A 72,089-nucleotide genomic window follows, 5' to 3' on the forward strand; every position below is an offset into this window, starting at 1 on the left:
CAGCATCGCCTTCTTCACACTCCAAGGCTATCTTTTGGCTTCCATGCATCGTGATGGTGCCTTTGTGACCCGGCATCTTGAGCTGCAAATAAACATAACATGGCCTTGCCATGAACTTAGCATAAGCCGGCCATCCAAACAGAGCATGATAAGGGCTCTTGATTTTAACCACCTCAAAAGTCAATGTCTCAGATATGGAGTCATAATCATCTCCAAAGGCAACTTCCAAATATATTTTGCCCACCGGAAACGCTGACATACCAGGCACCACGCCATGAAAAATAGTGTTTGACGGCTTAAGATCCTTGTCAGTTAAGCTCATACGACGAAAAGTTTCATAATACAGAATGTTGATACTGCTACCTCCATCCATAAGCACTTTGGTGAATCTGTATCCTCCAACCCGAGGTGCAACCACCAGAGCCAGATGACCCGGATTATCAACTCGGGGTGGGTGATCCTCACGACTCCAGAGAATAGGTGTTTAGACCACCGCAGGTAACGAGGAATCACCGGCTCAACCGCGTTCACCGCCCTTTTATGGAGCTTCTGATCCCGCTTGCATAAACTTGTGGTGAAAACATGGTACTGTCCACTATTCAACTGCTTCGGGTTACTCTGATAACCAGACTGCTGCTGCTGCTTATTCCCTTGACCAGACTGTTGATTATAACCACCCTGATCGCCTCGGCCTTGGAAACCGGTATTAGAACCGCCACCACCATAACCCGGACCATGAGAGTCGGATCCTGAGCCGCCGTTCGGGCCATGGTTGTTCTGAAAGAGATCAGAGACTTTGAACTCCCTCATGATAGAGCAATCCTTCCATAAATGAGTGGCTGGCTTCTCGCGTGTACCGTGCCTCGGACAAGGCGCATTCATTATCGCTTCGAGGTTGGGTCTCGATCCTCCAGGCCAAGCCGGCCTTCCCTTGCGACGCTGATTATTATTCTGCGCACTGGTGTTAGCCACAAAGTCTAAACTACCATCGGCCTTATGCTTACCATTACCACCTTGGCTTGCCGGATTATGCTGTTGCCCTTTCATGTTGCCGCTCTTCTTTCCTTTTCCCGGCTTTTCATCATCAGATTCTGGGTCTTTGGTACTATCGGAGTCAGCATACTTGACAAGAGCTGCCATGAGCTCCCCCATGTCATTGCAGTGGCGCTTAAGCCGTCCAAGCTTCTGCTTAAGGGGGAGGTAACGGCAATTTTTCTCCAACATCAAAATCGCTGAGCCAACATAGATGCTTCCTGATGAATGTATAATATTTGAGATCCGGCGCACCCAGTGGGTTGTTGACTCATCCTCACCTTGGACACAAGAAATCAAATCCACGATTGACATAGGCTGCTTGCATGTGTCTTTGAAATTTTGAATAAAACGGGCCTTCAGCTCCGCCCACGACCCAATGGAGTTGGCGGGCAACCCCTTCAGCCAAGTACGAGCCGGCCCTTCCAACATCATGGTGATATACTTAGCACACGCAGCATCGCTAACCTCCAGCATCTCCATGGCCATCTCATAACTTTCAACCTAAGCCTCAGGGGGTTGATCTGCTGTGTAATTAGGCACCTTGCGAGGACCCTTGAATCCTTGGGCAGACACTCGTTACGTAGAGCCGGTACTAAATATGGTACACCCAAGGTTTTGGAGGTCACTCCTGCCTCCACTGAAGCTGATGGATAAGCCGGGGAGTGTTGATGAGCCACTTGCTGAGCCGCCAGCTCGGCCTCCCGACGCGCTCTGCCCTGATCTACCAAATTCTGAGCATTAGCACCATCACGCCCCGGGTTATGCCCACGAGGCTGGTTACGACGTTGTTCACTGCTAGAAACTGCTGGTGAGTCAATGTGCCTGCTATAACTCCGGCTTGGACACGGGGTTGAGTGAATCCGCTCACGACTATAAGAGTAAGCCACCTGTTGAGCCACAGCTGTTTGAAGAAGCTCTCTGGCCCTCCGTGTCTCTATCGCCGTTGGAGACTCGCCTTCAACCGGTAGAGCCGCCAATCGTGTTGCCGCAACAATCATGATGTCTAAAGGGTTAGAATAATGACCCGAAGGTGTTTGAACATGCTGAGGCGGAGTATTATTCAAACGCGGCGGGTCCATCGCGCGCGGCTGAACCGGCGCTCCAGTCCCAGGTGCTTCCACCGCCCGGTTTACTACCGGTGGATCACTGGCCCCTTCTCCAGGTGTATTGAAGAGGTTCCTCGGCTCATAAACCGGGGGCAGATGACTCCGGTGCCTCCTCCTCATGACTTCGTTTGAAGCATTCTGGTCCAACGTGAGCCGGAAAGACGCTGCCTAGATCCGTTGCGCCTGGACGTTCAGAGCAGTCCGCTCCGTAGCCATCCTAACGTTTTCAGCTGCCAGCTCTTCCTTGGCCTGGGCTATCTCATCTCGTAGCTTAGCCACATCCGCCTTGTGCTGTTCCTGGTTGTCCGGGGTTACCTCTACCCCCATCAGAGTTGCCAAGGCCTCCAACAATTCTGTCAAAGCTTGAGCCGGCGGGCGTGCAGTGCCACTAGCACCAGCCGTTGCCGCGGCATCGAGCTAGAGGTCATAGCTGCGGCGGTTGATGAACCGAGTGCCGACTGTGTATCGGCCATGAAAATCGCAACCCTGTTTGGCGGCGCATAGGGGTCCGGAATACTGTCACCATCGGAACAGCCCCCAAGCCGGCCGTCTTGTAGCTGATACAACGAATTAGTCTCTCCCGTGGACGACTCACCATCAGAGTAGATGGCCGTCTCACCACCAGACACAGTTCCTTCTTCAATTTCTGCTCCATGGATGAAACCAACAAAGGCACGCTTCATGGTGGGTTGACCTCGGGCGGGTCGTGCACGCTGAGCCGTCTTGATGATGTTGGTGCAGATGTCCGGCTCAGGGCCCGGTTCGCCGATCTTGCCGATGAAAACGTGGATTCCGCCGAAGGGACCCGGTACCCGGACTCGATTGAGCCGGCCTCGGGGCCCCATCCTGCATCGTCGATGTAGAGCTTGCCACGACGACTCTTGGTCATCCGGCCCACGGCGTATCCATCGATCCCTTCGAAGCTGCCCTTCAAGAACTCGAAACCACCATGCGCTGGCCCCACGATGGGCGCCAACTGTCGTGGAATTGTCACGGCAGATGTCCCAGCGGAAGGACTTAGTCGTGGAGCCATCGCAGCTAGGTTAGCTTAAAGGGGTTAAACGGGACAAAGGGCACAAAGAGTTTATATTGGTTCGCCCCCTTGTGGTGAAGGTAAAGGCCTACTCCAGTTTGGGATTGTATTGCTAGGGTTTCGATTACCAGGGAGCGAATACGCTTGACCTAGTTCTCGATTTCTTGTTTCTTACCCTAAACCGCCGCCCGGTCGTCCCTTTATATACACAGGTTGACGCCCGGCAGCTTACGGAGTCCCGGCCGGCTCATACACAACGTGTCTGGTTCGGTGACTAACTCCACATGCCTTACAATACAAGTCATACAGATGTGGCGGTTTACACCTGCGGGCCTCAAGCCGCCTCGTGGGTTTTCGGGCCTTTAGTAAGCCTGCTTCGTGGACCGCCATCTTCAACATCTTCATGGGCCTTGTCATTATGAACCGCCAGTGGTATGACCCGGCCCCTCCTGACCGGGTCATACCCAATAGTTATATCCCCAACACTCACCGTTTGCTATTTTTCTCGAGAGAAGCCACTAGTGAAACCTACGGCCCCCGGGTCTCTTTCTCATATTATTTGCCTTTGCGATCTACTTTTATTTTGCATTTATTTTCAGATCTATTAAACCAAAAATACAAAAATACCTTCTTGCACTTTTATTTATTTGCGATCTATTTATTCAATCTATTACAACTTTCTCCCATCCACGCACCAATTTATGGCGCCGTTACCTGAAAGGGATTGACAACCCCTTTAACACGTTGGGTTGTGAGTGGTTGTTATTTGTGTGCAGGGGCTGTTTATGTTGTGTTGCTTGGTTCTCCTACTGGTTCGATAGCCTTGGTTTCATATCTGAGGGAAATACCTACCGCCGTTGTGCTGCATCATCCCTTCCTCTTTGGGGAAATACCGACGTAGCTTCAAGCGACATCACAAAGCAACATGTAATGTAAGATGCTGGTAGAGGACAAGAATCATGGAGTGGAGCTAGTACAAATATGCAGGATGCAAATGGCAAAGCGTTTTTTCAGCATTGAAATCGGTAACACCGAGTCTTTCTCTTCGGTGGCACCGAGTTGTTTCGGTTCAGCCAAAAGAAACAAACCGGTGAGGCCGAATTCAACACAGAGAGAAAGCAATTGTCATCTCAGCTCACTTAGGCAAATAAGATCTCACAAGGATTTTCAAGGAATTAACTGAAAGATTTGCAATGAATTGGATGCAGGGAATGCAGAACATAACAGAGAAAAGAAAGAAATCTGGATGAAGTTTTTTTTGAAAAGGGAAACAAACATGCAAGAGACAAATGCAAGAACTCAGAAAAACTCTAGAGAACTTCATCTAGAATTGGTCGGCGACAAAGTCACCTATGTTAGAGCATATTGACTGAGGAGTCAGGTGAGAACACTTGATCGTAGGTCATACTAATCGTTTGAGCTCAAAATGGGGTTGCATTTTTCATTTAAGCATTTTGATGTATTCACATCTTGTTGAGCTGCTTTGACCCATGACTTGGGGTAAAGCTTCTCTAAGATGGAATAACATACCTTGGGTGGTGGTGTTGATCTTGATCATGTAGTTGAACTTGTGTGGGATGCTCAAAGTTGATGTAGATGGGAGCACCACTTGTAGTTTGAGTTCATCTACCTACATGGGTTAGTCTTGCAAAGAAGAGCACTTGTGTATCCAAAATGACAAGCATGAAGTTTGATACCAAATGAAATTTGATATATAGAGATTGTCAAAGGATATGTTTGAAAGGATTCATGCTTCCTTGTCTTCAACCACCGATTTGTAGAGACTTGGTGATGTAGGGATTGCACAAGATGTGAGTGAGTGGCAATCTCATAGAATTAGATTCATCCAAGTACCTACAAGGGTTAGATAGCATGCAAGGTGCAAGTATATCCGAGACATATGATCATCATCATAAGAGAAATATCAAGGATTAGAGCCTTGCATACATCCAAATGGAGTTTCTACTCCAAGTTTGAAGCATCAATGATGTTCAATTCACTTCTCAAACGGAAAAATACTTTCTCATCAAGCGGTTTGGTGAATATATCTGCCAATTGCTTATCGGTACGAACATGCTTAAGATCAATGTCTCCTTTAGCAACATGATCTCGAATGAAATGATGACGAACTTCAATAGGCTTAGTTCGAGAATGTTGCATGGGATTATGAGCAATCTTAATAGCACTTTCACTGTCACATAGCAATGGAACATGTTTCACATAGATCCCATAATCTTTAAGAGTTTGGGTCATCCAAAGTAATTGAGCACAACATGAACCGGCGGCAATGTATTCCGCTTCGGCGGTGGATAAGGATACTGAGTTTTGTTTCTTGGAGGACCAAGACAGAAGAGATCTACCAAGAAATTGACAAGTACCCGAAGTGGACTTTCTCTCTACCTTGTCTCCGGCATAGTCCGAATCGGAGTAGCCAACAAGATCAAAGGAAGACCTCTTAGGATACCAAATGCCAAAATTTGGTGTATGAATTAAGTATCTCACTATCCTTTTCACAGCCTTAAGATGACATTCTTTCGGGGCCGCTTGATATCGTGCACACATGCACACACTTAGCATATCAGGAGAGGAGGCACATAGATATAACAATGAACCAATCATAGAGCGGTAAACCTTTTGTTCAACCGATTTGCCATCCTTAGTCAAGTCAAGATGTCCACTAGTAGGCATGGGTGTTTTCATACCTTTGCTTTCTTGCATGTTGAACTTCTTGAATAAGTCCTTGGTATACTTTGTTTGAGAAACAAAGGTGCCCTCCTTAGTTTGCTTGATTTGCAAACCAAGAAAAAACTTGAGTTCACACATCATAGACATCTCAAACTTCTTCGACATTAGCTTTCCAAACTTTTCACTAAAATGAGGGTTAGTCGAACCAAATATGATATCATCAACATAAATTTGGCACACAAATATTTCTCCATTAACCCTTTTAGTAAAAATAGTAGAATCTATCTTTCCAATCTCAAAGCCTTTTTCAATAAGGAACTTGGTCAAGCATTTATACCATGCTCTAGGAGCTTGTTCAAGACCATAAAGAGCTTTGTGAAGTTTGTAAACATGGTCGGGTTTCTTAGGATTAACAAAGCCGGGAGGTTGTTTAACATAAACTTCCTCCTCAATTTCACCATTTAGAAAAACACTTATAATGTCCATTTGGTACAAAGTGATATCATGATGATTGGCATAAGCAAGTAATATGCGAATGGACTCATGTCTAGCAACGGGGGCATATGTCTCACCATAGTCCATACCTTCGACTTGAGTGTAGCCTTGGGAGACGAGACGTGCTTTGTTGCGAACGACTTGTCCATCTTCGTCTTGCTTGTTGTGAAACACCCACTTGGTACCAATGATGTTGTGGTTGTTGTCGGGCTTCTCAACCAATGTCCACACTTGGTTCCTCTCAAAGTTGTGTAGCTCTTCGTGCATGGCATTTATCCAATCCGGATCTTCCAATGCTTCTTCAACCTTCATAGGTTCAATACTAGAGATGAATGAATAATGTTCACAAAAATTAGCCAAACGAGTTTTAGAGCGAGTAATTATCACGGTTTGGATATCATTGAAGAGTTGTTCGACGGGATGGTATCTTGAGACTCTTTCTCTAACTCGTGAGAGCTTTTGTTTGGGTCAAGGTGGAACATCTTCTTCATCATCTCATTCTTCCTCTTGGCCTTCTTCGTTGTTGATATTGTCGTTCTCTTGTCGAGGTGGAGAACGAGGTTGATGAGGTTCATCTTGGTGTACTTCCTCGTTTTCTTCATCTTGGCGTGTCCCACTTGTGGATGCCTCTGTGTCAACTCTTGGTTCACCTTGTCGTGAGGTAGAAGCTTCCACTTGGACGGACGAGGTACTCTCCTTCACCTCCGTTGGACAAATCTTGCCAATAGACAAGTCTTGGATTGCTTCCGAAGGGTCTTTGTCTCCTACATCAATTGGCAATTGCTCTACTTGCGAGCCGTTAGATTCACCAAACTTCACATCTACCGTCTCTTCAACCTTTTGGGTGAAATTGTAGACACGGTAAGTGTGACAGTTTGAGCCATAACCGAGTAGGAAACCCTCATGAGATTTAGGAGCAAATTTAGAACGACGATGCTTATCAACAATATAGCACTTTGAGCCGAATACTCGAAAGTATCCAACTTGGGGTTTGTTACCAGTGAGAAGCTCGTATGTTGTCTTGCCGAGTAGCTTGTGAAGATATAGACGATTTGTTGCATGACAAGCTGTCTCAACCGCTTCAGTCCAAAAGTGTTTTGGCGTATTGTACTCATCAAGCATCGTTCTTGCCATCTCAATAAGAGTCTGGTTCTTCCTCTCAACAACTCCATTTTGTTGAGGCGTGTACGTAGCCGAGAACTCATGTGAAATCCCTTCTTCGTCAAGAAAGTTGTCCATATTCGCGTTCTTGAACTCCGTTCCGTTGTCGCTGCGAACCTTCTTGATCTTCACTTCAAATTGATTTTTGGCCTTTCTAGCGAAGTTCTTGAAGATCTTTTGGACCTGTGATTTATCCTCAAGAAAGAACACCCACGTAAATCTTGAAAAATCATCGACTATGACTAAACCAAACGAGTTTCCACCGAGACTCTTATAGGCGTTTGGACCAAAGAGATCCATATGAAGTAGCTCGAGCGGTCTTCTCGTAGTCATGATGTTCTTCAGGGGGTGGCTTCCTCCAACTTGTTTGCTGATGTCTACTATGCAAATTTATTCTTGTAGACACATGTTGGGCCTCCAAGCGCAGAGTTTCGTAGGACAATAGCAATTTTCCCTCAAGTGGATGACCTAAGGTTTATCAATCCGTGGGAGGCGTAGGATGAAGATAGTCTCTCTCAAACAACCCTACAACCAAATAATAAAAAGTCTCTTGTGTCCCCAACACACCAAATACAATGCTAATTTGTATAGGTGCACTATTTCAGCGAAAAGATGGTGATACAGGTGTAATATTGATAGTAGATATTGATTTTTGTAATAAGAAAAATAAAAAACAGCAATGTAGAAATTGATAAAACGGAGCACAAACAGTATTGCAATGCTTGAAAATGAGGCCTAGGGTCCGTACTTTCTCGCTAGTGCAATCTCTCAACAGTGCTAATGTAATTCGATCATATAACCACCCCTCAAAGTGCATGAAGAATCACTCCAAAGTTCCTATCTAGCGGAGAACATAAGCAGAAATTATTTGTAGGGTACGAAACCACCTCGAAGCTATTCTTTCAGATCGATCTATCCAAGAGTTCGTACTAAAATAAACCAAATAATTTCAGATTCATAATACTCAATCCAACACAAAGGACCTCAAAGAGTGCCCCAAGATTTCTACTGGAGAAACAAAGACAGGAACGTGCATCAACCCCTATGCGTAGATTACCCCAATGTCACCTCGGGAATCCGCGAGTTGAGTGCCAAAACATATATCAAGTGAATCAATACGATACCCCGTTGTCACCAAGAGTATTCATATGCAAGACATATATCAAGTGCTCTCAAATCCATAAAAGTATTCAATCCGATAAAACGAAATCTCAAAGGGAAAACTCAATTCATCACAACAAGATAGAGAGGGGAAAACACCATATGATCCGTCTATATTAACAAAGCCCGCGATACATCAAGATGGTGACATCTCAAGAACACGAGAGAGAGAGAGAGATTGAGCAGATAGCTACTGGTACAAACCCTCAGCCTCGAGGGTGGACTACTCCCTCCTCATCGTGGTGGCCGCCGGCATGATGAAGATGGCCACCGGTGATGATTCCCCCCTCCGGCGGAGTGCCGGAACGGGGTCTAGATTGGTTTTTGGTGTCTACAAAGCCTTGCGGCGGTGGAACTTCTGATCTAGGTTAACTTTTGATGGTTTCTAATACGTCCATTTTGCATCATGTTTTTTTACTGTTATTTATAATGTTTTTATCCATAATAATGCTTTTTGGAGTAATTCTAATGCCTTTTCTCTCATAATTTGCGAGGTACACACAAAGAGGGAGAATTCCGGCAGCTGGAAATCTGGACCTGGAAAAGCTACGCCATGCCACCTATTCTGCACAACTCCAAATAAGCTGAAACTTCACAGAGATTTTTTATGGAATATTTAAGAAATATTGAAGCCAATAACCACCAGAGGGGGCCACCAGGTGGGCACAACCCACCTGGGTGTGCCGGGCCCCCCAGGCATGCCCTGGTGGGTTGTGGCCCCCTCGGCCCACCTTCGGTGCCCATCTTCTGGTATATAAGTGATTTTGACCTGGAAAAAATAAGAATGAGACTTTTGGGACGGAGCGCCGCCGTCTCAAGGCGTAACTTGGGCAGGAGCACTTTTGCCCTCCGGCGAAGCGATTCCGCCGGGGGAACTTCCCTCCCGGAGGGGAAAATCATCGTCACCATCATCACCAACAACTCTCCCATCTTGGGGAGGTCATCTCCATCAACATCTTCAACAGCACCATCTCATCTCAAACCCTAGTTCATCTCTTGTGTTCAATCTTGTTACCGGGACTATAGATTGGTGCTTGTGGGTGACTAGTAGTGTTGATTACATCTTGTAGTTGATTACTATATGGTTTATTTGGTGGAAGATTATATGTTCAGATCCATTATGCTATTTAATACTCCTCTGATCATGAGCATGTTTATCATTTGTGAGTAGTCACTTTTGTTCTTGAGGTCACGGGAGAAATCATGTTGCAAGTAATCATGTGAACTTGATATGTGTTCGATATTTTGATAGTATGTATGTTGTTATTCCCTTAGTGGTGTCATGTGAACGTCGACTACATGACACTTCACCATGTTTGGGCCTAATGGAATGCATTGTGGAGTAGCAATTAGATGGTGGGTTGCGAGAGTGACAAAAGCTTAAACCCCAGTTTATGCGCTATTTCGTAAGGGACCGATTGGATCCAAAAGTTTAATGCTATGGTTAGAATTTATTCTTAATACTTTTCTCGTAGTTGCGGATGCTTGCGGGAGGGTTAATCATAAGTAGGAGGTTTGTTCAAGTAAGAACAACACCTAAGCACCGGTCCACCCACATATCAAATTATCAAAGTAGCGAACACAAATCAAACCAACATGATGAAAATGACTAGATGAAATTGTTGGGGAACGTAGTAATTTCAAAAAAATTCCTACACACACACAAGATCATGGTGATGCATAGCAACGAGAGGGGAGAGTGTTGTCCACGTACCCTCGTAGACCGAAAGCGGAAGCGTTAGCACAACGCGATTGATGTAGTCGTACGTCTTCACGATCCGACCGATCCAAGTACCGAACGCACGGCACCTCCGAGTTCAGCACACGTTCAGCTCGATGACGTCCCTCGAACTCCGATCCAGCCAAGCTTTGAGGGAGAGTTCCGTCAGCACGACGGCGTGGTGACGATGATGATGTTCTACCGACGCAGGGCTGCCTAAGCACCGCTACGATATTATCGAGGTGGATTATGGTGGAGGGGGGCACCGCACACGGCTAAGAGATCAAGAGATCAATTGTTGTGTCTCCAAGGGGTGCCCCCCTCCCCGTATATAAAGGAGTGGAGGAGGGGGAGGGCCGGCCCTCTCTATGGCACGCCCTAGGAGGAGTCCTACTCCCACCGGGAGTAGGATTCCCCCCTTCCAAGTAGTAGGAGTAGAGTCAAGGAAAGGGGAGAGAGAAGAGAAGGAAGGAGGGGGCGCAGCCCCTCCCCCTAGCCCAATTCGGACTAGGCCTTGGGGGGCGCCCAGCCTCTCCTCTCTCTTTCCCCAAAAGCCCAATAAGGCCCATATACTCCCCGGCGAATTCCCATAACTCTCCGGTACTCCGAAAAATACCCGAATCACTCAACACCTTTCCGATGTCCGAATATAGTCGTCGAATATATCGATCTTTACATCTCGACCATTTCGAGACTCCTCGTCATGTCCCTGATCTCATCCGGGACTCCGAACTACCTTTGGTACATCAAAACACATAAACTCATAATATAACCGTCATCGAACTTTAAGCGTGCAGACCCTACGGGTTCAAGAACTATGTAGACATGACCGAGACACGTCTCCGGTCAATAACCAATAGCGGAACCTGGATGCTCATATTGGCTCCCACACATTCTACGAAGATCTTTATCGGTCACACCGCATAACAACATACGTTGTTCCCTTTGTCATCGGTATGTTACTTGCCCGAGATTCGATCGTCGGTATCTCAATACCTAGTTCAATCTCGTTACCGGCAAGTCTCTTTACTCGTTCTGTAATACATCATCCTGCAACTAACTCATTAGTTGCAATGCTTGCAAGGCTTAAGTGATGTGCATTACCGAGTGGGCCCAGAGATACCTCTCCGACAATCGGAGTGACAAATCCTAATCTCGAAATACGCCAACCCAACAAGTACCTTCGGAGACACCTGTAGAGCACCTTTATAATCACCCAGTTACGTTGTGACGTTTGGTATCACACAAAGTGTTCCTCCAGTAAACGGGAGTTGCATAATCTCATAGTCATAGGAACATGTATAAGTCATGAAGAAAGCAATAGCAGAATACTAAACGATCGTGTGCTAAGCTAACGGAATGGGTCAAGTCAATCACATCATTCTCCTAATGATGTGATCCCGTTAATCAAACGACAACTCATATCAATGGCTAGGAAACATAACCATCTTTGATCAACGAGCTAGTCAGTAGAGGCATACTAGTGACACTCTGTTTGTCTATGTATTCAGACAAGTATTATGTTTCCGGTTAATACAATTCTAGCATGAATAATAAACATTTATCATGAAATAAGAAAATAAATAATAACTTTATTATTGCCTCTAGGGCATATTTCCTTCAGTCTCCCACTTGCACTGGAGTCAAAATCTAGTTCATATCGCCATGTGATTTAACACTAATAGTTCACATCACCATGTGATTAACACCCATAGTTCACATCGTTATGTGATCAACACTCAAAGGGTTTACTAGAGTCAATAATATAGTCCACATCGCTATGTGATTAACACCCAAAGAGTACTAAGGTGTGATCATGTTTTCCTTGTGAGAGAAGTTTAGTCAACGGGTCTGCCACATTCAGATCCGTATGTATTTTGCAAATTTCTATGTCAACAATGCTCTGCACGGAGCTACTCTAGCTAATTGCTCCCACTTTCAATATGCATCCAGATTGAGACTTAGAGTCATCTGGATCAGTGTCAAAATTTGCATCGACGTAACCCTTTACGACGAACCTTTTGTCACCTCCATAATCGAGAAATATATCCTTATTCCACTAAGGATAATTTTGACCGTTGTCCAGTGATCTACTCCTAGATCACTATTGTACCCTCTTGCCAAACTCTTGGTGAGGTACACAATAGGTCTGGTACACAGCATAGCATAATTTATAGAACCTATGGCCAAGGCATAGGGAATGACTTTCATTTTCTTTCTATCTTCTGCCGTGGTCGGGCTTTGAGTCTTACTCAATTTCACACCTTGTAACACAGGCAAGAACTCTTTCTTTGACTGTTTCATTTTGAAGTACTTCCAAAACTTGTCAAGGTATGTACTCATTGAAAAAACTTATCAAGCGTTTTGATCTATCTCTATAGATCTTGATGCTCAATATGTAAGCAGCTTCACCGAGGTCTTTCTTTGAAAAAACTCCTTTCAAACACTCCTTTATGCTTTGCAGAATAATTCTACATTATTTCCGATCAACAATATGTCATTCACATATACTTATCAGAAATGTTGTAGTGCTCCCACTCACTTTCTTGTAAATACAGGCTTCACCGCAAGTCTGTATAAAACTATATGCTTTGATCAACTCATCAAAGCGTATATTCCAACTCCGAGATGCTTGCACCAGTCCATAGATGGATCGCTGGAGGTTGCACATTTTGTTAACACCTTTAGGATCGACAAAACTTTCTGGTTGCATCGTATAGAACTCTTCTTTAATAAATCCATTAAGGAATGCAGTTTTGTTTATCCATTTGCCAGATTTCATAAAATGCGGCAATTGCTAACATGATTCGGACAGACTTAAGCATAGATACGAGTGAGAAACTCTCATCGTAGTCAACACCTTGAACTTGTCGAAAACCTTTTGCGACAATTCTAGCTTTGTAGATAGTAACACTACTATCAGCGACCGTCTTCTCTTGAAGATCCATTTAATCTTAATGGCTCGCCGATCATTTGGGCAAGTCAATCAAAGTCCATACTTTGTTCTCATACATGGATCCCATCTCAGATTTCATGGCCTCAAACCATTTTGCGGAATCTGGTCTCATCATCGCATCATCATAGTTCGTAGGTTCGTCATGGTCAAGTAACATGACCTCTAGAACAGGATTACCGTACCACTCTGGTGCGGATCTCACTCTGGTTTACCTACGAGGTTCGGTAGTAACTTGATCTGAAGTTACATGATCATCATCATTAGCTTCCTCACTAGTTGGTGTAGTAGTCACAGGAACAGATTTCTGTGATGAACTACTTTCCAATAGGGAGCAGGTACAGTTACCTCATCAAGTTCTACTTTCCTCCCACTCACTTCTTTCGAGAGAAACTCCTTCTCTAGAAAGGATCCATTCTTAGCAACGAATATCTTGCCTTCGGATCTGTGATAGAAGGTGTACCCAACTGTCTCCTTTGGGTATCCTATGAAGGCACATTTCTCCAATTTGGGTTTGAGCTTATCAGGATGAAACTTTTTCTTATAAGCATCGCAACCCCAAACTTTAAGAAACGACAACTTTGGTTTCTTGCCAAACCACAGTTCATACGGTGTCGTCTCAACGCATTTAGATGGTGCCCCTTTTTAACGTGAATGCAGCTGTCTCTAATGCATAACCCCAAAACTATAGTGGTAAATCGGTAAGAAACATCATAGATCGCACCATATCTAATAAAGTATGGTTATGACATCCGGACACACCATTACGCTGTGGTGTTCCAGGGTGGCGTGAGTTGCGAAATTATTCCGCATTGTTTCAAATGAAGACCAAACTCGTAACTCAAATATTCACCTTCATGATCAGATCGTAGAAACTTTATTTTCTTGTTACGATGATTTTCCACTTCAGTCTGAAATTCTTTGAACCTTTCAAATGTTTCAGATTTGTGCTTCATTAAGTAGATATACTCATATCTGCTCAAATCATCTGTGAAGGTCAGAAAATAACGATACCCGCCACGAGCATTAACACTCATTGGACTGCATACATCAGTATGTATTATTTCCAACAAGTTAGTAGCTCGTTCCATTGTTCCAGAGAACGGAGTTTTAGTCATCTTGCCCAAAAGGCACGGTTCGCAAGCATCAAATGATTCATAACCAAGTGATTCCAAAAGTCCATCTTTATGGAGTTTCTTCATGCGCTTTACACCGATATGACCCAAACGGCAGTGCCACAAATAAGGTGCACTATCATTATCAACTTTGCATCTTTTGGCTTCAATATTATGAATATGTGTATCACTACGATCGAGATCCAACAAACCATTTTCGGTTGTGTGTATGACCATAGAAGGTTTTATTCATGTAAACAGAACAACAATTGTTCTCTAACTTAAATGAATAACCGTATTGCAAAAAACATGATCAAATCATATTCATGCTCAACGCAAACACCAAATAACACTTATTTCAACACTAATCCCTAAAGTATAGGGAGTGTGCGATGATGATCATATCAATCTTGGAACCACTTCCAATACACATCGTCACTTCATCCTTAACTAGTTTCTGTTCATTATGCAACTCCCGTTTTGAGTTACTACTCTTTAGCAACTGAACCAGTATCAAGTACCGAGGGGTTGCTATAAACACTAGTAAAGTACACATCAATACCATGTATATCAAATATACTTTTGTTCACTTTGCCATCCTTCTTATCCGCCAATTGTTTGGGGTAGTACCGCTTCCAGTGACCAGTCCTTTTTGCAGTAGAAGCACTCAGTATCAGGCTTAGGTCCAAACTTGGGCTTCTTCACTTGAGCAGCAACTTGCTTGCCGTTCTTCTTGAAGTTCCCCTTCTTTCCCTTTGCCCTTTTCTTGAAACTAGTGATCTTGTTAACCATCAACACTTGATGCTCTTTTCTTGATTTCTACCTTCGCCGATCTCAACATCGCGAAGAGCTCGGGAATTACTTTCGTCATCCCTTGCATATTATAGTTCATCACGAAGTTCTACTAACTTGGTGATGGTGACTAGAGAATTCTGTCAATCACTATTTTATCTGGAAGATTAACTCCCACTTGATTCAAGCGATTGTAGTACCCAGATAATCTGAGCACATGCTCACTGGTTGAGCTATTCTCCTCCATCTTGTAGGCAAAGTGCTGTCAGAGGTCTCATACCTCTCGACACGGGCATGAGTATGAAATACCAATTTCAACTCTTAGAACATCTTATATGCTCTGTGGCGTTCAAAACATTTTTGAAGTCCCAGTTCTAAGCCATAAAGCATGGTGCACTTAACTATCAAGTAGTCATCATACCGAGCTTGCCAAACGTTCATAACGTATGCATCTGCTCCTGTAATAGGTCTGTCACCTAGCGGTGCATCAAGGACATAATTCTTCTGTGCAGCAATGAGGATAAACCTCAGATCATGGATCCAATCCGCATCATTGCTACTAACATCTTTCAACTTAGTTTTCTCTAGGAACATATAAAAATAAACGGGGAGCAACATCACTAGCTATTGATGTACAACATAGATATGCTAATACTACCAGGACTAAGTGCATGATAAATTAAAGTTCAATTAATCATATTACTTGAGAACTCCCACTTAGATAGACATCCCTCTAATCATCTAAGTGATCACGTGATCCAAATCATCTAAACCATGTCTGATCATCACGTGAGATGGAGTAGTTTCAATGGTGAACATCACTATGTTGATCATATCTACTATATGATTGACGCTCGACCTTTCGGTCTTAGTGTTCCGAGGCCATATCTGTTATATGCTAGGCTCGTCAAGTTTAACCCGAGTATTCTGCGTGTGCAAAACTGGCTTGCACCCGTTGTAGATGAATGTAGAGCTTATCACACCCGATCATCACGTGGTGTCTCAGCACGAAGAACTTTCGCAACGGTGCATACTCAGGGAGAACACTTATACCTTGATAATTTAGTGAGAGATCATCCTATAATGCTACCATCAATCAAAGCAAGATAAGATGCATAAAAGATAAACATCACATGCAATCAATATAAGTGATATGATATGGCTATCATCATCTTGTGCTTGTGATCTCCATCTCCGAAGCACTGTCATGATCACCATCGTCACCGGCGCGACACCTTGATCTCCATCGTAGCATCGTTGTCATCTCGCCAACTATTGCTTCTATGACTATCGCTATCGCTTAGTGATAAAGTAAAGCAATTACAGGGCGATTGCATTGCATACAATAAAGCGACAACCATATGGCTCCTGCCAGTTGCCGATAACTCGGTTACAAAACATGATCATCTCATACAATAAAATATAGCATCATGCCTTGACCATATCACATCACAACATGCCCTGCAAAAACAAGTTAGACGTCCTCTACTTTGTTGTTGCAAGTTTACGTGGCTGCTACGGGCTGAGCAAGAACCGTTCTTACCTACGCACCAAAACCACAACGATCGTTCGTCAAGTTACTGATGTTTTAACCTTCTCAAGGACCGGGCATAGCCACACTCGGTTCAACTAAAGTTGGAGAAACTGACACCCGCCAGCCACCTGTGTGCAAAGCACGTCGGTAGAACCAGTCTCGCGTAAGCGTACGCGTAATGTCGGTCCGGGCCGCTTCATCCAACAATACCGTCGAACCAAAGTATGACATGCTGGTAAGCAGTATGACTTGTATCGCCCACAACTCACTTGTGTAATACTCGTGCATATAACATCTACGCATAAAACCAGGCTCGGATTCCATTGTTGGGGAACGTAGTAATTTCAAAAAAATTCCTACGCACACGCAAGATCATGGTGATTCATAGCAACGAGAGGGGAGAGTGTTGTCCACGTACCCTCATAGACCGAAAGCAAAAGCGTTAGCACAACGCGGTTGATGTAGTCGTATGTCTTCACGATCCGACCGATCCAAGTACCGAACGCACGGCACCTCCGAGTTCAGCACACGTTCAGCTCGATGACGTCCCTCGAACTCTGATCCAGCTGAGCTTTGAGGGAGAGTTCCGTCAGCATGACGGCGTGGTGACGATGATGATGTTCTACCGACGCAGGGCTTCGCCTAAGCACCGCTACGATATTATCGAGGTGGATTATGGTGGAGGGGGGCACCGCACACGGCTAAGAGATCAAGAGATCAATTGTTGTGTCTCCAAGGGGTGCCCCCCTCCCCGTATATAAAGGAGTGGAGGAGGTGGAGGGCCGACCCTCTCTATGGCGCGCCCTAGGAGGAGTCCTACTCCCACCGAGAGTAGGATTCCCCCCCTTCCAAGTAGTAGGAGTAGGAGTCAAGGAAAGGGGAGAGAGAAGAGAAGGAAGGAGGGGGAGCAGCCCCTCCCCCTAGTCCAATTCGGACTAGGCCTTGGGGGGCGCCCAACCTCTCCTCTCTCTTTCCCCTAAAGCCCAATAAGGCCCATATACTCCCCGACAAATTCCCGTAACTCTCTGGTACTCTGAAAAATACCCGAATCACTCGGAACCTTTCCGATGTCCGAATATAGTCGTCCAATATATCGATCTTTACGTCTTGACTATTTCGAGACTCCTCGTCATGTCCCTGATCTCATCCGGGACTCCGAACTACCTTCGGTACATCAAAACACATAAACTCATAATATAACCGTCATCGAACTTTAAGTGTGCGGACCCTGCGGGTTCAACAACTATGTAGACATGACCGAGACACGTCTCCGGTCAATAACCAATAGCGGAACCTGGATGCTCATATTGGCTCCCACATATTCTACGAAGATCTTTATCGGTCAGACCGCATAACAACATACGTTGTTCCCTTTGTCATCGGTATGTTACTTGCCCGAGATTCGATCGTCGGTATCTCAATACCTAGTTCAACCTTGTTACCGGCAAGTATCTTTACTCGTTCTATAATACATCATACCGAAACTAACTCATTAGTTGCAATGCTTGCAAGGCTTAAGTGATGTGCATTACCGAGTGGGCCCAGAGATACCTCTCCGACAATCGGAGTGACAAATCCTAATCTCGAAATACGCCAACCCAACAAGTACCTTCGGAGACACCTGTAGAGCACCTTTATAATCACCCAGTTACGTTGTGACGTTTGGTAGCACACAAAGTGTTCCTCCGGTAAACGGGGGTTGCATAATCTCATAGTCATAGGAACATGTATAAGTCATGAAGAAAGCAATAGCAGAATACTAAACGATCGTGTGCTAAATTAACAGAATGGGTGAAGTCAATCACATCCAAATGATGTGATCCCGTTAATCAAATGACAACTCATGTCAATGGCTAGGAAACATAACCATCTTTGATCAACGAGCTAGTCAGTAGAGGCATACTAGTGACACTCTGTTTGTCTATGTATTCAGACAAGTATTATGTTTCCGGTTAATACAATTCTAGCATGAATAATAAACATTTATCATGAAATAAGGAAATAAATAATAACTTTATTATTGCCTCTAGGGCATATTTCCTTCAAAAATTCCCGTGTACCCTCAAGAGCGCTTTGCTTATCATAAGAGATCGTTTTGGCCTGTCCTTTGCCTCAAAAGGATTGGGCTACCTTGCTGCACTTTTGTTACTACTACCGTTACTTGCTCGTTATGAATTATCTTGCTATCAAACTACTCCGCTACTTACAATTTCAGCACTTGCAGACATTACCTTACTGAAAACTACCTCTCATTTCCTTCTGCTCCTCGTTGGGTTCGACACTCTTACTTATCGAAAAGAGCTACAATTGATCCCCTATACTTGTGGGTCATCAGGTTCTTTATTTATAGGATTTTTTGGCGTCGGTTTCACGCTAAGATGGGCCTCGAGGTGAGCGCAACCCAGTGGGGTGAGCCTGGCCCACCAGGCGCACCCTGCTGTGTTGTGCCCTCCTCGTGGCTCTTCTGGCCCTCCCACGAAGCTTCGAGTGTCTCTTTTGTTCCAAAAAAATCATCAAAAAGTTCCAGCTCATTTGGAGAACTTTCATTTCTGCACAAAAAACAACACCACGGTAGTTCTGCTGAAAACAACACCTAAGCATCGGTCCACCCACATATCAAATTATCAAAGTAGCGAACACAAATCAAACCAACATGATGAAAGTGACTAGATGAAATTCATGTGTACCCTCAAGAACGCTTTGCTTATCATAAGAGACCGTTTTGGCATGTCCTTTGCCTCAAAAGGATTGTGTTACCTTGCTGCACTTTTTTTACTACTATCGTTACTTGCTCGTTACAAATTATCTTGCTATCAAACTACTCCGCTACTTACAATTGTAGGATTTCGGGTTCCGGCAAAACCCTTGAGGTTCAAACACTGGGTGCGCACGAAGATTTTCCCCTACCTAATCATGCCCTCAGCCTCACCGCGATCTCAAAGCCTAGCACGACGAACTCGCAACACAAGAGACACGAGATTTATACTGGTTCGGGCCAACGTTGTGGTGTAATACCCTACTCCAGTGTGGTGTGGTGGATTGCCTCTTGGGCTGAGGATGAACAGTACAAGGGGAAGAACAGTCTCCTGAGGGGAGGTGTTCTTGTGCTTGGTGAACTTGTGTGGGTGAGGATGATCCGAATCCGTTCTCCCCTTTCCTACTGTGGTGGCTAGTCCTATTTATAGAGGCCTGGTCCTCTTCCCAAATATTGAGCGGGAAGGGATGCCACAACGGCCAATTTGAAGGGGGACAGCTAGTACAAGCTATCCTGACTAAAGGTGGTCTTCGCCTACCAAAGACTTTGGTGGTGACGCCATCTTGGGCTCCACGGTGACATTCGTCTTGCCGTCCTGCTGGTCTTGGTCTCATTGCATCGATATGGAAACCTTGGCCTGATGCCTCGGTACTCCTCGCCTGTGCTTGCCTCCTTGGCACCAAAGAGGAAACGAGGACACTGCGCGCTGGCGCCCGCCTGGCCTTGGTCGTCATGGCTCACATCATTGGAACCTCGCGAGGCTCGCCTTGCCTTGATCTCTCCGCCCCTCGCGAGCCAGCCTGGTGAGGCCACTCCCGAGGAGGTCTTGTGTCGTCCGCCTCGCGAGGCTTGGCCCCTCGCGAGGGTCTTGGGTGTTTGCTGGTGAAGACGGGCCGTACTGGGCCGCGAGTGGCACCATGCCGCGGGCCGTAGGCAGGCAAGTCTGGGGACCCCCGTTCCCAGAACGCCGACAGTAGCCCCCGGGCCCAAGGCGCGCTCGGACTTGGCTTCGAGGCGAAGCCAAAGGGCAAGTGCGCGCCGCCGGCCCAACAGCCTGTGGCCTTGGTCGACGCGTGGCGATTGATTGGACGTGGGCGTCTCCGCTTCCCCATGCTGCCTCGACAACCGCCCAACTTGATGAGTCCCTTCTGCATGCAGAGAAATATCATCATTACCTGTGATCGTGGGGATCGCCGGTTGGCCTTCTCCTGCTATAAATGAGGAGGGGGGCAGAGCCCCCGTCGCCCGTCTCTTCCCATTCCGCTCGCTTCTCCTCCCCTACCCTATTGCCTGTAGCGACTCCCATGGCGCCTGCGAAGAGGTCTTCGGCCGCGGAGAAGGGGAAGGCTCGCCAGGAGGGGCCCGACTCTCCGCCGCCCAAGCGTGGACGCGGTCGTCCTTGCAAGCACTCTGCGACCCCCGTTGCGGCCCCTCGCGGCTGCGGCGGTGCCCCTTCGCATGGTGGGAGCCGCCCATGTCGATGCAGCCCCGTCGATGAAGGGAGGCGCGCCATGGTCGCACGGCCTCCCCGGCCGTGCTTCCACTCGGCGGAGGTGCTGCCGGAGTTCGTGGTGTGGTCGGAGAACCCTGCCGGCAACTGGCTTCAGCTCCCGCGCTTCTTCGCCGATGAGCTGCCGGCCGCAGGTCCACGCGGGCTCTGGCTGCTGGCGGACGGCTGCTGTAGCAAAGCTTCCTGGGTTGCGGTCGAGACCTCCGTCACTGGCAACGCTGCCCTGGCCCGCGGCTGGCAGACGTTTGCTCGCACGTGTAGCCTGGGCAGGCGGTGCACCCTCCACTTCAAGTACGACGGCAATGCAACCCTCTATGTGAGGGTGTTCGGAGAAGATGGCCGCCGCATCGAGTGCTGCCCTGAGGACAACGAGGCGATGAGGTGCTCGGTCCATGCGACGGTCGTGATGAGGACAAAGGCGGACCCGCTCTCGGTGCCGTCCGCGGCTCGTCAAGCTACGGCGGCTCTTCCTCCGGTGATAGCTCCACCAGCGGCGGCTCTGACCAGCCGCCACGCCCGCTTCGAGGGCGGCAGTGGGTCGTCGCGCTCCGGTGAAGCGCGAGGTGGGGTCTGGCTGAGCCGTCATGGATCCGTCCTCGCGAACTGTTGCAAGGCGCGCACTGATGAAGCTATGCACCTAAGGTAGGGTTATAGGCCTGACCTAGACACCCTTCCCAAGGACATCACCCCAAAGTCAGAAGCATTTGAAGGGTACCATCATCCACTCGACCAGAAACATTCCACTCAGAAGAATCGCTGTCACTCGACCGTAACAGAAACCACTTGAAATACAGAAGATCTAAAGTCACTCTGCACAGCAACGGTCGGGCGTTTACTCATAGACTTAATGATCATTTATAGCACTTTATTACGACCGTTACCTGTAACGCTCCTTCTTTATGTACATTGAACCCTGTGTAACGGAGGGGAGCTGGGGTCCTGGCGCACTCTATATAAGCCACCCCCCTCCTCTGGGACAAGGGTTCGCACCCCCTGTAACACACACACACGCATAATCCAGTCGACCGCCTCCGGGCACCGAGACGAAGGGCTATTACTTCCTCCGCGAAGGGCCTGAACTCGTAAAACTCGTGTGTACAACTTCGCCATAGCTAGGATCTTGCCTCTACATACCTACCCCCTATTCTACTGTCAGTCTTAGACCCACGACACGCGCCGCTTTTGTTTCGTTCTTCTTTTCTTTCCTGCATTGATTCCCAAGTTGTTATGCTGTGTTTATCATTCCTGTGCCGCGTCGCAATATCAATGTTTTATATAGGCACGTAGGAATAACTTAGCTTGACGCGCTTGAAGTAGTTTCCGCCTCACGAGGCGCGCGTTTCTCAGTACCTAGCGAGGAGGAACTGAAAAAATTTGTTAGGAGATCCAAGTCCTGGTCGCCGGCGCCTCTGGCCACGACCCAGCGCCTCGCATCACGGTACCAGAGGGGCACAGATTGAGAGAGGCGCGCCAGCTTGCGGCTCGAACGAGGGTGCCTCGCGAAAAACAGACAAGATGCTCACGAGGGCACCTGTCCAGCCCCCTCGCGAGGGACACGAGAGAGGGTACAGGTCAAACAAAGAACCGAAGGCAGAAACAGAGGCAGAAGTCGATGGAACAAGATCAGCAAGCAACACCAGAAAGCAAATTTCTATTAAAGAGGAGCAAGCCAACTACGGAAAGCAAATGAAAATCTGCGTCCGGCACCTAGTCTAGTCTTCTTGTCTTCTCACCAGCGCGGAGCTAAGTGCTGCCACTAGGACGTGGGAGGGAGCCCCAGAGGCCCGAGGGCGGCACTCCTTAGACTCCGGGGCGTGTACAGCCCCACTCATTATTACTTGAGAGTCTCACGAGCAGAGACCTTCACAGGCACGGGGCCTTCTTCACAGGCGTTGGGCCTTTCTTCATGGGTAGAACTTCCGGAGGTGCTGGATGTTCCAGGCGTTCTGGATGGGTACCCCGTCCTGCGTCTCCAGGCGCACGGCGCCAGGCCTGGAGACGTGGGTGACCCTAAACGGGCCCTCCCACATGGGTGAGAGCTTTTGCAGCCCTTCCCTGGAGAGCACCCGCCGTAGGAGGAGGTCACCCACCTCGAGCATCCTGGAGCGGACACTGCGACAGTGGTACCGTCGCAGCGCCTGCTGATATCTTGCCGCCCGTAGCGTGGCTTCACGGCGGCGTTCCTCCCCCGGCACGAGGTCCATCCCCCGCATGGCGTCCTGCTGTGTCTCATCAAACGCCAGGACCCGCGTGGAGCAATGCCTGACCTCGTGAGTGAGAACCACCTCTGCTCCGTAGACGAGGAAGAATGGGGTCTCGCCCGTTGGCTTGGTGGCAGTGGTGCGGATGGACCACAGCACAGACTGGAGCTCGTAGTACCAGCCCCTGCCACAGGCCTCGAGCTTCTTCTTGAAGGTCCTGGTCTTGAGGCCTCTCAGGACCTCTGTGTTGGCGCGTTCGGCATGGCCATTGCTCCGGGGGTGCATCACCGAAGCGTAGCAGATCTGCGTTCCAAGGTTAGCACAATACGTCTTGAAGAGATTGCTAGTGAACTGCGAGCCATTGTCGGTGATGATGCGGTTGGGGACCCCAAACCGGCTCACGAGACCTTTGATGAACTTGACCGTGGAGCCGGCCGGGATGGTGCGGACGGCTTCTACCTCCGCCCACTTGGTGAACTAGTCGATGGCGGCGTAGAGGTAGCGGTAGCCCCCGGGCGCTCGAGGGAACGGGCCCAAGATATCCAGCCCCCAGACCGCGAATGGCCACGAGAGTGGGATGGTCTGGAGGCCCTGAGCCGGCTGATGGATCTGCTTGGCGTGGAACTGGTAGGCCTCGCAGGACTTCACCAGCTCAGTCGCGTCGTTGAGTGTCGTAGGCCAGTAGAATCCACTGTGAAACACCTTGCCGACGAGGGTTCGTGATGACGAGTGGTGCCCGCAGTCCCCGCCGTGTATGTCGGCCAGCAACTCTTTCCCCTGCTCCCTGGAGATGCAACGCAGGGAAACGTCATTTGGCCGTTTCCTGTATAACTCACCGTCCTGGATGCAGTATGCCGTGGCCTGTCGGGCCACACGCTCCGCGTGCTCCTCCTTCTCCGGCAGCGTCCCTTGCATCAGGTATTCCTTGAATTCCCTGGTCCGGCACCCCTCCTGAGGCTCGAGCGCCAAGAGTAAGCGTGCTCCTGAGGTCAGGCCGCAGGCCCGGGCTCCCGAGGCAGGTGGTTGAAGGAGCTCCTCCCGAGGCAGCGCGGTTCTTGAAAGTGGCGGTGTTGCCGATGGCTTGAAGAGCCGCTCCTCGAAGAGGCCAGGCTCTTGGGGTAGCCGCTTGGATGCTCTCCTAGCGATGTCGTCGGCTTCCTTGTTGGTGCCACGGGGCACATGCTATAATTCCAGGCCCAAGAACTACTTCTCCATCTTGCGCACCTCCGTGAGGTACGCCTCCATGTGCTCGTCCTTCGGCTCATACACTTTGTTGGAGAAGTTGACGAGGAGCTGCGAATCGCCCTTGATGGTGAGGCGCTTCACCCCCAGGGCCACTGCGGCCTTGAGGCCAGCTATGAGGCCTTCGTACTCTGCTATGTTGTTGGAGACCTTCTCGCCCTACTGGAAGCAGAGCTGCACGGCGTAGTAAAGCTTGTCCTGAATGGGTGAGATGAGCACTGCTCCAGCCCCCGCGCCCTGGCGTGCAAAGGCGCCATCAAAATACATAACCCATCCGTCTGGCGCTTCACTCCCCGGCGAGAGGGACCGATCCTCGCCTTCTTCAAGCCCCGGGGCGTCCGTCCATTCTGCCACGAAATCAACGAGCGTGGCTCCCTTAATGACCCTAGTTGTGCTGAACTCCAACTGGAATGCATGTAGCTCGATGTTCCACTCAGCGAATCTCCCGGCGGAGTTGGGGCTCCTGAGCACCCTCTCCAACGGGTAGGCCGAGACGACCTTGATGGGGTGGCCTTGAAAGTAGTGCCGCAGCTTGCGTGAGGCCACCAAGAGCGCGAGCAGGAGCTTCTGAGGCATGCTGTACCGCGCCCTCGCGTCCCGCAACACCGTGCTGACAAAATACATGGGGTGCACGACGAGGGCGGGTGCATTGGCGAGGCCCGCGGCTTCCGGAGGTTGGGGTGTCTCCTGAGACGACGAAGCCCCCAAAGCCTAGTCGCTCGTTGGGGCTTCCGCAGGCCCAAGTGCGCCGTCTTGTGGAGCCTGGTCCTTTGCTGGCGTCGCCGCAGCCCTCGCGGAGCCCTCTGGGTCTTGCGCCGCCCCGGCTGAGGGAGCGGCTTGGCGTGACGCATCTCGGACTCGGCGCTCCTCCTGGACCGCCACCAAAGCTGCGCTGGTGGAGTAAGGGGTGGCGGCAAGGTACAACACCAGGGGCTTGAGAGGTCGGGGCGCCACCATCCCCGGAGGGCTGGTCAGGTATCTCTTGAGGTCTTGAAATGCTTGGTCGGCCTCTGGAGTCCACTCGAATGGGCCCTTTTCTTCATCGGCTTGAAGAACGGCAGGGCACGCTCTCCCAGCTTGGAGACGAAATGCCCCAACGCGGTCACGCGGCCGGCGAGCTTCTGCATCTCCTTCAGGTTTGTGGTGGACTCATGTCTTCGATTGCCTTGACCTTCTCCGGGTTCACCTCGATCCCTCTGTGGGACACGAGGAAACCTAGAAGCTTGCTGGAAGGGACGCCAAACACACATTTCTCCAGGTTAAGCCGCAAGTCTACCTGGCGCAGGCTTTCGAAGGTCTCCTCCAAGTCTTGAATTAAAGTTCTCGCCTCCCGAGACTTCACCACAATGTCGTCGACGTAGGCTTCAGCATTCCTCCCAAGCTGCCGACCCAGGGTGATGTGCATCAACCAGTGAAAGGTCGCGCCCGCGTTGTGCAGCCCGAACGGCATGCAAGTGTAGTAGTATACCCCGCACGGGGTCAGGAAGGCCGTCTTCTCGACGTCTTCTACCGCCATCTTGATCTGGTGGTAGCCTAAGAACGCATCTAGGAAGCACAACAGGTCACACTCGGCGGTGGAGTCGATGATCTGGTCGATGCGTGGAAGCGGGAACGGATCTTGGGGGTAGGCCTTGTTAAGGTTGGTGAAGTCGACACACATGCGCTCCTTTCCGCCTTTGTTGGGCACAACGACGGGGTTTGCCAACCATTCAGGGTACCGGACCTCGCGAATGACGCCTGCTGCCTCCAGCTTGCGGGTTTCTTGGACGATGAAGGACTGCTTCTCCGTGGACTGCCGCCGCGCCCTCTGCTTCACAGGGTGTACATTGGGGCACACCTTCAAGTGATGCTCAATCACTCCTCTTGGGACCCCTACCAGCTGATCGGGTTCCCAGGCGAACACTTCATTGTTTGCGCGCAAGAACTTCACCAGTGCCTCCTCTTGGTCGGGGTCGAGGTTGGCGCCTATGGTGAAAGTGGCTCCTGAGGACCCGTCTTCCTCGATCGGCACCTGCTTGGTTTCTGCCCGGTCTTGGGTGAACAACTGCTTCTTCTTGGTCGGCGCAGCCGCCTTAGCTCCAGAGGTGCCCGTGTCGGCTGGTTGTGCTGCTGCGGCGGTCTTGAGGGCAAGCTTGAGTGCCGCCAGAGCCTCCTTGGTATCTCCCACTATAGTGAGGACGTCCTTGCTCCCAGGCATCTTCATGAGGTTGTAGGCCGGATGGGTCGCCGCCATGAACTGAGCTAGAGCTGGGTTCCCGAGAATAGCATTGTACGGGAGGCCGATGTGGGCGACGTCGAAGTCGATCAGCTTAGTGCCGTAGTTCTCGCGGGTGCCGAAGGTCACGAGAAGACGGATCTGCCCCAGGGGGCTGGAGGAGCCGCCTCCGACGCCGGAGAAGGGCTTGCTGGGGCAGAGCCGCTCGAGTGGTACGTGAAGGAGGCTGAAGGCCTCCACCGAGAGTACGTTGAGGCCGGCGCCGCCGTCGATGAGGGTCTTGGTGATGGCTACGTGGCAGATGGTGGGCGTGCAAAGTATAGGGAGCACACCCGAGCTGACGGTGGTGACGGGGTGATCTTCCGAGTCGAAGGTCAGGTCGGCCTTGGGCGCCACCCAACCCAGGGGAGCTCCCTGCCGCACGGAAGTGGTGCTGATCTGGCGAAAGAACGGCTTGGCATGGCAGTCCGAGGGTGGCGCTTGCGAGCCGCCGAGGAGGGTCGCGACCGCGTGGGGCGCCGGTGCCGCGAAGCCCGCGGCGAAGAGGCCGCGCACCTCCTCCCAAGATGCCACCGTGGATCCGGGGAGGTTGAGCAGCCAGGCGCGCGGCACGCCAGTGAGGGCCATGGGAAGCCAGTTGGCCATGACCTTGTCGTCGCCCCCGGCCTTAAGGACGGCCTCCTCGTACACCAGCAGGAAAGCCGCCGGGTCCGCCACGCCGTCATAGCGCGGTGGCATCTCCAGCTTGGACTTGGGCGGCCACTGCACCTGCCGTAAGGCGGGGGCCAAGGCTCGGAGCCCCCTGGCCCCGCCACTGGCACCAGTCATCGGAGCTGGAAGCGCGGCGCCTACCATGGCGGCGAAGCGTGGTGATGGCGGAGCGCAGATTGACGGAAGGAAAGCTCCGGCGCACCCCTACCTGGCGCGCCAAATGTCAGATTTCGGGTTGCAGCAAAACCCTTGAGGTTCGAACACTGGGGAGCGCATGAAGATTCCCCCCTACCTAATCACGCCCTCAGCCTCACCGCGATCTCAAAGCCTAGCTCGACGAACTCCCAACACAAGAGACACGAGATTTATACTGGTTCGAGCCACCATTGTGGTGTAATACCCTACTCCAGTGTGGTGTGGTGGATTGCCTCTTGGGCTGAGGATGAACAGTACAAGGGGAAGAACAGTCTCCTGAAGGGAGGTGTTCTTGTGCTTGGTGAACTTGTGTGGGTGAGGATGATCCGAATCCGTTCTCCCCTTTCCTACTGTGGTGGCTAGTCCTATTTATAGAGGCCTGGTGCTCTTCCCAAATATTGAGCGGGAAGGGATGCCACAACGGCCAATTTGAAGGGGGCAGGTAGTACAAGCTATCCTGACTAAAGGTGGTCTTCGCCTGCCAAAGACTCTGGTGGTGACGCCGTCTTGGGCTCCACGGTGACCATCGTCCTGCCGTCCTGCTGGTCTTGGTCTCGTTGCACCGATATGGAAACCTTTGCCTGATGCCTCGGTACTCCTCGCCTGCGCTTGCCTCCTTGGCACCAAAGAGGAAACAAGGACACTGTGCGCGTTGGCGCCCGCCTGGCCTTGGTCATCATGGCTTACGTCGAACCTCGTGAGGCTCGCCTTGCCTTGATCTCTCCGCCCCTCGCGAGCCAGCCTGGTGAGGCCACTCCCGAGGAGGTCTTGTGTCGTCCGCCTCACAAGGGTCTTGGGCGTTTGCTGGTGAAGACGGGCCGTACTGGGCCACGAGTGGAGCCACGCCGCGGGCCGCAGGCAGGCAAGTCTGGGGACCCCCGTTCCCAGAACGCCGACAAAAATTTCAGCACTTGCAGACATTACCTTGTTGAAAACCACTTGTCATTTCCTTCTGCTCCTCGTTGGGTTCGACACTCTTACTTATCGAAAAGAGCTACAATTGATCCCCTATAATTGTGGGTCATCAAGGCTATTTTCTAGCGCTGTTGCCGGGGAGTGAAGCGCCTTTGGTAAGTGGAATTTGGTAAGGAAACATTTATATAGTGTGCTGAAATTTATTGTCACTTGTTACTATGGAAAACAATCCTTTGAGGGGTTTTTTTGGGGTATCTTCACCTCGTCCGGAACCACAATTAGCTACCCCTCAACCTACTGCACCTACTGAAAATATTGAATATGAAATTCCTTCGGGTATGATAGAACAACTAGCTAATCCTTATGCAGGAGATGGAACTGAACATCCTGATATGCAGTTGATATATGTGGAACAAATTTGTGGATTGTTTAAGCTTGCAGGTTTACCCAGGGATGAAGTGATGAAAAAGGTTTTCCCTTTATCTTTGAAGGGAAAAGCATTGGCATGGTGTAGGCTATGCGATGATATTGGATCATGGAATTGGAATCGTTTGAAATTGGAGTTCCACCAAAAATTTATCCTATGCATCTAGTTCATCGTGATCGGAATTATATATATAATTTTTGGCCTCGTGAAGGAGAAAGTATTGCTCTAGCTTGGGGGAGGCTTAAGTCAATGTTATATTCATGCCCCAATCATGAGCTCTCAAGAGAAATTATTATCCAGAATTTTTATCCTTGGCTTTCTCGCAATGATCAAACCATGTTGGATACTTCTTGTGCTGGTTCTTTTATGAAGAAGACTATTGAATTCCGGTGGGATCTTTTTGAAAGAATTAAACGCAACTCTGAAGATTGGGAACTCGAGGAAGGTAAAGAGTCAGGTATTAAACTTAAGTATGATTGTGTTAAATCTTTTATGGATACCGATGCTTTTCAAAGTTTAGCACTAAATATGGACTTGACTCTGAGATAGTAGCCTCCTTTTGTGAATCATTTGCTACTCATGTTGAACTCCCTAAGGAGAAGTGGTTTAAATATCACCCACCTATTAAAGAAGAAATTAAAAATCAGTACCAGTTAAAGAAGAAACTATACTTTACAATGTTGATCTTGTTGTTCCTTCTGCATATATTGAGAAACCACCTTTCCCTGTTAGGATAAAGGAACATGCTAAAGTTCCGACTGTGGTTAACAAAAGCTATATTAGAACACCTAAACCTGATGAACAAATGAAAGTAGAACCTAGTGTTGCTATGGTTAAAGATCTCTTGGAAGAATATATGGATGGGCATGTTATTTACTTCTGTGAAGAAGCTGCTAGAATTGCTAAACCTGATAGAAAAGATAAGGGTTAATTATCCTTTTGCCCTTAGTGGTGTCCATTTGCTCAGTTTTGCCCTTAGTTGCGAATCGTGCTTAGTTTTGCCCCTAGTCCATGCGCAGCTACTCGTTCCGTGAACTCTGCCGTCTCCGTCAGGTCAACCTTTTGACTCGGCCCTTACAGGTCGGACCAGGCGGCAGAGACGCCCTAGACGATCAGACCGTTGCACGCGTGGCTTATGGGGCCCAGCACAGAGCTGTTGCAGGTGTGCTATATAAGCGGGCGACAGAGAGCGGCGGTGACGACGGCGACAGAGCGCATGGCGGTGACCACGGCGAGAGAGAGAGAGAGAGAGAGAGAGAGAGAGAGAGAGCGGCAGTGGGAATATAGCCATGGAGGGCGCGGGGGCGTTGAGATCCCCTTCGGCTCCGAGCTCCATGTCTTCTTCAAGCTCCCGCGCCACCTCGCGGATGCAGAGCTGGGCGCGTGTGGAGATGCCTATCTTCGTCTGTCCGTGGTGCCGGGCGGGTGTTGATCGGAGGGTTTCTCACACACCGAAGAACCAGAATCGTCCGTTCTACGTGTGCAGCGAGAATTTCAGATCTTGGTATATTATTCAAACAGCAAGCAAAACAAAAGAAAATAAAATGACGCTCCAAGCAAAACTCATATCATGTGATGAATAAAAATATAGCTCCAAGTGAGGTTACCGATAATGTTGGAGACGAAAGAGGGGATGCCTTCCGGGGCATCCCAAGCTTAGTTGCTTGGATCTTCCTTGAATACCACCTTGGGGTGCCTTGGGCATCCCCAAGCTTAGGCTCTTTTCACTCCTTATTCTCCTCATATTGATATCTCACCCAAAACTTGAAAACTTCAATCACACAAAACTTAACGAAACTTTGTGAGATGGGTTAGTATGATAAAGAGCAAACCATTCACTTTTAGTACTACCAAAGACAAGATTCATAATTGTTCTCACACAATGCCTACTGTACCTTATCATTTCCACAATTTATATTGAGCAATATAAGCCATAGAAACTAGGAAACAAGCAAAATATGCATTGAAAACAGAATCTGTCAAAACCAGAACAGTTTGTAAAGATCTGAAGTAAGGTCATACTTCTGTAACTCCAAAAATTCTAAAAAATTAGGACAACGTAAAGAATGTGTATACCCATCAAATGTAAAAAAATCAGAATTTTATCACGCTCCAGTGAATTTTCAAAATTCCTGGCCTGAGCACAAAAGTTTCTATTTTTCACAGAATCAAGTCAACTATCATCCACACTATCCCAAAGGCTTTACTTGGCACTTTATTGAAACAAAAGCTATAAAACATGATTACTACAGTAGCCTAATCATGTGAAAACACAAAAACAGTAGGTAAAAGTGTTGGGTTGTCTCCCAACAAGCGCTTTTCTTTAATGCCTTTTAGCTAGGCATGATGATTTCAAAGGTGCTCACATAAAAGTAAAGAATGAAACATAGCGGGAGCATCATGAATCATAAGACAAGCACATTTAAGTCTAACCCACTTCCTATGCATAGGGATTTTGTGAGCAAACAACTTATGGGAACAAGAATCAACTAGCATAGGAAGGCAAAACAAAGCATAACTTCAAAACTTTCAACACATAGAGAGGAAACTTGATATTATTGCAATTCCTACAAGCATAAGTTCTTCCCTCATAATAATTTTCAGTAGAATCATGAAGAAATTCAACAATATAACCATCACATAAAGCATTCTTTTCATGACACAAAAGCATAGAAAACTTATTACTCTCCACATATGCAAATTTCTTCTCATCAATAGTAGTGGGAGCAAACTCAACAAAATAACTATCATGAGATTGAAAATTAAAATCATGATGATAAGTTTCATGGTTATCATTATTCTTTATAGCATACATGTCATCACCATAATCATCATAGATAGCAAATTTGTTATCATAATCAATTGAAGCCACATCCAAAATGGTGGATTTATCACTAAATGAAGTCATGACCTCTCCAAATCCACTTTCATCATTATAATCATCATAAATAGGAGGCATGCAATCATTATAACAAATTTGCACCTCAAATCTTGGGGGACTAAAAATATCATCTTCATCAAACATAACATCCCTAAGCTTATGGCTTTGCATATCGTTAGCATCATGGATATTCAAAGAGTTCATACCAACAATATTGCAATCATGATCATCATTCAAAGATTTTTTGTCGAACATTTTATAGAATTCTTCCTCTATCAATTGAGCACAATTTTCCTTTCATAATTTTCACGAAAGACATTATAAAGATGAACAATATGATGCAACCTTAATTCCATTTTTTGTAATTTTATTTTTATAAACCAAACTAGTGATAAAACCAGAAACTAAAAGATTCAATTGCAAGATCTAAAGATATACCTTCAAGCACTCACCTCCCCGGCAACGGCGCCAGAAAAGAGCTTGATGTCTACTACGTAACTTTATTCTTGGAGGTCGTAAAAATTAGTAGTGCATTTTTGAAAGATAAGATTACAAAAAGGCGAGAGCAGCATAATTGTTAGTTAGGGGTAAAAGGGGACTGGCCCGTAGAGAAAGTCAATCCTTCTTTTTCTGATATGCCGCTCCGCAAGCAAGGAGTGCCACGCACGAGCGGAGCAAAAACTAAGCAAGGGGAATTCCGTCGTTACATGGAAAGCATGCGAAATCCTTTGATTGTTTATAGAATCAAAATAACTATATAGTCTTTCTTGTTCCACTTGCAAGATTTGTAATAAGAACAATAAAAAACAGCAAGGTAGCAATTGATAAAACAGAGCACAAACGGTATTGCAATGCTTGAAAATGAGGCCTAGGGTCCGTACTTTCGCTAGTGCAATCTCTCAACGGTGCTAATATAATTGGATCATATAACCACCCCTCAAAGTGCATGAAGAATCACTCCAAAGTTCATATCTAGCGGAGAATATAAGAAGAGATTATTTGTAGGGTACGAAACCACCTCGAAGCTATTCTTTCAGATTGATCTATCCAAGAGTTCATACTAAAATAACACCAAATAATTTCAGATTCATAATACTCAATCCAACACAAAGAACCTCAAAGAGTGCCCCAAGATTTCTACCGGAGAAACAAAGACAAGAACGTGCATCAATCCCTATGCGTAGATTAACCCAATGTCACCTCGGGAATCCGCGAGTTGAGTGCCAAAACATATATCAAGTGAATCAATACGATACCCCATTGTCACCATGAGTATTCATATGCAAGACATATATCAAGTTCTCTCAAATCCATAAAAGTATTCAATCCGATAAAACGAAACCTCAAAGGGAAAACTCAATTCATCACAACAAGATAGAGAGGGGAAAACACCATATGATCCGTCTATATTAACAAAGCCCGCGATACATCGAGATCGTGACATCTCAAGAACACGAGAGAGAGAGAGAGAGAGAGAGAGAGAGAGAGAGAGATTGAGCACATAGCTACTGGTACAAACCCTCAGCCTCGAGGGTGGACTACTCCCTCCTCATCGTGGTGGCCGCCGGGATGATGAAGATGGCCACCGGTGATGATTCCCTCCTCTGGTGGAGTGCCGGAACGGGGTCTAGATTGGTTTTCGGTGTCTACAAAGCCTTGCGGCGGCGGAACTTCTGATCTAGGTTAACTTCTGATGGTTTCTTTATTTATAATATTTGTTGGCGTCGGTTTCACGCTAAGATGGGCCCTGAGGTGAGGACAACCCAGTGGGGCGAGCCTGGCCCACCAGGCGCACCCTGCTGGGTTGTGCCCTCCTCATGGCTCTTCTAGCCCTCCCACGAAGCTTCAAGGGTCTCTTTTGTTCCAAAAAATCGTCAAAAAGTTTCAGCTCATTTGGAGAACTTTCATTTCTGCACAAAAAACAACACCACGGTAGTTCTGCTGAAAACAGCGTCAGTCCGGGTTAGTTCCATGCAAATCATACCAAAACCATATAAAATTGTTGTAAACATGGCATGAATACTTCATAAATTATAGATATGTTGGAGACGTATCATTTTCCTGCTTGACAAGCACTGCACAATCTATCCTTGTCAAATATAACATCTTTCACTCCAAGGATATGATCACCTTTAATAAGCTTATCAAGATTTCGCATGTCCACATGACCTAACCTTCTATGCCACAACCAACCTTTAGAAGATTTAGCAATTAAGCAAGCTCTAGGTTGAGCCTTTTTAGGGAAATCAACAATGTGTAGATCACCTCTACGTATACCAGTAAAGACCATATTGTGATTATCTCTTCGAAACACTTGGCAATCTACTTCAGTAAATAGGGCATTGAAGCCAAAACCAGCTAATCTAGATACGGAAAGTAAATTATAGCCAATAGATTCAACGAGCATAACATTTTGTATGGAGCTATCATGTGAGATGACCACCTTACCCTTTGAGTTATCACCAAAGGTGACATACTTTCGAGGATCGTCGTTTTCAGCAAGCTCACGAAACATATCCTTGTCTCCGGTCATGTGATCGGTACATCCACTATCAAGAACCCATTCCTTTCCTCCAACCATGTAGCCGCGAAGAATAGCCATAAGATCAAAATGTCTCATAGACTCATCGAGATCGAAGTCACTATCATCATCCTCATCATAGTATCCATGTTCAACATCGTCTTGTGATTGATCATTTCCTAGAGAGAGTGATTCATTAGATAAGTGATCATCACAATATTCATCTTTATGAATTCTAATGGCTTCGGAAATGATGTTGCTAATGATTTCAACATCTCCTTTGGCACGCATAAGGTCACAAAGCTCAAATAGACAATCACCAAACATAGGATCATTGGAACTCATCTTAATCAAGGCAATAGACTTATGAAGAATCACATCTAGATTTTGCAAGGAATAGTTTGGAAATTGTTCCTCAAGAAATCTCCATATGGTGTAAGCACAATCAAGAGTAGGCAAGCAAACAATCAAATTTCTAGGCAAACCTCTAGTAATAAGATTGCCAGTTCTAAGGTTGCGGATCATGTTAATAGACTCATCGGGAGTAGGATGCAAAGGATCAACAAGGGGTGCACAAGGGCTAGTAATGTACTTGTTCAAGTGATATTCATTAAAAATCTCAAGCATCTCATTTTTCCACTCATGAAAGAACTCTCCATCAAGTATAGGCCCTCTATGTCTAAAAATCCCCAATGTAGACTCATCCATCTTCCTCCAATGGCGATTAAACCAAAGCAATGGAGACCAATGCTCTGATACCAATTGAAAGGATCGAGAAGAGGTGTCTAGAGGGGGGTGATTAGACCCTCAACAAAGAAAAATAGCAGTTTTTAATTTCTTCAAGTTAAGGTGGAGTTTTAGCACAAGTTTAAACATTCACAATACATTTCAAGCAAGCATGGCAAGAGTGTATGAGCAGCGGAAAGTAAAACATGCAAGTTGCAAGAAAGTAAAGGGATGGGATTGGAGTGTGCAAACGCAATTGAGGACACGGAGATTTTTTGCGTGGTTCCGATAGGTGGTGCTATCGTACATCCACGTTGGTGGAGACTTCAACCCACGAAGGGTAACGGTTGCGCGAGTCCATGGAGGGCTCCAGCCACGAAGGGTCCACGAAGAAGCAACCTTGTATATCCCACCATGGCCATCGCCCACGAAGGACTTGCCTCACTTGGGTAGATCTTCATGAAGTAGGCGATCTCCTTGCCCTTACAAACTCCTTGGTTCAACTCCACAATCTTGACGGAGGCTCCCAAGTGACACCTAACCAATCTAGGAGACACCACTCTCCAAAAGGTAATAGATGGTGTGTTGATGATGAACTCCTTGCTCTTGTGCTTCAAATGATAGTATCCCCAACACTCAACTCTCTCTCACAGATTTGGATTTGGTGGAAAGATGATTTGAGTGGAAAGCAATATGGGGAAGGCTAGAGATCAAGATTCTTGTGGTTGGATTGGAATATCTTGGTCTCAACACATGAGTAGGTGGTTCTCTCTCAGAAAATGAATCCTGGAAGTGTAGGCACGTTCTGATGGCTCTCTCCACAAATGGAGGAAGGGTGGAGGGGTATATATAGCCTCCACACAAAATCTAGTCATTACACACAATTTACCAAACTCGGTGAGACCGAATCGTGAAACTCGGTCAGACCAATTCAGTTCAAAATGTGAACTATAGAGTTTTCGGTGGGACCGACATGATCAACTTGGTGAGACCGATGTGCTAGGGTTAGGGTAGAACCTCAACTCGGTTTGACCGATTACACAAACTCGGTGAGACCGATTTTGGTAATAAGCAAACAGAGAGTTGGTCAAGCAAACTCGATGGGACCGACTGCATTTCTCAGTAAGACCGAAATGATTGCAACAGGCAACAGAGAGTTTTTAAGCCCATCTCGGTGAGACCGAGATCCCATCGGTGAGACCGAACTGATTAGGGTTTCTGGCTATGGCTATGTCAAATGAACTCGTTGGCTCCGGATAGATCAAATCGGTGGGGCCGAGTTTGACTTTAGGTTTAGGACATATGTGGAAATGAGAAAGTGGTTGAGGGTTTTGGAGCATATCACTAAGCACTTTGAGCAAGCAAGCCATTAAGCAACACCTCATCCCCTTTTAATAGTATTGGCTTTTTCTATGGACTCAATGTGATCTTGGATCACTAAAATGAAAATGTAGAGTCTTGAGCTTTTGCCAATGTTTGTCCTTAGCATCTTGAAGGGGTTCCACATCCTCTTGTCCATGCCACGCCTTTGTTGAACTTTCTGAAATATACTAGATGAAAAAGTTCGTCCAACAAGAGATATTTTGACATTAATTACCAAAATCACGCAGGGAGCACTTGTGCTTTCAAATATGAATTTGCTTTGGTGTTATTTTAGCACGAACTCTAGGATAGATCGAACGGAAAGAATAGCTTTGTGTTATTTTAGTACGGACCCTTGAATAGATCGAACGGAAAAAAATAGTTTTGAGGTCATTTCATACCCTATAAACAATTTATTCTTATGTTCTCCGCTAGATAGGAACTTTGGAGTGATTCTTCATCGCACTTTGAGGGATTGTTATATGATCCAATTACATTAGCATTGTTGAGAGATTGCACTACCGAAAGTACGGACCCTAGGCCTCATTTTCAAGCATTGCAATACCATTTTTGTGCCCGTTTACTATTTGCTACATTGCTGTTTTTATTTATTCAGATTATAAAAATATATTTCTACCATCCATATTACACTTTTATCACCATCTCTTCACCGAACTAGTGCACCTATACAATTTTCCATTGTATTGGGTGTGTTGGGGACACAAGAGATTTCTTGTATTTGGTTGAAGGGTCGTTTGAGAGAGACCATCTTCATCCTACACCTCTCATGGATTGATAAACCTTAGGTCGTCCACTTGAGGGAAAATTGCTACTGTCCTACAAAACTCTGCGCTTGGAGGCCCAACACATATCTACAAGAATAAAGTTGTGTAGTAGACATCAAGGACCCCATTCTTAATACACCGACATGGCGTTAGAGCGACAGTACCGCATGAAGTGGTACTACTGGTTAACTATTACCCTAGTACCGTGAAAGCTGCAAAGGGAAACAGAAGCCCCAAAATAAGCGGTAGTGGCAGCGGTAGTAGAATGCGGAAGTACCGCAATAAGTGGTGCTGCCACTCTACTACCGTGTTACTTTCTTTAATTGTGGGAGGGCCAACAAAAAGGCCCAAAACAAGCGGTAGTGGGTATGGGAACGGTTAGTGGCAGTAGCGCCAAGCGGTACTACCATGGACCAGAGTGGTACTACTGCTTGAGTGCTTCAAACTTGCCCAAGCAAAAACAGTGGACTCCTCCATGATGCCGAAATGGTTAGTGGGTGCATATGAGTATGTGTGTGTGTTGATTCTACCCTAACCTTTCCAAAGTGGACCCCCTCTTAATAGTACATTTTTCCTATGACTCAAATCCACCGAAAAAGAAATGCCAAAAAACCTTCTTCACTTACTACCACCGAGGGGAATAAAACCGTCTTGTTCCATATATAAGAATATCTGAAATGCTCAATCCACACGGTTGGTCCGCAAATAACATTGTCATCAATCACCAAAACTATTAGAGAGAAATATGGCCTAACAAAGAGGAAATGGACCGGCAGGTGGAGCATATTCTCAACTTCAAGGGCTCAATCAAAGGGAGAAGAGTGATCAATCGGGATAGGGTGTACGGAGCACAGCTACTGCAGAAAGACTACTTTGGTCTGAACCCAACTTCTCGGATGATCCATGGTTTTGTCGCAGTTTTGGCATGCGGAAACCATTGTTTTTGTGCATTATGGAGGGAGTGGAGGCACATGATGACTACTTGAAGCTCACAAGGGATTGTTGTTTTCAACTATCTTTATGTGCTAAGCAGGAATGCACGGCTGCTCTGAGGATGCTTGCACTTGGTACTACCGCAGATGCCATTGGTGAGATGGTCAGGATCCGGGAAAGCACATGCGTGAAGACTACTGTCAAGTTTGCCCGCACCGTGGTGCAGGTGTTTGGAGCAGAGTATTTGAGAGAATCAAATGTGCAGGACACAGAAAAGTTGTTGGCCATTGGAGAGGCCAGAGGGTTTTCAGGAATGCTCAGATCAATTGATTGCATGCATTGGCAATGGAAGAACTGCCCCAAAGGTTTGCGGGGAATGTATCAAGGTCACACCAAAGAGGCCACCATCATACTAGAAGCAGTGGCATCACATGACTTATGGAATTAGCATGCTTTTGTTAGGATGCCGGGTTCTCACAATGACATCAACGTGCTTCAATGATCTCCGGTGTTCAAGAGGCTTTGTAATGGGGAATCGCCGCCGTGCAACTACACCGTCAATGAACATGACTACAACATGTGATACTATCTTGTTGATTGCATCTATCCTCAATGGGTGACATTTGTGAAGACAATATCTGAACCACAGGGCAACAAACAAAGCCACTTTTGCAACAATGCAGGAAGCAACTAGGAAGGATGTGGAGAGGGCATTCAGAGTGCTTCAAGCTCATTGGGGAATTGTTCATGGAGCTGCAATGATGTAGGAATCAGAAACTTTGTGGCAGCTCATGACATGTTGTGTTATTTTGCACAATATGATTGTCGAGGACGAGGGTGATGGTGTTGGCCAAACAAATTATTTTGAAGCGCACGGAGAACAAGTTCAAATCCTGAAAGATCAAGATGCAGCTTAGCTTATGAACTTTCTACAGATGCATCAGAATCTTCCAGATCATCAGGCACACGCACAGCTACTCGATGATCTTGTGGAGCATATATGGACCCACAATGGAAACCAAAGAGCTAATGTTTGAGTTGTGCACTTAAAATAAAAATTATGTATTTTTGGTACCAACATTTGTTATTTACGTGCGACATTGGTGTGTATGATGGACGTGCATGGATTTGCATGGATTTGAGAGTCCGGATTTGAGATATGTGGATGTCGGGCACGAGATATGAGGGGCCATCCAGATGCGTCTGTGGGCGTTTGAGGGGCCGGATTTGCCAAGTTCGGTTGTAGATGCTCTATGATGCATCACGCCCTCTGTGCCTCCATGGTACGTCCCCTCTCATCAACTTCAATCTCTAACTTCTTTGTCTAACATGAATGATCGTTGATTGATGGACATGAAAATTGGATTGGAACCAGTTAGTTATAGTAAAGTGTGGCGAATTTTGCTATATAAATTTATAAACTGAATCTTTGTTGTAAATGATGGATAATTTGGTAGTGTTCTTCTAGTGTTCACATTAAGGAAACATGCTTTCAGTTTAGACCTTCTTCACGGGCTATATGTTTCATGGCTGGGCCGATGCTCATTACTATGTAAGGGCTCAAGTGTGGAACTGCCCCCCTATACCAAATTCCTGGCTCCATCCCTGGATCTACCTCGAGATCGTATGTGAGCTCTAATCTCTTAAACGTTGCCTCTATAGAGTAGAACCCCTCGGCTTATATACTAGAACCCCTCGGCTTATATAGGCACTAGGGGTATCTAGGGTTAGAGGTATGTTGGCTACAACTAGGGATAACATGCCGATCATTTGAACATGCCTTGAAGTGTACGCCAAGTCTTTGGAGGATTCCATCTTGAGTACGCCGAGGGTCGTGGTGATCATGGCCCATTCTTCAATTGTCGATGTTCTTCGGCCCGACCCATCAATGACAGACTGACGTGGCAAGCACCCCCCAATCCAGGACACCATCACCTGGTTTCCTTTGCTCATGTGGTTCCGGGTGGGGATGCCCAGTTACGATGGTTCATGTCATTGGACATGGGCTATGTGTTGGGGTTTAAAATTAATCCCATAGAGTACTAAAAAATAATCTTAAGCTCACCTGCTCAAGCAAACGACTTACGTATTGCGAGAGAAAGATATGGGAATCGATCATCATTGTTTGACGTCAGTAAATACAAGGCAAATACAAACACAATATGAACATGACACTTGCAGAAAATCCACGACGAACATCATTCAAGTAGTTCGCCTAAGTTATGGTTGCATTTATTTTTTCTCCCTCTTTTAATCATTCATAAAATATGCTTTTTTCACCCGCATAAAATACGTTGTTCATAAGTTGTCCAGACAAACGTCCCAAAACACACCGTCCGGTCAGACCGCAACGCTCAAAGGACAGGCTCGCGTCCTAAAGCATGCCATCAGGACACTCATCTGCGTGAGGTTCTTTAGGAGGTGAACCCTGGATGTCTAGTCAAAGTAGGCTGACAATTAGCTTCCCAACAAGCCCTATGGCAACCCTATCATACTGCCATAATAGTGCAGAAGAGGGGAAGCGAGTTTCCGCACAAACAACAAGAAGGGGTGTTGTCTGTCTCATCTCATGCCAAGCCGTTTGATGTCTACTACACAACCTTCTTCTTGTAGACGCTATTGGGCCTCCAAGTGCAGAGGTTTGTAGGATAGTAGCGGATTTCCCTCAAGTGGATGACCTAAGGTTTATCAATCCGTGGGAGGCGTAGGATGAAGATGGTCTCTCTCAAGCAACCCTGCAACCAAATAACAAAGAGTCTCTTGTGTCCCCAACACACCCAATACAATGTTAAATTGTATAGGTGCACTAGTTCGGCGAAGAGATGGTGATACAAGTGCAATATGGATGGTAGATATAGGTTTTTGTAATCTGAAAATATAAAAACAGAAAGGTAACAAGCGAAGTGACCGTAAACGGTATTGCAATGCTAGGAAACAAGGCCTAGGGTTCATACTTTCACTAGTGCAAGTTCTCTCAACGATAATAACATAATTGGGTCATGTAACTATCCCTCAACATGCAACAAAGAGTCACTCCAAAGTCTCTAATAGAGGAGAACAAACGAAGAGATTGTGGTAGGGTACGAAACCACCTCAAAGTTATTCTTTTTGATCGATCTATTCAAGAGTCCGTAGTAAAATAACACGAAGCTATTCTTTCCGTTCGATCTATCCTAGAGTTCATACTAGAATAACACCTTAAGACACAAATCAACCAAAACCCTAATGTCACCTAGATACTCCAATGTCACCTCAAGTATCCACGGGTATGATTATACGATATGCATCACACAATCTCAGATTCATCTATTCAAACCAACACAAAGTACTTCAAAGAGTGCCCCAAAGTTTCTACCGGAGAGTCAAGACAAAAACGTGTGCCAACCCCTATGCATAAGTTCACGAGGTCACGGAACCCGCAAGTTGATCACCAAAACATACATCAAGTAGATCACGTGATATCCCATTGTCACCACAGATAAGCACATGCAAGACATACATCAAGTGTTCTCAAATCCTTAAAGACTCAATCCGATAAGATAACTTCAAAGGGAAAACTCAATCCATTACAAGAGAGTAGAGGGGGAGAAACATCATAAGATCCAACTATAATAGCGAAGCTCGTGATACATCAAGATCGTGCCAAATCAAGAACACGAGAGAGAGAGAGAGAGAGAGAGAGAGAGAGAGAGAGAGATCAAACACATAGCTACTGGTACATACCCTCAGCCCTGAGGGTGAACTACTCCCTCCTCGTCATGGAGAGCGCCGGGTTGATGAAGATGGCCACCGGAGAGGGATTCCCCCCTCCGGCAGGGTGCCGGAACAGGTCTAGATTGGTTTTCGGTGGCTACAGAGGCTTGCGGCGGCGGAACTCCCGATCTAGGTTATGTTCTGGGGGGGTTTCTGTATATATAAGAGGTTTTGGCGTCGAGAACAAGTCAGGGGGGTCTCCGGGCTGTCCACGAGGTAGGGAGGCGCGCCCAGGGGGGTGGGCGCGCCCCCCACCCCCTAGGCGCGCCCCCCACCCTCGTGGGCAGCCCGGGACTCTTCTGGCCCAACTCTTTTACTCCATGGCCTTCTTCTGGTCCAAAAATAAGTTCTGTGAAGTTTCAAGTCAATTGGACTCCGTTTGGTTTTCCTTTTCTGCGATATTCAAAAACAAGGAAAAAACAGAAACTGGCACTGGGCTCTAGGTTAATAGGTTAGTCCCAAAATCATATAAAATAGCATATAAATGCATATAAAACATCCACGATTGATAATATAATAGCATGGAACAATCAAAAATTATAGATACGTTGGAGACGTATCAAGCATCCCCAAGCTTAATTCATTCTCGTCCTCGAGTAGGTAAATGATAAAAATAGAATTTTTGATGTGGAATGCTACCTAACATATTTATCAATGTAATCTTCTTTATTGTGGCAAGAATATTCAGATCCATAAGATTCAAGACAAAAGTTTAATATTAAAATAAAAATAATAATACTTCAAGCATACTAACCAAGCAATTATGTCTTCTCAAAATAACATAGCCAAAGAAAGCTCATCCCTACAAAATCATATAGTTTGGCCATGCTTCATTTTCGTCACACAAAAATGCTCTCATCATGCACAACCCCGATTAAGCCAAGCAATTGTTTCATACTTTAGTAATCTCAAACTTGTTTCAACTTCCACGCAATACATGAGCATGAGCCATGGACATAGCACTACGGGTGGAATAGAGTATAATGATGGGGGTTGTGTGGAGAAGACAAAAAAAAAGAGAAAGTCTCACATTGACGCGACTAATCAACGGGCTAGGGAGATGCCCATCAATTGATGTCAATGCGAGGAGTAGGGATTGCCATGCAACGGATGCACTAGAGCTATAAATGTATGAAAGCTCAACAAAAGAAACTAAGTGGGTGTGCATCCAACTTGCTTGCTCACGAAGACCTAGGGCATTTGAGAAGCCCATCGTTGGAATATACAAGCCAAGTTCTATAATGAAAAATTCCCACTAGTATATGAAAGTGACAATATAAGAGACTCTCTATCATGAAGATCATGGTGCTACTTTGAAGCACAAGTGTGGAAAAAGGATAGTAGCATTGTCCCTTTTATTTCTCTTCTTTTTTAATTTTTTTATTTGGCCTTTTTTTCTTTTTTTGGCATTTCTCTTTTTTTATCTCTTTTTTTGGGACAATGCTCTATTAATGATGATCATCACACTTCTATTTATTTACAACTCAAAGATTACAACTCGATACTAGAACAAAGTATGACTCTATATGAATGCCTCCGGCGGTGTACCGGGATGGGCAATGACTCATGAGTGACATGTATGAAAGAATTATGAACGGTGGCTTTGCCACAAATACGATGTCAAGTACATGATCATGCAAGGCAGTATGACAATGATGATGCGTGTCATAATAAACGGAACGGTGGAAAGTTGCATGGCAATATATCTCGGAATGGCTATGGAAATGCCATAATAGGTAGGTATGGTGGTTGTTTTGAGAAAGATATAAGGGGGTTTATGTGTGATAGAGTGTATCATATCACGGGGGTTGGATGCACCGGCGAAGTTTGCACCAACTCTCAAGGTGAGAAAGGGCAATGAATGGTACCGAAGAGGCTAGCAATGATGGAAAGGTGAGAGTGCGTATAATCCATGGACTCAACATTAGTCATAAAGAACTCACATACTTATTTCAAAAATCTACAAGTCATCAAAAACCAAGCACTACGCGCATGCTCCTAGGGGGATAGATTGGTAGGAAAAGACCATCGCTCGTCCTCGACCGCCACTCATAAGGAAAGCAATCAAAGAACACCTCATGCTTCAAATTTGTTACACAACGGTTACCATACGTGCATGCTACGGGACTTGCAAACCTCAACACAAGTATTTCTCAATTTCACAATTAATCAACTAGCACAACTTTAATATTACCATCTTCATATCTCAAAACAATCATCAAGTATCAAACTTCTCATAGTATTCAATGCACTCTATATGAAAGTTTTTATTATACCCATCTTGGATGCCTATCATATTAGGACTAATTTCATAACCAAAGCAAATTACCATGCTGTTCTAAAAGACTCTCAAATTAATATAAGTGAAGCATGAGAGTTCATCTATTTCTTCAAAATAAAACCACCGCCGTGCTCTAAAAGGATATAAGTGAAGCACTAGAGCAAATGACAAACTACTCCGAAAGATATAAGTGAAGATCAATGAGTAGTTGAATAATTATGCAACTATGTGAAGACTCTCTAACATTTTAAGAATTTCAGATCTTGGTATATTATTCAAACAGCAAGCAAAACAAAAGAAAATAAAATGACACTCCAAGCAAAACACATATCATGTGGTGAATAAAAATATAGCTCCAAGTAAAGTTACCGATGAACGAAGACGAAAGAGGGGATGCCATTCGGGGCATCCCCAAGCTTAGGCTCTTGGTTGTCCTTGAATATTACCTTGGGGTGCCTTGGGCATCCCCAAGCTTCGGCTCTTTCCACTCCTTATTCCATAGTCCATCTAAACCTTACCCAAAACTTGAAAACTTCACAACACGAAACTTAACAGAAAACTCGTAAGCTCCGTTAGTATAAGAAAATAAAATGACCACTTGGGTACTGTTGTGAACTCATTATAAATTCATATTGGTGTAATATCTACTGTATTTCAACTTCTCTATGGTTCATACCCTCCGATACTACTCATAGATTCATCAAAATAAGCAAACAACACATAGAAAACAGAATCTGTCAAAAACAGAACAGTCTGCAGTAATCTGTATCATTCGAATACTTATGTAACTCAAAAAATTCTGAAATAAATTGGTGGACCTGAGGAATTTGTCTATTAATCATCTTCAAAAAGAATCAACCTAAAATCACTCTCCAGTAAAAACTGGCAGCTAATCTCGTGAGCGTTAAAGTTTATGTTTTTTACAGCAAGATCATAAAGACTTCACCCAAGTCTTCCCAAAGGTTCTACTTGGCACAAACACTAATTAAAACATAAAACCACATCTAACCAGACGCTAAATGAATTATTTATTACTAAACAGGAACAAAAAGCAAGGAACAAAAATAAAATTGGGTTGCCTCCCAACAAAAGCTAACGTTTAACGCCCCTAGCTAGGCATGATGATTTCAATGATGCTCACATAAAAGATAAGAATTGAAATATAAAGAGAGCATCATGAAGAATATGACTAGCACATTTAAGTCTAACCCTCTTCCTATGCATAGGGATTTTGTGAGCAAACAACTTATGGGAACAATAATCAACTAGCATAGGTAGGCAAAACAAGCATAACTTCAAAACTTTAAGCACATAGAGAGGAAACTTGATACTATTGCAATTCCTACAAGCATATGTTCCTCCCTCATAATAATTTTTAGTAGCACCATGAATGAATTCAACAATATAACCATCACATAAAGCATTCTTTTCATGATCTACAAGTATAGAATTTTTATTACTCTCCACATAAGCAATTTTCTTCTCATTCGGAATAGTGAGAGTATCATAAGAAACTCGAATACTATAAATTGTTTCCACATTGAAAGAATAAAGTTCAGAAAAAAGGTAATCATAATCATGAATTTTTTTATAAATATAATCATCACTACTTTTTATAGCATAAGTATCATCACAATAATTATCATAAGTAGCAACTTTGTTCTCATCATAATCGATTGAAACCTCTTCCAAGATAGTGGAATCATTACTAAACTAGTACAAATGCCCGTGCGTTGCACCGGGCGAAAAAATAAATATAACCTGCTCTAGTGCCATTATGCAACAGTTTTTAATTCAATTATTTGAAACGTCAGAAATAAGGTTACACTGAGTATTTCTTTTTGGACTTTGAAATTTGGACGTACACTAACAATGTTTATGATGACTTATCTCAAGCGAGTATCGTGGTTGCTTCGATGGTGTTTTACAGCATAAGAAAACCAGATGTGCAGTTGCTTGTTCATATAAGAGGAAAACTCTCAATTAATTTCAAGTGATATTGGGATGTGCACACAAGGTAAAGAAAAAAAGATTTCTACTGATTCATCTACTTGTGCATGACTACTAAAATCAATGACTTTTTCGGTACTATATGGTCCGAACTCTCTCAGGAGACTTAGTATAGTCTCAGTGTCATCAACAAATATAAGCATTTTGATCAGGTTATGAACCTAGACCAACACAACAACATGAAATCAATATAATAAAATATTAAATTAACGGAGATAAATAAGGCAAAGAAAAACAAAGGATGACCAATCTTAGGAAAAGAAGATGATATAAATCAACACCCAATTATACTGAAACGAAAAAATCTTTTTCTTTTAAGAAAAACAACGAAAATAACCTGTACGGCTGTACCAATAAGAGCATTTCCTTGGTATATCCTCGTAAAATAGGAAGGGTGAAACATTGAGATGTAAGGGATGTACTCATCTTCACCGTAGATCATAGAAGATCTAGCAATATATAAGTAGTTCAGATACTAAAGGATGTGTATACAATTCTAACAGATATATTATCCAAAAAATACTAAAGGAGTTGTATAGAATCCCAATATATATTGTACAAAAACTACCGTGAAAATCTTCTCACGGGCGAAAGTATTGTCTCGGGGGCGACCAACCTCCCCGTCCGCCTCCTCCCCTTATCGATCTATCCTCGCCGCCGCCGGAGGCGGGCGCCGGGTCCCCCGTGCGGCCGCCGATGAGGGTGGCGGCGAGGCCCTCGGTCGCGACGCCGCTCGGGCTCGGGCCTAGGGTTTGAGGCGGCGGCCTCTGCTGGTGAGGGCGGCGTCGTCCTGGCGGCGGGCGGCACTCGCCGGAGTTGAGGGCCGCGTCTACTCGGCCGCGCGGGCGGCGAGTGGGCGATGGATGTGGGCGCCGCGTGGAGGGATCCCCAGCTGCTCTCCTTCGCCAGATCTGAAGACGGCGCCACCGTGCTGCTGCTTCCTCCTCGTCAGTCCGGCCGGATCCGGTGGTGGACTGCGCCGATGTGGGGTTGGGAGCTTTGGATCGGAGTAATTTCTTGGCCGGCTGCAGCGGCCACGACGCCGGCGGCGCTCCAGACGTTGTTCCCTTCTTGAAGGCGGCTTCGAGATCCAGCTCCCTCCCCCTCGTCCTCCCCCTGCACCCGGGTGAAAACCCACAACTTTGGTTGGGCGGCGGCGGTGCCCGGCTCCGTCATCTTCTTGAAGGCGCCACTTTGGGTCCGCGGGGAGGTGGGACAGCTGCAACGCGTTCTTGGCGTTCCTGATGGCGGCAGTTCTCTCTTTAGTGGTGTCGCTTCGCCATGGCGGTCGGCTGGTCCGGCTCTCGTGGTGTTTGTGGTGCCCAACTCTTCGCCGTGTCTTCCTGGGGTGCTCCCGTCCCATTCAGAGAGGCTGGAGGTGGAGCGGTTTCATCTTGCACGGAGCTTCGGTGGAGATGTCAAGTCATGCCTGACCGACAGGTGCTACGCACGACAGATTTTCCAAAGACTTCAAGTTGTGTCGGCTGGTGGTACTTGGCAGCATGGTGCTGAGGTGTATCAGTGGCGACCGCGACGTGCTCAGCTGTTTGCGCGCAAGGAGGAGGTGCCGTTGGGCGCCGTGGTGGCGTCGACGATAGCTGGACCGAGCAAGGTTGATGCATCAGTACAGTTCTGAAGATGGAGAAGTGGCAGTTGGCGGCGGCGGCCTCTGAGTGCACGCCGGACCGGTGAGACCCATGCCCGGCAGGCGTCCTGGATGGGACCTCAGGTCTTAGATGTTAGGTTTGGCTGCGATGTCTGTTTGGTATTAGGCTCAGGCTATCTGCGCCCCTTCATCAACTGGATAGAGTTGCTTAGACGGCGGCTTTAGTCTTACTGTTGTATTACTTTGTAAGGTCTTGTGAGAATAATTAATAAAGTGGCCGTATGCATCGCCCAGATGCAGAGGCCGGGGGTCATCCTCCTTTTGTAAAAAAAATATTATCCAAAAAATACACACTTGGAAGTTTAAGGAGAAAAGCTACAGAAAACCAATGAGCAGAATGGAAAAAACATATGTACAGGAAGGAAACAACACTATGTTACTAAGATAGGAACGGCTTGCCACACAATTCCATATGCTCTTGCTCTGGTTTGTGTATGTTTGCCTTGAATAGAGACCTCTTTGATTAATTTTCAATCCGGAAACTAATACAAGGGTTACCTATCTTTGATTAATTTGTTTTGCCAATTAATATACGGCGATGTATTAAGTGAAAACTGTTTTACAATGAAAATCTGAAAACTTTTCGTGTGGGTCTTCAGATCAGTTATGAACGACACCGATTGAAGGTGGGATTCCTAACCTGCCACTTAAATGCTAATTAGCAGATAACCCCTTGTTATCCACAGATAAGGTGGAAAATCTTTTGAGTGCTCGTGACTGTATCAGTTCGTCTTCCTTCTCGTGCGCTGCGGCGGCGATTGAGTCTCCGGCCGTTTGCCCTCTGCCAGCCCCGATAGGACCTCCCTCCACGGTAGACTGAATCTTCACCGGGTTGCGGCCCACCATCCACCGGCCAGAACTCGCGCCATGATTTGCCCATCCGCCCGCCGCCGTCCACGACTTGTTAGAGTAGTCATTATGGTATACGACTTCTAGTCCAAGTCAGTTTTGTACCCCTACCCCAAGTCGGTTTGTACCCTCTTATATACTCTTGTATGCCGCACTAAATCATCAATAAGCAACAGTTTTATTCAGCTTTCATGGTATCAGATACCGGTCCCAGGGTTTAGGGTATGCCTCCGCCAACGCCACCGCCGCTCCGCCGCCCGGCTACTTCGAGCGCCGGGCCGCACTCATCGCCAAGGCTGCCAACACCGCGGCCGCTTCTCTCTCGGCCCTCACCATAGCTCCACAAAACTACCCTGCACCCATCCTCGCCGCACCAATATCTCTTGTTGACACAATCTCCGACGTCAGCCCCTACATCCCCATAGTTCTTGATCTCGCCGCCCACAACTACTACCATTGGAGACATCTCTTCGATCTCCACCTCGGCCGCTGCAACCTGCGCTCGCATGTCGCCGCCAACTGTCTTCCCCGCCCCGACGATCCGCAATGGTTGAAAGACGATCTCGCGATCGTCCAGTGGTTCTACACCCGCATCACCACCGAGATCTTCAACATGCTCAATCACGACGGCGCCACCGCTGCCAACATCTGGCACTCCCTCCGTCAGCTCTTCCAAAGCAACACCGACGCTCGGAAAAACGCTCTCCACACCGAGCTTCACAATATGGTGCAAGAAGACGCCCCGGTGAACCTGTTCTGCCAGCGCGTTAAGACCATTGGCGATGAGCTCCGCGAACTCGGCGATACAGTTAGCGACTCACAGCTAATCAATATCGTCGGCGACGGCCTCAGCGAAGACTTTGACAAGCAAGCCTCGTTCATACCGATGATACGGCCCCCTCCTACCTTTGCTGAAGTACGTTCCTTGCTACAACTCGCGGCGGAAACACAAGCTCGCAAGGACTCTCGCCCCAAGGTCTTTCATGCTGCGGCTCGTCCTCCTCTGCCGTCTACACCAGCGCCGCCTTCCAGGCCGGCTCCTGCCGCCGGGCCGTCCGCATCGTCATCTATTGAACCGCCCCCAGGCTGGCGTCCTAGTCCGAACTACCGCGGCAAAAACCCCATCTACAGGCCGCCGCCGACTCGTTCGGTTCCGCCTACGACATCACCAACACCGAGTCCTGCACCACCCACCAGTGCTCCATCTGCGGTTGCATGGCGGCCTCCTCATGATCCTTGGACGGGGCTTGTTCAAGCATGGCCCATGCCCTGGTCCGCTCCGTCCACCCTCGGTGCTCCGCCGGCATACTCAGGTGCCTGGCAACCCGGCCTTCGGCTGCCTACTGGTGCTCCCAGGGTTCTCAACCCCCGACAGCCGGCCAATGCCTATCACGCCGCCCCGACGTATACTCCTTATGGTCATTACAGCACCGACGGCGGTGCCTACTACACACCTCAGCCGGCCCTGCTCCCGACGCCACCCCCACCACAGCCGGCCAATGCCTACTGCACTCCCCAGCCGGCCCTACTGCCTTCACCATCGTATCCGCCGGCACTGCTTCCGACGCCACCCTCACCTGCGACACCGAGCTGGGATCAAGCTGCCTTTCTCCAGGCCATGAATAACTTTGCTGCACAAGGAAACTCAGGTACGGATTGGATCTTTGATTCAGGGGCCTCTAGTCATATGTCTGCATCTAGTAATTGGTTATCTTCTTGCACTAAATCTCCTTTCCCTTCCATTATCCTTGGAGATGGATCATCTATTCCTATATATTGTGTTGGTCAGGCTCAACTTCCCTCTTCCACCAAACCTCTTTTACTTCGCGATGTTCTAGTTGCACCCGCCCTCATTAAAAATCTTATCTCTGTTCGCCAATTTACTTGCGACAATCTAGTTTCGGCTGAATTTGACCCTTTTGGTCTATCTGTGAAGGATTACCTGACCAAGGCCGAGATCGCTCACTTCAATAGCTCCGGTGATCTTTATTCTCTTAATGGAGTTCCTGCCGCCACCCCTCCAACATCCATGCTGGCCTCCGTCGATCTCTGGCATCGTTGCTTGGGCCATCTCAACCCCAAGACCGCCTAAACCTTCATACCTCCGTATCTCTCACTTCTCTTCCAAAGAATTACAAAACTGCTCTACTTGATCCCAATTGGGCCGCTGCCATGCAAGAAGAATATAATGCTTTACTTCAAAACAACACCTGGCAACTTGTTCCTCGTCCTCCCAATACAAATATTGTTTCTGGCAAATGGATTTTTCGCCAAAAGTTCCACTCCGATGGGAGCCTCTCACGATATAAAGCCAGGTGGGTTTGTCGTGGCTTTTCTCAGCAACAAGGAATTGATTACGAAGAAACCTTCTCTCCTGTTGTTAAACCTAGCACCATTCGCACCGTTCTTAGTGTTGCTGTCTCCTCTTCATGGCCCATTCACCAACTTGATGTGAAAAATGCTTTCCTCCATGGTTCCCTTCAAGAAACTGTCTACTGCCAGCAACCTCTGGGTTTTGAAAATCCATCCTTTCCAACTCATGTATGTCTTCTTCAGAAATCTCTCTACGGTCTTAAACAGGCCCCACGAGTTTGGTTTCAACGCTTCTCCTCCTTCATTCAAACAATAGGATTCACTCCATCTCTCTCCGACACCTCTCTTTTTGTGTATCATCAAACTTCTGACACTGCCTATTTACTTCTCTATGTAGATGATATCATTCTTACCGCCTCCTCTCAAAAGTTCTTAGATCATATTGTCTCTCTTCTTAGATCTGAATTTTCTATGACTGACCTAGGACTCCTTCATCATTTCTTAGGCATTGTTGTTGTTCGAGATTCCTCCAGCCTTTTTCTTTCCCAACGCCAGTATATTCTTGATCTTCTTAATCGTGCTGGCATGCTTGACTGTCAATCATCTCGCACTCCTGTCGATACTAGTTTTAAACTTTCGGCTACCGGTGAACCCTTTTCCGATCCTACTCTCTATCGTAGCCTAACAGGTGCTCTCCAATATCTCACCATTACTCGTCCTGAAATCTCTTTTGTTGTTCAACAAGCATGTCTCTATATGCATGATCCCTGGGTTCCTCACTATAATCATGTTAAACGCATTCTTCGGTATTTAAAAGGAACTCTCAATCATGGTCTCCACCTCAATAATTCTTCTCCAAACTCGCTTACCGCATACTCTGATGCAGACTGGGCTGGTTGTCCTGACACTCGAAGGTCCACTTCCGGTTTTTGTGTTTTTCTTGGTAACAATTTGATTTCTTGGTCTTCGAAAAGACAGGTTACAGTCTCACGTTCGTCGGCCGAGGCTGAGTATCGCGCTGTGGCACATGTCGTTGCAGATACAATCTGGATTCGACAGTTACTCTCCGAGCTACATAGGCCTATTGAGCAGGCCACTATTGTCTACTGTGACAACATATCAGCAGTCTACATGACCAGCAATCCAGTTCAACACCGACGCACAAAGCATATTAAGATTGATATTCATTTTGTTCGTGAAAAGGTTGCTCTTGGTCAGGTTCGGGTGCATCATGTTCCCTCTACGGCTCAGTTGCTGACATTTTCACCAAGGCACTGCCTACTAAGCCGTTTCAAGATATCTGTTTCAGTCTCAACGTCGTCGAGCCTGCCGTTGATACTGCGGGGGGATGTTAGAGTAGTCATTATGGTATACGACTTCTAGTCCAAGTCAGTTTTGTACCCCTACCCCAAGTCGGTTTGTACCCTCTTATATACTCTTGTATGCCGCACCAAATCATCAATAAGCAACAGTTTGATTCAGCTTGCACGACTCACCCTTTGAAGCATGAAGATCGGACAGATTTTCATCTACCTGCAAAAAGAGCTCGTTGCCGCGCCGGTGAACTTGGCCGCAGTTCAACGGGCTGGCAACAACATCAGTACATGCGTGATTTTTGTTGGCGGTCAGATGTTGCCTCTTCTTTCTCGTGCTGATGCTTCCTGCCATGGTCAAGCAACCATAAATTTTGCAATTTCAGGAGCATATGCATTTTTTTTAGGGGAAGGAGCATATGCATTAGTAGGAGGTCATCCATCGTACTAAAATGAATAAAGTTACAACTTCCATTGTTTCGAAATACTACAATTGATAAAGCTGAACATAAGCATCAGATTTCTGCAATGTAATGAATAATGACAATCGAAAGCATATGTTTATCCTTGTGAAGGTTTCTAATCCTGCAATGCAACCTTGAAATCAACCTGTTATCCATCGTTGAGTATCATACATCCACGGATTACATCAGAAATTGTCTACACAGAATCTGTACGGTGGCCACATTGCCACACTCAGTTTATCTTAGTGAAATTAGAGCTTCTATTATTATCACTGCATGTTCAACTGTTCAAGTAATGTTGAAATGCTGCATACAAGGGTGCATGTTCAACTGTACAGCAGAGACATGATGAAGCCTAGTACAAGATGCTGCATACAAGGGTGCATGTTCAACTGTACAGCAGAGACATGATGAAGCCTAGTACAAGATGCAGATTGGCCGTGTGGTCTGCAGCCATGTTCGCATCTGTTTTTATAAAAGATAAAACAAAATAAAAAAAGCTCCCAGTAAGCTGCTGCAATTGACTCAGAACTGGCAAAAATCAAAATGCTCAATCTATTCTGTTTTTCTTCATCTTTCACAGCTTGACTAGCTTTTGAAATCGGTTCCAGCTACAGAATATTCAGGTTTAAACTATGCTCATAGGGCTTTTGCCACATTCATTCAGTACAATTATGCCGCTTCAGAATCGAAGCTTCAAAATGCAAGCGGAGACGAGGCTGCCGTGTCGCCTGGGGCAGTGTTGCGGCTGTCGGGTCACTGTTGCGTGAGGCAGCACTGGGACGGCGTAGCGTGGAGCAACACTACGGACTCCAAATCGCCCTCGGGCGGGGGAAGAGCAGTTGTTGCCTTCCCGTTGATTTGCAACCAAGTTCGCCGGCGCCGCGGCAAGATCCTGACGCAGGTAGACAAGAATCCAGCGAGATCTCCGCGTTCCTAAGGGTGAGTCGTGGCGGGCGATAGGCAAATCATGGCGCGGGTTCTGGCCAGTGGATGGTGGACCGCAGCCCGGTGAAGGTCCAGTCTACCGTCGACGGAGGTCCTGTCAAGGCCGGCAGAGGGCAAACGGCCGGAAACTCCATCGCCGCCGCGACGCACGAGATGGAAGATAAAGATGAACTGATACAGTCACGAGCACTAAAAAGATTTTCCACCTCATCGGTGGATAACAGGGGGTTATCTGCTAATTAGCCTTTAAGTGGCAGGTTAGGGATCCCACCTTCTATCTGTGTCGTCCATAACTGATCCGATGACCCACGCGAAAAGTTTTCAGATTTTCACTGAAAACCAGTTTTCACTTGATACATCGCCTTAATATACTTTCGCCGGTCCATGCAGTTGAACATTAATTTGATTGATAAACTTTCTCCGATCCATCACATACAGAACTTCTAGTAATCTTGCAAGCTACAAAATCTGCAACTATAAAGAACCAGCTCCCAGTTTACTTGCAAAAACAGATTAATGAACAACATAGCATGGTGTTCGACTATTTGTCAGCTTGTACTTAACAAGCATCATCTCCATACTAATTGGTCCTGCTAGGTCAAAATTACCCGGATGCAACAACCTTCAAAGAATCATCCATTTATTTTGCCGACCGCCCCTGAATTTGAGCGAAAACTTATGCTTAGATAACACCCAGAAAGGTAGTTAAAAACAACTACTCCCTCCATTCCACAATGTAGTGCCTATAAATTTTTGTAAAAGTCAAACTTTGCCAACTTTGACCAAGTGTATAGAGAAAATTGCTTACATCTAGAATACCAAACATGTAAATTCTGAAAATATAACTCATAATGTATCCAATGATGTGCATTTGGTATTCTAGATGTACCTACTTTTCATTATAAGTACGGTCAAAGTTTGTAATGCTTGACTTTTGCAAAAATCTATAGGCACTACATTATGGAACGGAGGGAGTATGTAACAAGCAAGCACATCATTTAACTGTACAGAAGCATGTAAACATATTTTCAAGAAAAACATTGGTGGTGCTGAGCACAATTAATCCAACCGCTAATACTGCATCCAACATGCCTCAATTTCTAGGACCTCCAGATAGATGAATGAATGAAGTAATACAGCTTTTCCGTTTCCAAACAGATGGATGGGAAAAGTATGGCTCACCAGGATGACGAGGATAGCACAGACGCCGCTGCCCTGCCAAGTCTAGGTGAGCAGGTCGCACGCCAAGTTCCTGAAGGATGACCCCGCGGCCGCTACGTCGTGCAGGATGCTTCCTCGACGCGTCGCAGCAGCGGATCTCCACTGGCGGGCGAGCAGATGCGGTCCATGAAGTTGCAGAATACCCCAGGGAGGGCGTCCTTTCCATAGACCTCGACCGCGCAGACTTCGAAAAAAGGAAGCATGGACCTGCACAAGTCTTTACGACATCAATGACATCGTCCTTCAGTCAACTCACAACAACCATAATGAAACCATTCTGATCATACTCAGTTTCAAATTGAACATAATAATATCCATGAACAAAGCTTATTTCTAACACACAGATTATAGTAGTGCCTCACAAAAGATTTGTACAAATACAAGGGTCGCCTATCTTTGATTAATTTGTTTTGCCAGTTGATATACTTTCTCTGGTCCATGGAGTTGAACATTACTTTGATTGATATACTTTCGCTGATCCATCACATACATATAATTTGTTTCAACTTCTAGTAATCTTGCAAGCTAAAAAATCTGCAACTATAAAGAACCAGCTCCAGTTTACTTGCAAAAATAGATTAATGAACAGCATAGCATGTCGTTCGAGTATTTGTCGGCTTGTACATTAAGAAGGCATCATCTGCATACTAATTGGTCCTTCTAGGTCCAAATTACCTAGATGCAACAGCCTTCAAAGTATCATCCATCGATCGCCCCTGAATTTGAGGGAAATCTTATGCTTAGATCACACCCAGAAAGGTAGCTAAAAACAACTATGTAACAAGCAAGCACATCATTTAACTGTACAGAAGCATGTAAAACACATTTTCAAGAAAAACATTGGTGGTACTGAGCACCGTTAATCCAGCCGCTAATACTGCATCCAACATGCCTCAATTTCTAGGACCTCCAGATAGATGAACGAACAAAGTAATAAAGCTTTTCCATTTCCAAACGGACGAATTGGAAAAGGAAAGTATGGCTCACCAGGACCTCCAGATAGATGAACGAACAAAGTAATAAAGCTTTTCCATTTCCAAACGGATGGATCGGAAAAGGAAAGTATGGCTCACCAGGATGACAAGGATAGCACAGACGACGTTGCCCTGCCTAGGTCCAGGTGCCGAGTTCCTGAAGGACAATCCTGCGGCCGTTGCGCCGTGTTGCAGGACGCTTCCTTGAGGTGTTGCAGCAGCGGATCTCCACTGGCGTTGGGCGAGCAGACGCAGTCCACGAAGTTGCGGAACACCCCAGGGAGGGTATCCTTGGTAGAGACCTCGACCGCGCAATACATTGGAAAAAGGAAGTATGGACCTGCACAAATCTTTACGGGGCAACAATGGCATAGTCCTTCAGTCACAAGTCACAATAACCATAATGAAACCATTCTGATCATACCCAGTTTTAAATTGGGCATAATAATATACATGAACAAAGCTTATTTCTAACACACAGATTATGATTGTGCCTCGCAGAAGTTTGTTTCTATTTTTTTTCCCTCAAAAGCTATTTTGACAATGCCAGGCCTACTTTTGACAACAATTGGTAGGGGGCTAAAAAATTGATGCCAAACATAATATACGGAGATGTTTCAGCGAGAAGGAACTCACCGTCCTGTGACGAACAGTGCAGAAGCAATCTCGCCGAAGTTCTGGAAGAACTCAAAAATTTGATGCGATGGAGGATTTTCGCGAGGAGCTGCTCCCGGGTTCCCTTTGTTGGTGCAGTGCTCTAATGGCTGGAATTGATGAGAGACAACCCCAAGTCGAGGACTGGACGATAGCGGAGCTCTAACTCTGGCGATTGGAACGTCGTGGTAGACACCAGAGGCGAACCAAAGGATAGCGATGGGGAACCCTAGGCGTCGTGCTTGAACGATTCACCAGGGTAGACGGCCTGGAACCTGCGGCGACAATCCTCTACGTTGTAGTCGAATTTGTCCCCATCCACCTCCACCGCCGCCGCCGCCACCACCTCCACCTCCACCTCCACCTCCACCTCCGTCCCCTTCTCTGTACGCTGCCGGCTCATCCGGCCTACGGCTTGCCGATTGCCGCCAGAGCCATGGATTTGAGCACCCATAGAAACGATGGCATGGGGGGCGCGTGAAGGGGAAGGGTGCGGCTGCGCGAGGCCCCGGCGAGAATCCTTGGGCGGCGCGGCCATTGGGGAGCGGTGACGCAGCAGGGGAGGTCGCATCGGGGGCTCCCGTTGTGAGCAAGCGGCAGAGGACGGGAGCGGAGAATCTGGTCGGAGGGGAGGGAGGCGCGGACCGTGGGGAGCTCGGGCGCGTGCTGCGCAGCGCCGGAGGTCGCCGGAAGTGGCCGGCGTGGGTGGCGGCGGCGATGACTTCGTGGGACTTCGCGAGAGGCAGAGGAGGCGAGCCCGTGCTCCTCCTGTGGTCGTGTTTTTTTCTTTACAAATCAGCTCGGACCGCGGGTTGAATAGTCCAGATGACTGGGTGTTTTATGCAGAAATGAAGCGTTTTTCTCAGATTCACTTAACAAGGGACTGCGGGTTCAATTACTAAATATTACAGGGGCCTTTGTGCAAAAAAGCCACGGTGAACCCGACAGACTCAATCCCTGCTTTATTATTATTATTATTATTATTATTATTATTATATTAGGGAGAGATAAAGTCATGACCTCTCGAAATCCACTTTTATAATTATCACAATAAGATTCAACACCCTCCAAAATAGTGGGATCATTACTTCCTAAAGTTGACGCTCTTCCAAACCCACTTTCATCAATATAATCATCATAAGTAGGAGGCATGTTATCATCATAGTAAATTTGCATATCAAAACTTGAAGGTTAAAAATATCATCTTCATTAAACATAGCATCCCCAAACTTGGGACAAACATTAATTGCAGCAAATATATTCTCAAACATGTCATTCTCATCAAACATAGCATCCCCAAGCTTGGGCCTTTTCATATCATAAGCATAATCACCCTCATCATTAATAGTATGGATAGCATCAATAGTATAGCAATTATCATCATCACAATAAGTAATAGGAGCAACATCATTTGGGAGGGGTACCTTTCTACCTTTGCTTCTCCGTCTTTTCTTTTTCTTCTTCACATCATGTGTGGGTTTAACCCTCTTTTTTTAGCTCCTTATTGATGAGATTGGTTGAACAGAAAGCTCCTTCTCGTTACCTGATTCATCATAAGAAATAATAGGAGGATATTGGGAAGTCTCTTTCCTTTCATTAGTATTCTCTTCATCTTCTATTTGTTTTCTTTTCTTTATGTAATTGACAATATAAAGATTTTCAATGCAATTCACCGCACAATACATAAAAATTTCTTCTAGATCAAAATCAAGAAATCTATCAAGATTAAATTTTGAAACACCCTCAGTTATACGTTTCATTTCTTCATACCCCAAAAGAAGACAAAGATCTTTATGATGCTCAAGGGTAATCAAGTTATCACAATCTTTGGACACGATTTGATCATGAAACGAATAGCATTGGAGCTTTAATGACCATGTTCATTGCAAAGTTCACAAGGATGGCGATAAATATTGAATCTTTCAGCACAATCATCTAGCCTTTCTTGCAACCATTTAGTTTCCAAATACTTATGCTTCTTGCAAAATCTATCTTCCCTATTTGGTGTGTACTTGCAAACTCTATGCACTCCACAAAAATTGGCATGCTTATAAGAGACATTTTCATCATGACTAGTGCAATCATCATTAGTACTATGGATATTCAAAGAATTCATACTAACAACATTGCAATCATGCTCATCATTCAAATATTTAGTGCCAATCATCCTAATGCATTCTTCCTCTAGCACTTTGGCACAATTATCGTAATCCTTATTTTCACGAAAGATATTAAAAAGATGAAGCATATGAGGTACCCTCAATTCCATTTTTTTTAGTTTTCTTTTATAAACTAAACTAGTGATAAAACAAGAAACTAAAAGATTCAATTGCAAGATCTAAATATATACCTTCAAGCACTCACCTCCCCGGCAACGGCGCCAGAAGCTGCTTGATGTCTACTACACAACCTTCTTCTTGTAGACATTGTTGGGCCTCCAAGTGCAGAGGTTTGTAGGACAGTAGCAAATTTCCCTCAAGTTGATGACCTAAGGTTTATCAATCCGTGGGAGGCGTAGGATGAAGATGGTCTCTCTCAAGCAACCCTGCAACCAAATAACAAATAGTCTCTTGTGTCCCCAACACACCCAATACAATGGTAAATTGTATAGGTGCACTAGTTGGGCGAAGAGATGGTGATACAAGTGCAATATGGATGGTAGATATAGGTTTTTGTAATCTGAAAATATAAAAACAGCAAGGTAACAAGCGATAAAAGTGAGTGTAAACAGTATTGCAATGCTAGGAAACAAGGCCTAGGGTTCATACTTTCACTACTGCAAGTTCTCTCAACAATAATAACATAATTGGATCATATAACTATCCCTCAACATGCAACAAAGAGTCACTCCAAAGTCTCTAATAGAGGAGAACAAACGAAGAGATTGTGGTAGGGTACGAAACCACCTCAAAGTTATTCTTTCTGATCGATCTATTCAAGAGTCCGTAGTAAAATAACACGAAGCTATTCTTTCCGTTCGATCTATCCTAGAGTTCGTACTAGAATAACACCTTAAGACACAAATCAACCAAAACCCTAATGTCACCTAGATACTCCAATGTCACCTCAAGTATCCGCGGGTATGATTACACGATATGTAACACACAATCTCAGATTCATCTATTCAAACCAACACAAAGTACTTCAAAGAGTGCCCCAAAGTTTCTACCGGAGAATCAAGACGAAAACGTGTGCCAACCCCTATGCATAAGTTGACAAGGTCACGGAAGCCGCAAGTTGATCACCAAAACATACGTCAAGTAGATCACGTGATATCCCATTGTCACCACAGATAAGCACATGCAAGACATACATCAAGTGTTCTCAAATCCTTAAAGACTCAATCCAATAAGATAACTTCAAAGGGAAAACTCAATCCATTACAAGAGAGTAGAGGGGGAGAAACATCATAAGATCCAACTATAATAGCAAAGCTCGCGATACATCAAGATCATGCCAAATCAAGAACACGAGAGAGAGAGAGATCAAACACATAGCTACTGGTACATACCCTCAGCCCCGAGGGTGAACTACTCCCTCCTCGTAATGGAGAGCGTCGGGATGATGAAGATGGCCACCGGAGAGGGATTCCCCCCTCCGGCAGGGTGCCGGAATGGGTCTAGATTGGTTTTTGGTGGCTACATAGGCTTGCGGCGGCGGAACTCCCGATCTAGGTTATGTTCTGTGGGTTTCTGTATATATAAGAGGTTTTGGCGTCGAGAACAAGTCAGGGGGGTCTCCGGGCTGTCCACGAGGTAGGGAGGCGCGCCCAGGGGGTGAGCGCGGCCCCACCCTTGTGGGCAGCCCGGGACTCTTCTGGCCCAACTCTTTTACTCCATGGCCCTCTTCTGGTCCAAAAATAAGTTCCGTGAAGTTTCAGGTCAATTGGACTCCATTTGGTTTTTCTTTTCTGCGATACTCAAAAACAAGGAAAAAACAGAAACTGGCACTAGGCTCTAGGTTAATCAGTTAGTCCCAAATATCATATAAAATAGCATATAAATGCATACAAAGCATCCACGATTGATAATATAATAGCATGGAACAATAAAAAATTATAGATACGTTGGAGACGTATCACCGTTGTGTACGGGCCAAGAGGTATCATAGACGTGTCTATCGAACCTGGTAGGGTGTGCTCGGCTCGCTGTCTTCAAAGACCAGTTACCATTTCGCCATACAATTGTATTCAGTTAGTCATATTTATGCACGGTAAAAAGGTAACAAAAATAGTTCACCTGATTTTCTAGTTGTAATTGGTTCGGGTCGAGGTCTTGTTGCTTGCTTCATCTGGTTTGGTGCTACCTTGGGTGACATGTGTGGTCATGTGATGCTTCTTGACGGACTGCCCCAACAAATGACGACTTCATGAAATAGATTTTAACGAACGCAACTTGCATGTGAGGAACCAGAAACCCTCAGCTAGTATGCCATGGTGTAGTGTTCATTTGGCATACCATCACGTGGCCTAATGTTGTAGTTGAAGCAAATCTGACCTCACGCTGATTTGCGCCTCGACTATAATTGGTCTTTGCGTCGATGGTGCAATGGGCCAATGCATAGGAAAATAATTAGGCATGTGCAACATGATACACCGAATAGTAACCTTACGAAAGGATCAAGCCTCCACCTGATCAAGAGCCAAGCAAAAGGAGGCAAACCGAAGCAGACAAAAGGCCGACCAACCACGCCATCGGCCGCTGATGTGACCCATGAACCACATGACAACTTTATACCGAACAAAAAAGGGAGTATGAAAGGACCGCAAACTGAGATGACCAGACCAATCAACCTGTCCAAGCGGCATCCAAAATCGGAGTGAATTCGGGTGGATGGCTCCTCTTCGACCGAGAGGCCACAGTCGGTCACATGGCTACAAAATCACACTGTTATCCTAACATGGGCTGGGCCCATCCTGGCCTACATCTTGCGGAAGGAGTTACCCGAGGACGCGACGAAGGCCCGACGCATCATTCGCCGAGCTAACGCTTATGTCGAGCACCATAGAGAGTTGTATAAACACAGTATTACAGGTGTATTCCAACGTTGTTTTTCTCCTGAGGAGGGCCGACAACTCCTGCACGAGATTCATGCCGACACTTGCGGGCACCACACGGCTCCTCGGACATGGTGAGCAAGACATGACAGAGCATCGAAAAAAAATCCAAAGTCCATTCACCTGCTCAAGCAAAGTCTTACGTGTCACCAAAGAAAGCAAAGGATGATGATCATCGCCGGGTGAGGAGATAGAAACACAACACGAACATGATCATTTGCAGCCAGTCCAGGAAAAAATTGCCTCAAATAGTTCACTTAACTTCCGGCCTGCAGTTGGTCTTTGCGCCAATGGCGCAACGCAATGGCGGAGCTACATCAACAAACCTGGGCGGGCCAGTACAAACAAAGCAACTATTTTTACTAGCGTGGCTTAGTTTATCCTTCAATTTTCATTATATTTGCTATAGGCTAGACGGGCCATGGCCTATTTGGCTAACACATAGCTCCACCAATGACACAACGAGTCATCTAGTTTTTTTTTGAACCGGGCTAATCCCCTTTCCATTATAGAAATAACGGAAATACAACCATGTCCAAGAGTACACAAACAGGGAGGGAAAGGGAAAGAGAGAGTTCAAGCACTCCAGGGAAACCCACTGTAGACGTTCGCAATCGAGACGTCCACTGTGAGACAAAAACCCTGGAGCACAATCATCTCAACACTAAAGTAAATGACAAGTCTAACAACGACATCACAGCCTACGCAGAGGCATAACAGCAGGAATATAAGACGAACGACAAGCACTAACAGGACCCGCAAGCAAGCTCGATCAGTTCCAAAAGAGAGAGCTTCAAGGAGGCACAGCGCCATGATCATCCCAGGGTGGTTCCCGTGTACGCAGTTGCGTAGAGGCTCATCAACTCCTTAGCATTCCTCTTCAGAAGCGCCGCGCCATGCTCCAGCTCCGATCGTTCCTCGCCTTTCAGCAGACATGCCCAGTAAGATAAATGTGTGCAAGCCGTGAAAACAATCTCAAAAGGAGATGACAATTTCTTGAATTCAAAAGTGGCATGATTTCTGCGGTTCCAAATGGCCTAGCAGACAGCCGCTAGCCCCGCAGTAAAATGTTTCTCTCCATGAGGAAGAAAGGCATAACACCAAGAGTAGAACTGCCATAAGTTGTTGGGGCATAGGTCAGTTCCAAGCATCGCACCCACTGTGCGGCAAACTACTCTAGCAACAGGGCAAAGGAAAAACAAGTGCAAATAGGTTTCCCTGCAGTTGCAAAAGGAGCAACGCGGGTTACCAGCCCAGTTTCGATGTTTCATCACATCCGTGGTGAGGATAGCATCTTGAAAGAGTTGCCATAAAAAATCTGGATTTTCACAGGCAATTTGGCTTTCCAGATCCACCTATAGTCGCACCCAGCGAGGTCTTTTTCCAAGTAAGCGTACACTGATCTGGTAGTGTATCTGCCTTTAGGACCAAAGCCCCATTTGAAACCATCACATTCGTCAGAAGGTTTGACAGTGTCAATAGCCCTTTGTAACCCCTCAAACTGGCGACTCAGGTCAGCATTCAACCTTCGCCTGAACAAGCCCCTACTAGCCCTAGTTTTAAACTGGGCAATCGTGTCGTTCGGATAATTAGCAATGCTAAAAAGGTCTGGGTATAAGTCACAAAGCGGGGGGTGGGACCCAATAGGATCAAACCACAAGCGAGCAACATTGCCAGAATTGATAGTCACTTTTCTTCCAGCCATGTATACATCTTTAACTTTTAAAAGTGATTTCCATACTGGGGAGTCATTGAATTTGGGTTTGACAGTAGCAACCGAGCAATTCTTGAGGTATTTAGCCCGTACAACATCTTGCCACAGACCCTTCCCTGTATCCAGTCTCCACCACCATTTCACCAGAAGAGAGACATTTTGTTTGTGAAGATCTTTGATGCCCAAACCCCCTTTGCATTTGGATCTGCACACTCTAGCCCATTTGACCAAGTGGTAGCGTTTCTTCCCCATCCCTCCACACCAAAAAAATTGCGACGGTATTTGTCTAATCTTTCGATGAAAGTCTTGGAGAGAAGGAACATTGACATATAGTAGTAAGCAATACTAGAAAGAGAGGAGTTTAGCAGGGTCAGTCGCCCTTCGGATGAAGCAGCGTTGCCAATCCAGGAGTCACAGCATTCAAGAAATCAAATTGTGATAAATTCCGAGTCTGAGTTTCTCACAGAGGAATAGCTGACCGGCACTCCTAGGTATTTCATAGGAAAGTGACCGATCTGGCAGCCAAAAAGATCAGCATATTTCTGGAGGACCGAGTCATCTCCCCCCACACACAACACCTCGCTCTTTAAGAAATTGATCTTAAGACCAGACATCAGCTCGAAAAGATATAAAAGGAGCTTAAGATTGACTGCTTTGTCAATATCATCTTCGATACAGATAACCGTATCGTCCGCATGTTGCAGCACTGCCACCCCATTGGGAACCAAATCAGTTGCCAGCCCCTTAAATAGGTTGTTATTCTGGGCGTTCAAAATCATCTTAGTTAAGCTTTCAGCCGCAAGATTGAATAGAAAAGGAGACATTGGGTCTCCTTGCCGAACCCCTTTGTGGCTCTAAAAGTAAGGCCCCGTGGTATTGTTAATTTTGACACTAACTGTGTCGTTATGGAGGATTTTTTTCCACCCACTCGCACCATTTAGGATTGAATCCCCTCATTTTATGGCATTCAAGCAAGAAATCCCAGTTAACCTTGTCGTAAGCTTTCTCGAAGTCAAGTTTCAAGACAATCCCCGTTTTTTTCTTGACTTGAGTATGATGCAAAATTTCATGCAAGGTCAAGATCCCATCCATAATGTTCTGTTTTTTAATAAAGGCATTTTGGTGGCGACTAAAAAGCTTGTCGGCAAACACCGCAACCCTATTCTCCAAGACCTTTGTAATAAGTTTGTAGGGACATCTCAAAAGACAAATAGGCCGGAACTCCTGGATTTTTTTGCCCCATTGACTTTAGGAATCAGGGTAATAGTCCCATAATTCAGTCTCTCCACGTCCAGAGTCCCTTCATGAAAGGCCTCAAAAAGGTTCATGATATCCTCTTTAACAATATCCCAACAAAATCTGTAGAATTCCGTTGGTATGTTATCTGGCCCAGGAGCTCTATTGCTATCCATAAAGAAAAGGGCTTTCTTCACCTCTTCCTCGCTAAATGGCCTGGTCAGGAACTCATTATCCTCCGTCGTAAGCTTTTCATTCCCCCCCCCCCAAGTATCAGGATCTAAATGAAAAAGATTCCCTGGGGCCAGGCCAAAAAGCTCTTTATAAAAGTCCGTGGCATGTTTAAGTAAATTATCAGTCCCCTCAATAGTGGTATCACCACAAGAGAAGGAGTGGATGGTATTTTTCCGCTTTTTCCCATTGGCAATCCTATGGTAGAAAGCGGTGTTTTGGTCTCCTTTCAACATCCACGTTTCATGAGATTGTTGAAGCCAATATAGTTCCTCATTCACCATAAGCTGCCGAAGCTCACCACTAAGGGTAGCTCTTTCGTCTAGGATATCAGGGTCAAGAGGGCCTTGTTCTTCCATAGACTCTATGAAAGCAAGTTCATCCTTGATTCCTTTCTTCCTTTTCTTATCATGTCTAAACTTATCAGAACCCCAACCTTTAATTTTTTTTAAGCATTTTAATTTGATATTCAGGACATCAATGGGGTCTGAAGACCTAACTGGCCTCTGCCAAATTTTACTAACTAAAGGGAGGAACTCCTCATTAGCCATCCAGCTCATCTCAAATCTAAACTCCCTGGGTTTAGGTGACTGGGGTTGAAAACTGTTCGTGGACATGAGGAGAGGGTTATGGTCGGACACATCTCTGACCAATTTCCTGGCCGTGACCAGGGGGATAGATCTTCCCAGTCATAACTCATAAGAATCCTGTCCAGCTTTTCTAAAGTGGGATGGGCTTGGTTATTGGACCACGTAAACATACCCCCCTCCACAAAAATCTCGCGGAGACACATAGTGTTAATGATGGCATTAAACCTGTCAACATACTGGGAGGTCATCATCTTTTTGTTTTTCTCTCCACAGTGCCTGAGGATGTTGAAATCACCACCCACAATGTAAGGCATGGATAAATGGCTACAAAAACTAGCCAACTCCGCAAGAAATTCCTCTTTCTGCTCATCGTGAGCCGCGCCATAAACATTTAGTAAATCCCAAACACACTGCTTAGCTACGTCAAAAACAGTGACTTGAAGAATATATTTCCCTAGGGACCAAGAGACAATCTCTAGTTTCTCTTTCTTGACCCCACACAGCAAGCCCCCAGCCTTACCAATAGAAGGGATCCAATTCCAGTCAAAAGTACTGTAAGGATCAATATTCCTAAAGAAACTAGGGGAAAATTTTCTTTTCATAGTCTCGTGTAGACACAAAAAGTCTAGGGAATGATCTTTAATCATATCAGAGAAGCAGGTGATCATCCCTTTTTTACCTGCCCCCTCTGCAGTTCTAGAATATTCCATTTATTTGGATTTTCCCCTCCCCCTCCCCCTAGTCGATTTGCTAGGGGGTCTGACTCCATTATCAGGGTCAGAAGTGGGCTCCACTGCCTTTTGGCTTCTGGTTCTAGGTCTAGAAATAGATATTTGGACTCTCCTCGTACTTCCCTTCTTCTTCCTAGACCCCACCACAGTAAAGTCAGAGCTATCATATTCTTGCTCATCCCCCCAACTCAGGTTGATGGGGATATCCTCACCTTTCCCATTAGTAATAAGCATCACCTCATCAGGAGGTGAAGGTTTTTCTACAGCACAGTTTCTAACATTTTCTAACTCCCTAAGAATATCAATTTTAGAGAAATCAGAATCAGGAATCATAACACCCTTGCTCCTAGCTCTAAGCATCAATTCAGGATTAGATAAAACTTCAAAGGAGTTGGTGGGGTTTTTAGTACCTTCCAGATCTCTTTTCTTGCTGGCTGCTTTGGCTCTGTCTTCCACCTTCCCCAAGTTGGCCGGCATGGTTCTGGTACTGAACCCGAGAGCATTTTCATGTAAGACGGGAGGTGTAGGGATCACCTCACCATAGCATTCATGAGCAGATTCAGGTGATTGCACACTATACAACTGTATCATCCTCAACAGCACCGAACGAGCCCTCCAGCTCGGTCACCTTGATAGAACTTTTGACACTCTCAGCATACGTTTTGCTTATGTATTTATCACCATCCTCAAGAGCTGTCACCTGCTTATGCACATCATAAGGCAGGGAAAAGGGTTTTGGAATCCTCCTGGGTAGCTAGGGCCTCTTGCTCCATAGTATGAATCAAGAGTGTATCATGGTTAGAACTGTCAGAGTTCACCGAGGCAGGCGAGTCCAAAGCATTATTACCACATTGCTTCCCCACAGATTTCTTTTCCCCCAAATCTTGCACTCCACCAGAAGAACTGCCCCTCGTGTTATCATTCATACCCTCTCTCTTTTGCTTTTTAGGTGAAGGTTCCCCCTATTCAGCAGAGGTTTTAGTATGAATAATTTCTCTATCAAGGTTTCTCACCAGCACCCTCTCTACCTCAAAGGTGAAATCATAGAAACGATCTCCCAAGACTGACTCAGCCACTGGGATGATTTCATCAACGTTACGACATCCCAGTTTAACTCTCACAAAATCAGGGCGATGTAGGGTAGCCAAATCAATCTCAAGCGGCACTCCAGCAAGAGAGGCTACAAAGGCAACATTTCTCTCACATCTTTTGTCAGTAGGGATTCCTCCCACCTTAACCCATGCTTTCTCCAGCAGCCCTCTGGCCCCATCGTCTTGCTCCCATCTAGTAACCCTCACAGCTGTTCCACAGGGTTTCATGGTCATGCGGTCGCTGTAGCACGCTTTCTCTACCTCTCTGATATTGGGAAATCTTAGGAAAAACACCCCAGGCTCAATCAATTTGGTGGAGCACCTCCAAGTCTTGCCTAGATACAGGAAGAACGCATCGTTCATCTATTTAACAGTAGCGTACCCTTTTAGAACCATAATCATGACATTACGAGTTCTCTCTCTAGCCTGTTCAGCGGAGCAGTAATCATGAATATAGAAGAAACCTTGCCCCCTAGCTTGAAAAGCACACATCGGAGCTATACACTCCCAAGGTAAAACCTCCGCGCAAACAGAGGCCAGGTGTCTTGCATCTCTCACAGGACGCAAGCGGGCAGCGCACAGGAACGTGACCAGCAGCATTGCAGATAGGACAGAGATCACCAGTATTGGAGGGGGGGCACCTGATTTTTGGCCGCAGCCCTCGATGCGGAAGGAGTAGCCGCAGTCGGGGCTAGATCCGTGACCTGGCGGGAGCTGCTTCCTCCACCAGAGCCCGCCGAGGTTGAAGGAAATATGCCCTAGAGGCAATAATAAAGTTATTATTTATTTCCTTATTCTCATGATAAATGTTTATTATTCATGCTAGAATTGTATTAACCGGAAACGTAATACATGTGTGAATACATAGACAAACAGAGTGTCACTAGTATGCCTCTACTTGACTAGCTCGTTGATCAAAGATGGTTATGTTTCCTAGCCATAGACATGAGTTGTCATTTGATTAACGGGATCACATCATTAGGAGAATGATGTGATTGACTTGACCCATTCCGTTAGCTTAGCACCTGATCGTTTAGTATGTTGCTGTTGCTTTCTTCATGACTTATACATGTTCCTATGACTATGAGATTATGCAACTCCCGTTTACCGGAGGAACGCTTTGTGTGCTACCAAACGTCACAATGTAAATGGGTGATTATAAAGGTGCTCTACAGGTGTCTCCGAAGGTACTTGTTGGGTTGGCGTATTTCGAGATTAGGATTTGTCACTCCAATTGTCGGAGAGGTATCTCTGGGACCTCTCGGTCATGCACATCACTTAAGCCTTGCAAGCATTGCAACTAATGAGTTAGTTGCAGGATGATGTATTACAGAACGAGTAAAGAGACTTGCCCGTAACGAGATTGAACTAGGTATTGAGATACCGACGATCGAATCTCGGGCAAGTAACATACCGATGACAAAGGGAACAACGTATGTTGTTATGCGGTCTGACCGATAAAGATCTTCGTAGAATATGTGGGAGCCAATATGAGCATCCAGGTTCCGCTATTGGTTATTGACCAGAGACGTGTCTCGGTCATGTCTACATAGTTCTCGAACCCGTAGGGTCCGCACGCTTAAAGTTTCGATGACGGTTATATTATGAGTTTATGAGTTTTGATGTACCGAAGGTTGTTCAAAGTCCCGGATGTGATCACGGACATGACGAGGAGTCTCGAAATGGTCGAGACATGAATATTGATATATTGGAAGCCTATATTTGGATATCGGAAGTGTTCCGGGTGAAATCAGGATTTTATCGGAGTACCGAGGAGTTACCGGAACCCCCCGGGGGCTTAATGGGCCATAGTGGGCCTTTGTGGAGAAGAGGAGAGGCGGCCAGGGCAGGGCCGCGCGCCCCTCCCCCTAGTCCAAATAGGACAAGGAGAGGGGGGCGGCGCCCCCCCTTTCCTTCCTCTCTCCCTCCTCTTTCCCCCTCCACTCCTAATCCAACAAGGAAAAGGGAGGGAGTCCTACTCCCGGTGGGAGTAGGTGAAGGAAATATGCCCTAGAGGCAATAATAAAGTTATTATTTATTTCCTTATATCATGATAAATGTTTATTATTCATGCTAGAATTGTATTAACCGGAAACATGATACATGTGTGAATACATAGACAAACAGAGTGTCACCAATATGCCTCTACTTGACTAGCTCGTTGATCAAAGATGGTTATGTTTCCTAGCCATAGACATGAGTTGTCATTCGATTAACGGGATCATATCATTAGGAGAATGATGTGATTGACTTGACCCATTCCGTTAGCTTAGCACACGATCGTTTAGTATTCTGCTATTGCTTTCTTCATGACTTATACATGTTCCTATGATTATGAGATTATGCAACTCCCGTTTACCGGAGGAACACTTTGTGTGCTACCAAACGTCACAACGTAACTGGGTGATTATAAAGGTGCTCTACAGGTGTCTCCGAAGGTACTTGTTGGGTTGGCGTATTTCGAGATTAGGATTTGTCACTCCGATTGTCGGAGAGGTATCTCTGGGCCCACTCGGTAATGCACATCACTTAAGCCTTGCAAGCATTTTAGTTGCGGGATGATGTATTACGGAACGAATAAAGAGACTTGTCGGTAACGAGATTGAACTAGGTATTGAGATACCGACGATCGAATCTCGGGCAAGTAACATACCGATGACAAAGGGAACAACGTATGTTGTTATGCGGTCTGACCGATAAAGATCTTCGTAGAATATGTGGGAGCCAATATGAGCATCCAGGTTCCGCTATTGGTTATTGACCGGAGACGTGTCTCGGTCATGTCTACATAGTTCTCGAACCCGTAGGGTCCGCACGCTTAAAGTTTGATGACGGTTATATTATGAGTTTATGTGTTTTGATGTACCGAAGGTAGTTCAGAGTTCCGATGAGATCGGGGACATGACGAGGAGTCTCGAAATGGCCGAGACGTAGAGATCGATATATTGGACGACTATATTCGGACTTCAAAAAGGTTTCGAGTGATTCGGGTATTTATCGGAGTACCAGAGAGTTATGGGAATTCGCCGGGGAGAAGTATTGGGCCTTATTGGGCCATACGGAAATAGAGGAGAGAGGCCAAAAGGAAGGAGGCGCGCACCCCCCCTCTGGTCCGAATTGGACAAGGGGTGCAGCCCCCTTTTCCTTCTCCCTCTCCCCCTCTTTCCTTCTCTCCTACTCCAACAAGGAAAGGAGGAGTCCTACTCCCGGTGGGAGTAGGACCCCCCCTTGGCGCGCCCTCCTCCTTGGCCGGCCACCTCCCCCTTGCTCCTTTATATACGGGGCAGGGGGCACCCCATAGACACAACAATTGATCGTTTGATCTTTTAGCCTTGTGCGGTGCCCCCCTCCACCATAGTCCACCTTGATAATACTGTAGCGGTGCTTAGGCGAAGCCCTGCGTCGGTATAACATCATCATCGTCACCACGCCGTCGTGCTGACGAAACTCTCCCTCAACACTCGGCTGGATCGGAGTTCGAGGGACATCATTGAGTTGAACGTGTGCAGAACTCAAAGGTGTCGTGCGTTCGGTACTTGATCGGTCGGATCGTGAAGACGTACGACTACATCAACCGCGTTGTGCTAACGCTTCCGCTTTCAGTCTATGAGGGTACGTGGACACACACTCCCCTCTCGTTGCTATGCATCACCATGATCTTGCGTGTGCGTAGGAAATTTTTGAAATTACTACGCTCCCCAACAGTGGTATCCGAGCCTGGTTTTATGCGTTGATGTTATATGCACAAGTAGAACACAAGTGAGTTGTGGGCGATATAAGTCATATTGCTTACCAGCATGTCATACTTTGGTTCGGCGGTATTGTTGGATGAAGCGGCCCGGACCGACATTACGCGTACGCTTACGCGAGACTGGTTCTTCCGACGTGCTTTGCACAAAGGTGGCTGGCGGGTGTCAGTTTCTCCAACTTTAGTTGAACCGAGTGTGGCTACGCCCGGTCCTTGCGAAGGTTAAAACAGCACCAACTTGACAAACTATCGTTGTGGTTTTGATGCGTAGGTGAGAACGGTTCTTGCTAAGCCCGTAGCAGCCACGTAAAACTTGCAACAACAAAGTAGAGGACGTCTAACTTGTTTTTGCAGGGCATGTTGTGATGTGATATGGTCAAGACATAATGCTAAATTTTATTGTATGAGATGATCATGTTTTGTAACCGAGTTATTGGCAACTGGCAGGAGCCATATGGTTGTCGCTTTATTGTATGCAATGCAATCGCCCTGTAATGCTTTACTTTATCACTAAGCGGTAGCGATAGTCGTAGAAGCATAAGATTGGCGAGACGACAACGATGCTACGATGGAGATCAAGGTGTCGCGCCGGTGACGATGGTGATCATGACGGTGCTTCGGAGATGGAGATCACAAGCACAAGATGATGATGGCCATATCATATCACTTATATTGATTGCATGTGATGTTTATCTTTTATGCATCTTATCTTGCTTTGATTGACGGTAGCATTATAAGATGATCCCTCACTAAATTATCAAAGTATAAGTGTTCTCCATGAGTATGCACCATTGCGAAAGTTCTTCGTGCTGAGACATCACGTGATGATCGGGTGTGATAGGCTCTACGTTCAAATACAACGGGTGCAAAACAGTTGCACACGCGGAATACTCAGGTTAAGCTTGACGAGCCTAGCATATAACAGATATGGCCTCGGAACACGGAGACCGAAAGGTCGAGCGTGAATCATATAGTAGATATGATCAACATAGTGATGTTCACCATTGAAACTACTCCATCTCACGTGATGATCGGACATGGTTTAGTTGATATGGATCACGTGATCACTTAGAGGAT

At 46.2% G+C, this 72,089-nt stretch overlaps 1 long non-coding RNA gene across 3 annotated transcripts; it reads right to left on the reverse strand.

Moving 5' to 3' along the window:
• Nucleotides 1-54,151: 54,151 nt before the first annotated feature.
• On the reverse strand, nt 54,152-57,429 carry LOC109746553 (uncharacterized). 3 transcript variants are annotated; one of them, XR_012204964.1, is made up of 5 exons: nt 56,598-57,429; nt 56,061-56,311; nt 55,663-55,703; nt 54,949-55,194; nt 54,152-54,424 (listed from the first exon to the last, which is right to left on the reverse strand). It is a non-coding gene; the product is annotated as an uncharacterized lncRNA (long non-coding RNA). The 3 variants fall into 3 exon arrangements; XR_012204963.1 differs by lacking the exon at nt 55,663-55,703; XR_012204965.1 differs by lacking the exon at nt 55,663-55,703 and having other exon boundaries at nt 54,949-55,204.
• Nucleotides 57,430-72,089: the final 14,660 nt, after the last annotated feature.

Source organism: Aegilops tauschii, chromosome 3, assembly GCF_002575655.3.
Source record: "Aegilops tauschii subsp. strangulata cultivar AL8/78 chromosome 3, Aet v6.0, whole genome shotgun sequence".
Classification (NCBI taxonomy): Eukaryota; Viridiplantae; Streptophyta; class Magnoliopsida; order Poales; family Poaceae; genus Aegilops; species Aegilops tauschii.